This window comes from Lepidochelys kempii, chromosome 13, assembly GCF_965140285.1.
Source record: "Lepidochelys kempii isolate rLepKem1 chromosome 13, rLepKem1.hap1, whole genome shotgun sequence".
NCBI lineage: Eukaryota > Metazoa > Chordata > Testudines > Cheloniidae > Lepidochelys > Lepidochelys kempii.
The window spans coordinates 11,987,285-12,059,373 of record NC_136392.1 but is presented as its reverse complement, the minus strand read 5'-3'; the positions used below and the strand labels follow the sequence as shown (position 1 = coordinate 12,059,373).

At 42.5% G+C, this 72,089-nt stretch overlaps 1 long non-coding RNA gene across 1 annotated transcript; it reads right to left on the bottom strand.

Moving 5' to 3' along the window:
* Positions 1 to 17,355: 17,355 nt before the first annotated feature.
* Positions 17,356 to 42,108, bottom strand: LOC144929238 (uncharacterized). The gene is made up of 6 exons (XR_013634523.1): positions 41,995 to 42,108; positions 39,246 to 39,435; positions 37,666 to 37,714; positions 28,208 to 28,304; positions 27,569 to 27,644; positions 17,356 to 17,527 (listed from the first exon to the last, which is right to left on the bottom strand). It is a non-coding gene; the product is annotated as an uncharacterized LOC144929238 (long non-coding RNA).
* Positions 42,109 to 72,089: the final 29,981 nt, after the last annotated feature.

Here is a 72,089-nt window from a genome sequence, read left to right as displayed (position 1 = left end):
AAATTTTTGAATGGTCCTTCATATAGACATGGACTCCAGCTGCAAAATTTGGATCTGAATCCATGTTTCCAATAGCCACAAGTTTGGGGTGAGTGCTTGAGATCCGTGGCATTGATTTGGGATCATCTCTAATCTGAGCCAAACCAAGCCTTTAAGGCCAAGTTCTCTCGTGGTATATATAGGTGAAATGTTAATGAAGTCATCAAGCTGAATCCATTTACTTCAGCAGAAAACTTGTTTCACTGTGTCTTACTCATCACAGCATTATTATGAGATGAGGTCAGTTTGATCTTGGAACTTTGTCTACAGCCCCATGAGTCAGACTTTGCCCAAGTAGAGAGCAAAAAGATGTTCTGTGAAACACAACCAAGTATTCTTCCCATGGGGGAGGAGGGGGAAAGCCCTTCCTATTTTTTGCTGGGCAAATTATGAGACTCATATGGACATATAGTTGAACTTCTTTTTGAAGGAGATCAACCTGGCTTCTAATAGTCCCTCTGATGGAACAAAGATAGCATAGACTCATAGAAGATTAGGGTTAGAAGAGACCTCAGGAGGTCATCTAGTCCAACCCTCTGCTCAAAGCAGGACCAACCCCAACTAAATCATCCCAGCCAGGGCTTTGTCAAGCCAGGTCTTAAAAACCTGAAAAAGCATAAAAACCTGCAAAAACTATGCAAAAGCATATTCCTTTGTGCTGTTGCCAAATGGAGATTCATCATAATTAAAGGACCAAATTGCCAAAAAACAAATACCTTAATATCTGCTGATGGATTTCCTTCTCTACTGTGAAAATTCTCTGTTTACATTTCAAATGAGGGTAAAAATAAGATTATATTTTTAAAAGGCCTGAGGCCTATGATTAAGTGTGATAGGAGAGTTCTGAATTGTCTCCTGCAAAGCACACCGGAAAGAGACTAATTTCTCAGTGTGTTGACATTATTTGAATTCCTATCTTTCAGAAATATAGCCAAAGCTGAAGCTCTAGCCTCCAGAAAGTAAACAATTGTTTAATAATGTGATGGATAAATGCATCCAGAAGTGTCACAAAATAAATCTGAGATGAATTAAACAAAACTGACTTTCTTTCTTATGTCAGATGCCTCTAATTTTGGCAGTTTGGGGGTAACAAAGGGAAGAAAGAAAACACTGATGGAAATGTCTGAGCTGCAACAAAGAAAAGGAGCACGTGGTGTCCAAAATTGCAACAATTACAACAATGTACAACACATGGGCTAGGACCTGAAGCTGCTCCCTGCACAGAACTCCCATTGACTTCAATCAGAAGCAGATCTCCTCTGCTTAATATATTTACAGTTCTGATGAGGAAATGTGCCGGATTGGAGGAATCTAGAAAATTTACTCATCCATCCTATACATGCTAACCATTTTAACCATTCCTAGACATGCATACAACTGTATCCTACAAAACATCTGTTCAAAGAACAGAATGTCAGGGCAGGTGAGTGACTTCCATCAACACCAGATGTGTGGAGCTAGGGCTCAAGGAAGCCATTAAAGCAATGGTAAACAGGATTCAGTACTGCTAGACACAGACTATTGGTAATCAAGTCTTATACAGGATGTGGATAGCTAATCTTAAATTAAAATGGAGTAACGTAATATATAGAAAACATATTCATTAAATAAGATGGAAGTCAATTTTGGGCTAAGGCAAAAGACTGGAATCAGGAGACTTGAATTCTGTTCCCAGCAACTCCATTAAGTTCCTGTGTGACCTTGGACAAGACACTGAAGCCAAAATTTTCAAAAGTGTCCACTAATTTTGGGTGCCCAGCATGAGATGCCAAAGACCTGTTTTTAATAGGTGAGCTCCCATTGACTCCATCTGGAGTGATGGGTGTTCAGCAACTCTGAAAACCAGGGATTGGCAATCTTTGGCACGCGGCCCATCAGGGAAATTCGCTGGCGGGCCGGGACAATTTGTTTACCTGCAGCATCTGCAGATTCGGCTGATCACAGCTCCCACGGGCCGTGATTTGCTGTTCCAGGCCAATGGGGGCTGAGGGAAACGGCAGCCAGCACATCCCTCGGCCCGCGCTTCTTCCCACAGCCCCCATTGGCCTGGAACAACGAATCACAGCCCGTGGGAGCTGTGATCAGCCGAATCTGCAGACGCTGCAGGTAAACAAACCGGCCCGGCCCGCCAGAGGATTTCCCTGATGGGCCGCGTACCAAAGGTTGCTGATCCCTGCTGAAAACTATGTGGTGGAGCAACCAAAATAAAGGTGCACCAAAGAAGCAGACATTTGAAAATGCAAACAGGGCCTTAACCCTTCTCTACCTCAGTTCTCCCATATGTAAAAGGGGGGAAATATTGTTTCCCTACCTCACAGGGAGATGAGAGGCCTAAGGCATTAATTCAGGGATGCATAGCCTTCTTCTGCGAAAGCAACTGTGCTATGTCCCCTGTTCCCATGCCCCAGTGTAGATGCTATCTTTCTTTCACTACAGGTTCTCTCTCTGTTATGTTTTTCTTTTCTCAGTCATTTTTCTCCCAAATTTGTGTTCTTTTGTTCTGGTGGCTCACCTTCCCTGTTCCCTTGGAGCAGAGCTACATGCTACTTGGGATGGAGGTGTTGGTGGCTCTGTAGTGGTGGATCACATATGATCTTCCAGCAGAACTGAATGCCATGAGAGCAGAGATGAGAAGGTGCCTACCTAAGCCCATAGCTATTTATGTATGAGCTGCCCATGTGATTCAGCAGACACTGGTAGTAGGAAAACAATTATCTTTGCGTGTGGCTGAGGTCTTTAGATCTTACTAGGAGACAGATGTTCAATTGCAGTCAAAAATATTTCAGAGATTAACTATGAAATTTGCCTCTCTTTGTGGATAGTGCAGATTTTCTGGATCTCTCCCTGTGGACATCATAAGGTTGCCTACTTATATACCACTCTAACCTGACTCACTGCTCCAGACAGAAGCTTCATTTCTTTATAATACTAGATGTTGCTCTGATAGGAAAGTCACCTTTGCCTAGAAATGAGCCATCCAAAATGATGCTTTGTGGATGGAGTTTGAAAAGTTGCTATATGGGAACGTGGAAGCTAAAAGAGGGAATTAAAGGAATCTATCCCTTGGCATTGACCACAGTGACAAGATAGATTTGCCAAGTAAGCCTTTACTCCATGAGAGACACAAGAATACATTAGGTTGGTTTATTTAGTGACCCACAATTACCTGTTTCCATATGAATAATGTGATTTTTTTTAAAATGAGCTTTTTCCTTTCTCACCACTCTCCCCCAGTCTATTGTTTGTGTGCCTCTATCGTTCATGCCCCTTTAGGGCAATAGGCATGGTGCTGACTACCAAGGAGATAATACCTACTGCAGCCCCAGGGCACTGTTGGGTAATTTCATCAGCTTGAAAGCAGCCAGCTGGCTGGCACTTTTTCAGGCACTAAGTGATTCATGTTCCCCAACCATTGGTGGTTCATCTGATGAACAGCCCCAGTGGACAGAATATTTCAGCCCCGACTCTAATTTAAAGGATAGGATTTACTCATCACAGGTACTTTGAAAACACCCACCTGTGTGACAGGAGTGATGAGATACGCTGAACTATATCGATGATGAGTAAGAGTTTGCCATTTCCAGCAACCCTCTCTCATTCCGAGACATCCTCTGGGAAAGAATGTCAAAAGCAAGGCAAAAAGAAAAGGAGTACTTGTGGCACCTTAGAGACTAACAAATTTATTTGAGCATAAGCTTTTGTGAGCTACAGCTCACTTCGTCGGATGCATTCAGTGAAAAAAAAGCTAGGCAGTTACCCCAATCAGTAGAGAAACTAAACACATCACAGCAATGTGCTTTGCTGTCTCATAGCACCTCCCCATAGCCAATCTCCAGGGGCTTTATAGACACTGAAGATCAAAGTCTCACAACAGCTTTGGAGGAAGTAATATCATCTCTGGGATGGGAGAAACTAGAGAGGAAAACCGAGGGGCAGAGAGTGACTTTCTCCAGATCTTATGGGGGTCTGTGGAAGAGCCTGAAACAGAATGCAGCTGCCCAACCTATCTGTGGTCTCTTGCATGTTTTCTTAGTGAATATAAGTATGGTTTGAGGGAGGATAAGGAAAGGGCTTGCTCCTCTGACAGGAAACTCCATGGAAGCAGGCCCTGGGGAGAGGGGAGCACTGAAGTTCTGAAGAAACCATGCCCAAATAAATCGTTTGGTCTTTAAGGTGCCACCAGACTCCTCATTGTTTTTGTGGATTCAGACTAACACGGCTACCCCTCCGATACTTGAAGTTCTGAAGGAATCCTTGGGAAGTCATTCTGCCAACGGGGCAAGATATCAATCTGAAAACATTCAGCTCAACCCCAAATGCTCATTTTTGTACAATAATCTCAGGCAACCTAGCACCTAGCCTCTGCCACCCTGCGCTGGGTGTCATTTACTGAGCAGAGCATGCTTTGCACTATACAATACAAAGGGCTATCCAGCTATCTCTCTCTCTCTTTCTCTCCATTGTTTGTTTACTCAAAGCTCAAAAGCTTGTCCTTTCCACCGGCAGAAGTTCGTCCCATAAACGATATCACCTCACCCACCTTGTCTCTCTTATTTACTCGAAGGCAGACAGGGCTCATGACCTTTCAGGATATAACTTAAAGCCTTAATGCTCATCAGAGGGAATGATTTCACCTCCTGTTGAGATGTACTGTTGTTGGTTTCGGTATTTCTACCCCTATAAGTAGAAGAATACAAATCCTCTAGCCATTCTAAAACAAAGGCCTGGGGGCCAAGCCTTCCTGCGTTCTAACGGGCCCCCACGCTATCCCATTGGACAAGGCTCAGAACTTCCGTGCCTCAGTTTGCCCACCTGTAACCACGGCTCACCAGCCTCATGGGGTATTGTAAAGATTAATTAGGACAGCACTTGGAGGATGAAAAGCATTGTGTTTTCTGTGTGGCTTGGAAGTTGCTCTGTGTATGGTCTGTTGCCTGAAACTGAACCGAAATAAGGAAATGCCTCCTTCCTTTCTCAGCTGGGAAATGGCTCCCATAAAATGCGGCTGCTCTACACAATTAACCAGTAAAAAGAAAAGGAGGACTTGTGGCACCTTAGAGACTAACCAATTTATTAGAGCATAAGCTTTCGTGAGCTACAGCTCACTTCTTCAGATGAAGAAGTGAGCTGTAGCTCACGAAAGCTTATGCTCTAATAAATTGGTTAGTCTCTAAGGTGCCACAAGTCCTCCTTTTCTTTTTGCGAATACAGACTAACACGGCTGTTACTCTGAAACAATTAACCAGTGCAGCCCATGTTGGCTCATATGCCTTGAAATTCCTTATTCAACTTGTTTTGAACTGGGTGGGGGAGGGGAAGAGATTTTAGCACCGGTTCCAGTCGTGAGAAAACCAGAGGGGTGTGTCGGTGTGGGGGGGGAGGGGGAGGGGTGCATTATTGTAACAAAGAACTAGAACTCGGATCCATTTTGGCTAGCGACTTTCCCCCTCCCCCCAGTCAGCGACTTGAAGAAAGAACTAAAAAAAGGGGGGGGGGAGGGGAGGAGGGCTGCCTCCGCTGCAGCGGCGCGAGGCAAAGGGGGGTTACAGACCCGCTAATCAATCGTGTTGATCCAATTTCTGTGCGTCCAGATGCAGGGGAACGGGGTGGCGGGTCTGAAACGGCAGGCTGGGAAGAGCGGGGCTTTGTGGGGATCAATACCCAGTGGAATAGCTGACAAGGTCATGCTGTCTGAAAGGCCATGAAGACAGACTGGAAGTTCCTCTCATTATCTAGAGGTTTGTACTTTTAAAGGCGATGACTTAGTGTCTGCAAAATAAATAAATCTTGGCTTCGTTTAGTAGCCACGGTGGTTTCAGAACTTTTTCAGGAACTGGACAGTCTAGACGCTTTCCTCCTGCTTCTATAATGAGCGAGAAGTTTCACTTTTTTCTGTCACTTAATTAGCCAGTAACGCAGTGCTTTTGCCCTGTATTTCACTGGCAGCTCCCAGGCAGGTAATTCCTGTCTGACAGAACACTAGATCGCAGCTAGGGTCAGTCAGTCAGTGTAGCTGGACCGATTTATTGAGCGGAGGCTCTGAGCCACTAAGCGTAACTGTCCCCACCCCTCTAAACCCTAGCTAATTCCCCACCCCCGCCCCCAAAAACCACCACCACATGGTCTCCAGTTGGCAAAGTGGGGGAGTCAAATTCCCACTGCCTGGGTGGCAGCGAGTATCTGCAGCGTTAGAAGCTTCCGAGAGAGTCAGAACGTTCCCTTTGGAGGAGGGAAGTGGTCTGGGTCCGGAGGAGCTTAATCCCCCTTAAGTTGTTGTTTCCTTGGAAAACGGAAGTGGCGCTCTAAAGCACGCTCTGCCCTTTTAGGACCATGAATATAAAATGTCCCTCAGCCAACGTGCAAAGCAACACTCTGAGCATAGCTCACTTCCACCAAGTTAATCAGGAAAGAAGGATTCCTGTGCCCCAGCGCACACACCCCTTTAACGATCTCCCTCGAGACTGGTCTGCCTAGACTATCGCTGCCATACTCAAACCTCTACTCTCGCCAGCACATCCCTTTTGTAATGTTCCTGTGGGGAATTAACGAATTCTCTACAGCTGGCTCAGCTCTGCTACTCTGCACTCAGGGCAGGCAGCTGTGTTCCTTCAGCTAACCTCAAGGAGAAAGAATTTGCCCTTTCCCTGCCAACCTACGGACCAGGTCAGTGTGTCCCATCACTTGGGCCATCACTTTTGTCCTAAAATACCAAGGTGAGACTTTCACTGTCTGTTTCCCTACATTGCTGGTTGACCTTATAATAATATCTTCATAGGCTTCCACTGAAAGGATTGGGAAATCATGGGTGTGAAAAGTAGCTAAAACAGATAAATTGTAGCCCAGAGCAAACTATTGTTTTCACCAAATTATATTATTTAACATATAACTATTTGTAATTAATATGGTTAGCCCATCTGTAGCATCTGCAAAATGCGGTACTAAGATAAACCAGTTCATTAATCCACTTTCGGTGGCTGCCTGCAGTTGGAATTTGGAGTGTTATGAAGTGGTCAGAATGCAGGGACTGGGATCTGGACCTACTCTCCTCTGTTCTTAGCTCTGCCCCTGATTCAGTGTATAACTCTGGATGTGTATGGATCTATTTAATCCATCTGTAAAACAGGGATACCAACACTTAGGTGCTGGTCCAAGATGTTGCCAGAATTAGTTAATATTTCTTCAGTGCTTTGAGATCAAAAGCATAGTTGTGGTGGGGTTTTTTGTTTGATTGATTGGTTTGAGGTTTTTCTTTTGTTTGAAGAATTTAAGAATAAAAACATCTCTGAAACTGATTCAAAATTATGAACTTGCTGCCGAATAATTAAATAAACCTTTTTTCCCCCTCTGTAGGTCCATTGCTAAGCAAGCTTCCAAATCCAAATTTCAGCCTAATGTAATTTGAAAAAGTCAGACACCAAACTGCAATCATGGAACTCACTTCTGCCAGCCGTATTCACATTGTTTTCAACAGGTCTACTCACAGAGAGTTTGGTACTAGTTTACGTAAATGTAAGGGTGGTAGAATAAAAACCTTGTCTGAGCTATGGTGAAGCTGTAGGCACTGCTTTAAGATATATCTTTCTGGGGTTGTTTATCCTTGTGTGTTTTAAAGTCATCGTCGCAGAATATCAGTACTTATCCAAGGTGAAGTGCCAACATCATATTGACATTCAACAGGGTTTCCTTGCTTAGTTCTCAGAAGTCTGAATGAACTTCAGTAAAAATTATTCACCACCAGAGGGTTGAATTCACGTACAGGACTTGTATCGAGGATTTTGTCTGTGAAGCTTCTGTGATCTTACAACTGCGGAGTTGTTTTCTAATTTAGGAGAGGAGCCCAAATCTTTTTCCTGATTTATCATGGATAACACAAAATTACAGGTTAAAGCTTAGATAGATGGACTAGGTGGATTAGGTAGATGGACAAGAACATTAGGTCTTCTGTTGCCAACATCTGTGATTATATAAAGGAACCGATTAGTCTAATGGTTAGAGCAGAAAGCCTGACTCAACAAAGCTATTCTCTGTTCTTCCATTGATTTTGTCTATGACCTTAAGCAAAATGTAAAATTCAAGTCATGTTTACTCTTCCATGGGTCTGAGACCCTCAGACAAAAAGTGTCACATGGGTACAAAGTGTTATTAATGATTATTATTACTGATTGATTTGTGTTGTACAGCATGTCTGCCAGCATTCTCCTAACAAGCACTGGCAGGCTTTAGGTACTGATGGTTTCTTGCTACTAGTAAACCTCCCCTGTGGATGGATTCTGGGGATCAGCCAGCTGATATCGCTTCGTACTCCTTTTACTTTAAATGATGCCCCATGTGTCCAGACATGTGCAAGCGGGCATCATACCATCCCTCCACTGGACCTGCATTGCCTCAAGCTGTTTGTGTCCTGCAGACAGCTACTAGCCTTGGTCGTTCAGCACTGTAGGAAAAGGAAGGGGGAGGAGAAAAGCCACGATGCCATTGGTACTTGGTATCGAGGAGCTTAATTGTTTTCTGAGCTTGGCAGCCAATGCTGACACAATACTGCTCAGGAAGTTCTTTCTTTGGGTACATCTATGCTAGTAATTGTACATGTGTCCAACCCCCATATTGTCCACTTCTAAACCCAGAAACAGCTGGCTGAAAGTGACTAGGAGGTGAGCAAGCAAGCACACCTGCGGGATGTGGGTAAGGACATGCCTCAGGCTCTGGCGCAACTCTGTACTCATGCCGGTTTGCAGCGTGGATGGGGGTAAGAGGCATGTGCCAGGTCTCAAGTTTCAATAGTCCTCCACCCTCAGTCCCATAACATAGTGAATCCTTTTCTTCCGGACCCTTCCCCAGTCTACATAGGTCCCTGTCCCCCTGTCTTCATTAGCGGTAGCGAGCTGTATGGACCACATCAGAACAGCTTTCCACGGCATTCTTTTGATCAATACAGCTGGTAATCATGGCTCCTGCTCCAAGAGCAGCTGCCTGGCCTGCCAACTAAACCCAGCTGCTGATCAATGTGTGTTCAGCACATACCATCCTCCTTGACTACTTCTGGAGCAGCAGGAACATTTACCTCTACTAGGAAATTTCCTGGAGGCTGGATTGGATGGACATTAAGTAGACTCCAGCTCCATGCCAGGAACGTCTAAAGCACTTAAGGCTCCTCTACAGGAGGACAAAAGCCTTGAACAGTCGCTCTGGGAGAGCTTGTCGTACATGCCCCTTCTACAATGGGCTGGACTGGGTGCTGTCATGGGCTCCCAGTACAGAGTCTGAAGTGACCCCCTCCTCAAGCCAGCCTGCCTCATTGTTTGACAGGATGTTGTGGAAGGCCAGAGCAAGAAGGAAGTCCCAGAAGATGGAGAGCATGTAATTTTGCATCTCTACCTGAAGGAACTGGTTGAGGAGGACGCCAAGCCACTGCAGGAAGCAGACCTCAAGGCTGGTAAGTTACAATGGAACCCCGCCCTCCCTATCAATATCTCCTCTTGCTTTGGTGTGACATTCTTGATTTTAAGCCCAGGCCCCACTCCACTCCACCCTGAAACCTTGACTCCAAACAAGACATGGCTACAAATCAATGACTTTATTGATTTCTGATGAACCACTATTATGCATTTGGCTGAATCTAGGCTCAAAAACAGATGAAAAACAACAAAAAAAATCATTGTGCCCTTGTCTGTGCATTTCTCGGCCAACACACAGGCAGTGATGATACCGGCTTCTCGCAGACCAGCGGAAGTGAGGGGGAGGGTTGGAAAGGTACCAGCTGGGGATAGGACAAACATTTATCATTGTTTGTCTAAAGTTAGTAACAGCTGTCTTTTGTCCCTTGGAAAATTGCAATTACGATGCTTCTGCCCCTCTCTCCCTCCTGTCTTACCATCCCCTTACCAATGGGAGCTGTGTGGAATCGGGGGATAGAGAGGGGAAGGTAACACCTTTGTTATCTGAGGAAGTTTGTCACAGCAGTCCTTTCTCCCTTGGAAGATCACAGAATGTTTACCCTTTCTGTCCCTGGTGTCTGGCTTCTCTCGGGGCTGAGTCCTGCTGCACAAGCCAAGGGAAATAGGGGTGGGAGAAGGATCTGATATGGCAACTAGATACACACAGTGTGGTGCCCCTTTTCAGTGGAGAGGTGAGGGGCTTGTGGTGCTGATCTGAAACATTGGGGAACCAAATAAATATGTGGTATGCCCCTGTCTATTCCACCACTGTTGGGCACGATTTTCTGGTGATGCTGAGACCAGGGAATGGGGGTGGGTTGCAGTTCGCATCTCCCTTTGCATGGAAGCTCATATGCTAACTGAGAATATAGTCAATTCCCAGTTGAATTGCCTCCCAGTGCAAATTTCAACAAATTTCTGGTGTAGCAGAAAATCCAGCTGGGTCTTGATGTTCAATGGCAGTGCAAATCTGCTTGATCCACCTTTATAGTTGACCAAACCCCTCCATTCAGCAATATATAGTGGACAACTATTAGCAGAAAGGTTTCAGAGTAACAGCCGTGTTAGTCTGTCTTCGCAAAAAGAAAAGGAGTACTTGTGGCACCTTAGAGACTAACCAATTTATTTGAGCATGAGCTTTCGTGAGCTACAGCTCACTTCATCGGATGCATACCGTGGAAACTGCAGAAGACATTATATACACACACAGACCATGAAACAATACCTCCTCCCACCCCACTGTCCTGCTGGTAATAGCTTATCTAAAGTGATCATCAAGTTGGGCCATTTCCAGCACAAATCCAGGTTTTCTCACCCTCCGCCCCCCCCCCACCCCAAACTCACTCTCCTGCTGGTAATAGCCCATCCAAAGTGACCACTCTCTTCACAATGTCTATGGGCCATTTCCTGCACAAATCCAGGTTCTCTCACCCCCTCACCCCCCTCCAAAAACCACACACACAAACTCACTCTCCTGCTGGTAATAGCTTATCCAAAGTGACCACTCTCCCTACAATGTGCATGATAATCAAGGTGGGCCATTTCCAGCACAAATCCAGGTTTTCTCACCCCCCCCCACCCCCATACACACACAAACTCACTCTCCTGCTGGTAATAGCTCATCCAAAGTGACCACTCTCCCTACAATGTGCATGGTAATCAAGGTGGGCCATTTCCAGCACAAATCCAGGCTTTCTCCCCCCCCCCACCCCCAAAACACTCACACACACACACAAACTCACTCTCCTGCTGGCAATAGCTCATCCAAACTGACCACTCTCCAAGTTTAAATCCAAGTTTAACCAGAACGTCTGGGGGGGAGGGGTAGGAAAAAACAAGGGGAAATAGGCTACCTTGCATAATGACTTAGCCACTCCCAGTCTCTATTTAAGCCTAAATTAATAGTATCCAATTTGCAAATGAATTCCAATTCAGCAGTTTCTCGCTGGAGTCTGGATTTGAAGTTTTTTTGTTGTAAGATAGCGACCTTCATGTCTGTGACTGCGTGACCAGAGAGATTGAAGTGTTCTCCGACTGGTTTATGAATGTTATAATTCTTGACATCTGATTTGTGTCCATTTATTCTTTTATGTAGAGACTGTCCAGTTTGACCAATGTAAATGGCAGAGGGGCATTGCTGGCACATGATGGCATATATCACATTGGTGGATGTGCAGGTGAACGAGCCTCTGATAGTGTGGCTGATGTTATTAGGCCCTGTGATGGTGTCCCCTGAATAGATATGTGGGCATAGTTGGCAACAGGCTTTGTTGCAAGGATAGGTTCCTGGGTTAGTGGTTCTGTTGTGTGGTATGTGGTTGTTGGTGAGTATTTGCTTCAGGTTGCGGGGCTGTCTGTGGGCAAGGACTGGGCTGTCTCCCAAGATTTGTGAGAGTGTTGGGTCATCCTTCAGGATAGGTTGTAGATCCTTAATAATGCGTTGGAGGGGTTTTAGTTGGGGGCTGAAGGTGACGGCTAGTGGCGTTCTGTTATTTTCTTTGTTAGGCCTGTCCTGTAGTAGGTGACTTCTGGGAACTCTTCTGGCTCTGTCAATCTGTTTCTTCACTTCCGCAGGTGGGTATTGTAGTTGTAAGAAAGCTTGATAGAGATCTTGTAGGTGTTTGTCTCTGTCTGAGCAAATGCGGTTGTATCACAGAGCTTGGCTGTAGACGATGGATCGTGTGGTGTGGTCAGGGTGAAAGCTGGAGGCATGTAGGTAGGAATAGCAGTCAGTAGGTTTCCGGTATAGGGTGGTGTTTATGTGACCATTGTTTATTAGCACTGTAGTGTCCAGGAAGTGGATCTCTTGTGTGGACTGGACCAGGCTGAGATTGATGGTGGGATGGAAATTGTTGAAATCATGGTGGAATTCCTCAAGGGCTTCTTTTCCATGGGTCCAGATGATGAAGATGTCATCAATATAGCGCAAGTAGAGTAGGGGCTTTAGGAGATGAGAGCTGAGGAAGCGTTGTTCTAAATCAGCCATAAAAATGTTGGCATACTGTGGGGCCATGCGGGTACCCATAGCAGTGCCGCTGATCTGAAGGTATACATTGTCCCCAAATGTAAAATAGTTATGGGTAAGGACAAAGTCACAAAGTTCAGCCACCAGGTTAGCCGTGACATTATCGGGGATAGTGTTCTTGACGGTTTGTAGTCCATCTTTGTGTGGAATGTTGGTGTAGAGGGCTTCTACATCCATAGTGGCCAGGATGGTGTTATCAGGAAGATCGCCGATGGATTGAAGTTTCCTCAGAAAGTCAGTGGTGTCTCGAAGGTAGCTGGGAGTGCTGGTAGCGTAGGGCCTGAGGAGGGAGTCTACATAGCCAGACAATCCTGCTGTCAGGGTGCCAATGCCTGAGATGATGGGGCGCCCAGGATTTCCAGGTTTATGGATCTTGGGTAGTAGATAGAATATCCCAGGTCGGGGTTCCAGGGGTGTGTCTGTGGGGATTTGACCTTTTTCAGGAAGTTTCTTGAACAAATGCTGTAGTTGCTTTTGGTAACTGTCAGTGGGATCCAAGGGTAATGGCTTGTAGAAAGTGGTGTTGGAGAGCTGCCGAGCAGCCTCTTGTTCATATTCCGACCTATTCATGATTACAACAGCACCTCCTTTGTCAGCCTTTTTGATTATGATGTCAGAGTTGTTTCTGAGGCTGTGGATGGCATTGTGTTCCGCACGGCTGAGGTTATGGGGCAAGTGATGCTGCTTTTCCACAATTTCAGCCCGTGCACGTCAGCGGAAGCACTCTATGTAGAAGTCCAGTCTGCTGTTTCGACCTTCAGGAGGAGTCCACCTAGAATCCTTCTTTTTGTAGTGTTGGTAGGGAGGCCTCTGTGGATTAGTATGCTGTTCAGAGGTATTTTGGAAATATTCCTTGAGTGGAGACGTCGAAAATAGGATTCTAGGTCACCACAGAACTGTATCATGTTCGTGGGGGTGGAGGGGCAGAAGAAGAGGCCCCGAGATAGGACAGCTGCTTCTGCTGGGCTGAGAGTATAGTTGGATAGGTTAACAATATTGCTGGGTGGGTTGAGGGAACCATTGCTGTGGCCCCTTGTAGCATGTAGTAGTTTAGAAAGTTTAGTGTCCTTTTTCTTTTGTAGAGAAGCAAAGTGTGCGTTGTAAATGTCTTGTCTAGTTTTAGTAAAATCCAGCCACGAGGAAGTTTGTGTGGAAGGTTGGGTTTTTATGAGAGTATCCATTTTTGAGAGCTCATTCTTAATCTTTCCCTGTTTGCTGTAGAGGATGTTGATGAGGTGTTTCCGCAGTTTCTTTGAGAGCGTGTGGCACAAGCTGTCAGCATAGTCTCTGTGGTATGTAGATTGTAATGGATTTTTTACCTTCAGTCCTTTTGGTACGATGTCCATCTGTTTGCATTTGGAAAGGAAGATGATGTCTGTCTGTATCTGTACAAGTAGATAGATTTCCACTCCATAGCAGAAAGATCGCTCTGGCACAGATTTCTAGCTCTTCTTCACAGGACTGAAAAGTCATCTCTCTTTCCATGCTGGTACCTTGAAAATTCCTATGTTCTCCCAAAATTGGCCAGTCTTTAAGGAAGAACAAACTGGTAACATAGCTCGTAGAAGGAACTGCCACCCTCCTTTGAGACAATATGAAAAAATTAAATTTTAGAAAACAGTAGCAGAGTTTCTTCTTCTTCCTCATGCGCCACGTTGTCTGAGAACCAAGGATAATCTCATTCCTGGAATGCTGAGCAGTATCAATGCTGTGGCCATTGACAGCAAAGTTATGTTATGTGTGTGTGTGTGGAGGGGGGGTGGGTGGAATTTCTCAGCTTCTTATAAAGGAAACAAAATATAATGCGACCCTTGTCTTTGAACTGGCAGGATCTTTGGCTCCAGAGAGTGAAACCATTCTCCCAGGAGGGCAGAAGCCGCACCCCAGGGACAATAGAGACAGCCTGAGAAGGACTCTGGGAGAGCTGCTCATAGGGATGGACAGGAGGAACCAGGAGCAGTTTGAATTCCTTAGGGCCAGGGAGAAGCGGAGGAGACATTGGTGAACTGGTTCACGGAGCAGGAGGCATGCCATAGGGAATGGGAGCATTCCCAAATATAGGGGCTTATTGAACTGGTGGCCAAATGAGATTGGGGTCCACCTGCTGCCATGACCACTGTACCTGTCCATGAACCTCCATCTCTTCCTCCTTCAGCTTCTGCCCATGGTGCTGCTGAGTCAGAGGGGTCAACCCTCTCCCCCAACCCCCCACCAAACAAGAAGGAAAACGAGCTCAGTTCCACAGGGACCTTACCTTCCACTGGCACCCAAAACCCTGCGCTGGGGGACTGCCCTGCACGTCCATGACAAGAACAATGAGCCTGTGGTAGCCCCTGAACCCCACCAAGTGCCTGCTTCCCTGAGCCCCATGCAAGAGATGTCCCTGGTTGTTCCCAAGAACAGTTTCTCCTTGTCATTCTCCCCCTTGCCAGGTGGAGGGCAAGGGGACTGATGCAGAGACATTAATATTCGCCCACTGTTCAGTCCCATTATGTTTTAAATATTGTTGGTTTGCATTTCTTTTCTACAATATTGTAATTATACATTCCATAGAGTATTTTTTATACTTCATTATAGTTTCTGTGACTTTGAACCCTCCTTCCTAATGATGATGAACAGATGTTTTCAGGTTCAGGATTGGGGCCCGCGATTCACAGCACATGGAATGAAATGGCGTAACTGTCTGGTGCCAGCATACTGCAAACACTTATTTTTCTGTTTCACCACCAGGTTCAGAAATACCAGGAGTCCCAAGGATACACGGGAGGGATGGGCAAAGTGAGATTAGTGATATGTGGCGACAGAAAGCATTACTAGTTCCCAACATAGGAGAAATCTACAGCGCAGGAAATCCATAGATAAATGTCTTTATGACTTAGTTCATAATTCAAGTAACCATAAAGGCATCTGCTTAGTTACTACCCGGTGATTAAACAGCTCTTCTTTCTCACTCAACACTGGCAAACTTTAACCAGTTTAACCTTAATAGGGATCCCTTCTCCATATCAACTGCTAATTGGGATTCCATGCTTCCAATAACAGACATTTGTGAACAAGTGTGAATCGTGAAAACAAAAGCATTGCACAATGACTGCATTGCAACTCGGTCACCACTCCCACAGCACAAACTCAACCCTAAAGTGTTAACCCAGTGGAGGTGCCCCATTATCATTATCTTTAATATGTGAATTGTCCAGGATCAAAATGGCTAATGGTTTTGGGCTACAGGGAAACAAACCCTCGCAAATCTGCGTAACCCCAGTGGGTACCAATGTTGCTTCCTGTGCTTTTCCAGGAGCAATGCAGATTAGCTATTTATATGGATAATGAGAACCACCACGGTTACATTAGATAGTTTAAACAATTTAAATGCTCATCCAACTACTAAGGGGCTGGGATTAGATGGAAACTTCCTTAGGGACAGGTTATTCCAGAACTGTCCACTCTGATGGTTTTTGAACCTTCCTCTGAAGAATCTGGCCACTGTTTGAGACTAGCGACTGGACTAGTCTGATCCAGGAAGGCAATATCTATATAACTATGTTTCTATGTATCTGAACCAGCTGAGACCAGTGAACAAAAAACAATGGGAGTCTCTCAGCCTAAGACAATATCCATGGGAGCAAGACAATATCTACAAGCTGCAGAGTTCATTGTGGAACGCACAACCTCAGCTCCAATCAAAGTGAGACAAATGGGACCTAAGGAGCACTGTGCATGACCATTCATTTTCTCTTCTGAGTCTTTCATTTTTGCATTTTGCTCAACAGGGAGGTTTTTAGGGCGGCAAAGGAGGGGTTCAGACCAGTGGGCTGCAGCCTGGGGCTGAGGCAATAAGATTTCACGGAGACACCCAACAAACAGAAAACGAGTAAGAAATTGCAATGCCATTTCCAAGGCTGTTGGCCTAAGTTACTATTGCTCTTGTTGACATAGATTTATCTTGGTTGTTTAAGTCCTATGGGTAACTATGGTGTGATGGAGTGCACCATGTTCCCAGAGTGTCTAGACAGAATTTTCAAAAGGCTAAAAGAATTTCTCTCGCTGATGCTTCATCCGGTATTATGTGAAAGGGAACTGAAATCCATCCCCAGAGGGCTTAGGTGATATATCTAGGGGCAGTTTTGTTGCCCCACTGTTGCTCTCTTATCGTTACTCCTTCAGCTGTGTACGCAATACCACCAGCTGAGATCAGTAAATGCACTTGAGCTTATGCTTTGTTTTAACGGGCTGGGGGCTACTGGCAGAGTATTCTCACTGAGACCCCTCCACCTCTGGCTTTCCACCCTTATTCCAACAGACCCTAAGCACACTGCCTCCCAGTCTTTCAAAGAGTGGGGTGAGCTAACATGGGGGTAACTGAGTAAAGGGGAGGGAATATCTTCATCCTGATGATTCAAAAAAGTGAGATGAGTTCAGAACTTATTTGTGTAGAAGTTGGGGACGTTGTTTGGCGTTTTTTTTGGTGGGGTGGTGGTGGTGAGATTTGTTGTTGCTTGTGTTGTACATATGCCTAGAAGCAAGGATAAAAAAACCCAGCTATAATAAGCAGATTTGGGAATTTACCGAGTGGTGAACACTCGTCACCTGCTGCAGGTCTCAGCAAATCCCATACTATTGCTACGTGCCCAGAGTATTCCAATGGTAAGCATCCCTGGAAAAGATGAAGTTATACATATAATCCCTTTGCACAGCTATGGGACTGCATAAATAATAAATCATATGGATATAGGATTATAGACTCATTGTGTACATTATCTAGGCCTGAATAGTAAAATGCAAAAGCATGCCCCCCTCCAAAAAGCAGTGTTTGGATCCAGTGTTTTGTTTTGGCCCATTACCGAGACAAAAGCCAGATGTACAATGCAGATCTGGGTTCTGATTCCCATTTCTTCTCGCCAAGGTTCTGAGATGTTTGGATCCATCACTTGGCTGACACCCATCTCTATGATAAGGGCGAATATACAGAGAGACATCTGAGTTGAGGGATAAGGAAGGGATACTTTGCAGTGAATTCCACACACCATGCCTGCAAGAATATGACACCTATGGTCAGGATGCCTGAACATGAGACAAACATTTCAGAAACAAAACAAAAGAGTCTCTTCTTTATTGTATTACCTATTTTGTGTTCATGCTATATGACTGTGCTATAAGCTGATGGCGCTTATGGTCCCATGAAATCTATGCTAAACTTTGACAATAACTTAAAGAAACCAACCCAGAAGCAAACCAATAATCATAATACAAAGTTAGGAAAACCCCTTTTAAAACTTCTTAATTTCTCCCTCCTGCATCCGCTTAAGGAGTCCCAAGCACTGAGAAACCCTTCCCCCCACCTAAGTAATGTCCTAGGATGGTCAGAAAAAGTTTGATTTTTTAAAAGAAAGTTTTAATCACACCAACCCTTCCCTTTATTATTGAACTTTGTGAACTGGAATTGTTGAAATTTCTGCTTCCTCCTAGTAGGCACTGCAACCACAATGCTTCTTGCATGTGTTACAGTTGGTGGCACATTGAAATTGGCACCTGCTGTGCAAGATGTCACACATTATTAATTGCTTTTATATTATTTGTAGTACCGTAGCGCCCAGTATATCACTAGGAGCACCAGTCATGGACCGGGACCCTATTGTGGTAGGCATTGTACAAACTCAGAACAAACAAGACAATCCCTGCTCAAAGAGCTTTCAACCTGAGTAATAGAGGAATCCTTCTATTAGAGTGAATTCCTCTAACTCAGAGCAGCTGGATACTCTGGTACTCAGAAATCCTTCCTTGACTGCTGTAGTCCATTTCTAATCCTCTCTAGGTGACATCTAACCTTCATTCAAAGCCTGAGACAATTAATTTTTGCATTGGAGCTAAACAGAGACTGGACTATCCCTTCCCAGTCCTGAGGAAGGCTGTGGGGAAGCAGTGCTCTGTACATCTGTGCAACCACTGATCCAGGCTGTGGCCTGGAATAGCCACACTGCCCCTCCATGCACAATATTCATAGGTATGGATCCAGTGACTCCAACCCCCAAATCTTCCTTTCTGCTTCACTTTCAGAGCTGGTGAAGAAACCATCTTCCCAGCATACCGCATATATGGAGGTGCCCTTGTCCCAGCACGGCCATTCTTCTGCTACCCTGCTCCAGGGAACCTATTGCACAGGGACAGGGAATGTGTGCAGTAACTGGTGCCCCTGTGATCTGTGCATTTGTGGATCAAGAATCTGGTGGAGCTTGGATGACCTCTCCCAACCTGTGGAGCTAAACCCAAAGAGACCCATGGAGCTCTACAGGATAAGCAGAAAGAAGGGAACTGCCTCCTTCTGCACCCCTATAGCCAGAATCCACAGGCACTGGTTCCCCTCTGTTTGGAGACATATGAAGAGGCATTTGTGCCTGTGCAACTGACATCACCGGGAATGGGAGCAGGCCACTATACACACAGTTGGGACCAAATTCTGCCAGGATTGCGGATTCGCACTGGAGCTGGTAGAGTTGCAGGGGGTTATTAGTGGGGAGAGCGTTTGGCTCATTGAATATATTCTTATTGTGTGTGGTTCTATTTACCTAGCATTTGCATGGTTATAAAAGCAAAGCCAGCTATTCATCATTATCTTTCAGAAAACATTCCTTTAGTTCAAATGTACAGCTTTGGCTATTTTAGTTGTGTCGGGGTTGTAGTTATTCCAAAATCTGACTTTATAAAACCGTTCCACAAAACGAGGTAAACCAAAGACACTCTCAGTGTAGGCGTGGTTAGAATTCTGGAATGTTGCAGTACATTTTCTTACAGAGTCTTTTTTGTGTTTCCCCTGTCCCTTTCAGAATAGTATACTTGTGGGCTTTACAAATCTTAAAATACGTTTAAGATAATGTTAAAAAAAATCTATATTCCGGGTTTGAATTATACAAATTTGTTACAACTTTTGCTGGAATTAGTTCACATTAGGAAATAACAGTGTGGGTTGCTACAGATTGGGGCTCAAAATCAAATGAGCTATGCCTGTGAGGAAGGCTAAAAGGGTTTGGATCAAATATGCTTCCCTTTCTTACAAGTGCTGAAGTCCCAGGGAATGCAAATACTCTTTGGTTTAATTGTGAGTGTAACACGTTTAGGGAAAATAGCTATAGCTTAATGCTAAAGAATTAACATAATTATAAGGGCCCAATCTTGCAAGTTGCTACACATTGCCTGTGAAGTGCTGAGCACCTTCAACTCTCATTGCAGTCAATGGAGTTGAGGGTGCTCAGCAGGTTGCAGGATTAGACCTTCCATTGTCTTGTAGCTAATAAAATCCACAAAAATTAAAAAGAAGATAGAGCAGGATTCTGCAAAGCTAGCACCCTAATTCTAGGTCTTGCATGGAGTTTTATATCATTGGATCATGGCCAGTTTATGATTTGTTCAACTGGGCCCTGAGCTAAAGCCCACTGAAGCCAATGGACAGAATCTTAGTGACTTCACTGGCCTTTGAATCAGGCCCTTAGAAAGGAACTGACATGATGTCCTGTGAGATATGTTGCCAGCCTGGAGTCCAAGTCCAAGACATTATGGAAGGGTTGTCGAGGCTCATCCATCTCTCTGACCACTACCCCAGCTAGCAAGAGATGTCAAGAGTAACAAGAAGGGTTTCTTCAGGTATGTTGGCAACAAGAAGAAAGCCAAGGAAAGTGTGGGCCCCTTACTGAATGAGGGAGGCAACCTAGTGACAGAGGATGTGGAAAAAGCTAATGTATTCAATGCTTTTTTTGCCTCTGTCTTCACTAACAAGGTCAGCTCCCAGACTGCTGCGCTGGGCACCACAAAATGGGGAAGAGATGGCCAGCCCTCTGTGGAGATAGAGGTGGTTAGGGATTATTTAGAAAAGCTGGACGTGCACAAGTCCATGGGGCCGGAAGAGTTGCATCCGAGAGTGCTAAAGGAATTGGCGGCTGTGATTGCAGAGCCATTGGCCATTATCTTTGAAAACTCGTGGCGAATGGGGGAAGTCCCAGATGACTGGAAAAAGGCTAATGTAGTGCCAATCTTTAAAAAAGGGAAGAAGGAGGATCCTGGGAACTACAGGCCAGTCAGTCTCACCTCAGTCCCTGGAAAAATCATGGAGCAGGTCCTCAAAGAATCAATCCTGAAGCACTTGCATGAGAGGAAAGTGATCAGGAACAGCCAGCATGGATTCACCAAGGGAAGGTCATGCCTGACTAATCTAATCGCCTTTTATGATGAGATTACTGGTTCTGTGGATGAAGGGAAAGCAGTGGATGTATTGTTTCTTGACTTTAGCAAGCTTTTGACACTGTCTCCCACAGTATTCTTGTCAGCAAGTTAAGGAAGTATGGGCTGGATGAATGCACTATAAGGTGGGTAGAAAGCTGGCTAGATTGTCGGGCTCAACGGGTAGTGATCAATGGCTCCATGTCTAGTTGGCAGCCGGTATCAAGTGGAGTGCCCCAGGGGTCGGTCCTGGGGCCGGTTTTGTTCAATATCTTCATAAATGATCTGGAGGATGGTGTAGATTGCACTCTCAGCAAATTTGCGGATGATACTAAACTGGGAGGAGCGGTAGATACGCTGGAGGGGAGGGATAGGATACAGAAGGACCTAGACAAATTGGAGGATTGAGCCAAAAGAAATCTGATGAGGTTCAATAAGGATAAATGCAGGGTCCTGCACTTAGGACGGAAGAATCCAATGCACCACTACAGACTAGGGGCCGAATGGCTAGGCAGCAGTTCTGCGGAAAAGGACCTAGGGGTGACAGTGGATGAGAAGCTGGATATGAGTCAGCAGTGTGCCCTTGTTGCCAAGAAGGCCAATGGCATTTTGGGATGTATAAGTAGAGGCATAGCGAGCAGATCGAGGGACGTGATCGTTCCCCTCTATTCGACATTGGTGAGGCCTCATCTGGAGTACTGTGTCCAGTTTTGGGCCCCACACTACAAGAAGGATGTGGATAAATTGGAGAGAGTCCACGAAGGGCAACAAAAATGATTAGGGGTCTAGAACACATGACTTATGAGGAGAGGCTGAGGGAGCTGGGATTGTTTAGTCTGCAGAAGAGAAGAATGAGGGGGGATTTGATAGCTGAAAGGGGGTTCCAAAGAAGATGGCTCTAGACTGTTCTCAATGGTAGCAGATGACAGAACAAGGAGTAATGGTCTCAAGTTGCAGTGGGGGAGGTTTAGATTGGATATTAGGAAAAACTTTTTCACTATGAGGGTGGTGAAACATTGGAATGTGTTACCTAGGGAGGTGGTAGAATCTCCTTCCTTAGAGGTTTTTAAGGTCAGGCTTGACAAAGCCCTGGCTGGGATGATTTAACTGGGAATTGGTCCTGCTTCGAGCAGGGGGTTGGACTAGATGACCTTCGTGGTCCCTTCCAACCCTGATATTCTATGATTCTATGATTCTATGCTACTCAGCCACATGAGCACTCATGACATTGCCAGGTCTGACCCTGGGCAGATCAGCAGTTACTACAGGGCTCTAGGAGCTAGAGTGAAGGAGTCAGAGACACAGGTTATATTCTTGTCATCTTTCCAGTTGAGGGTCAAGGCCCAGGTGGGGACACACGTATTCTGAAGATGAATGTATGGCTGGCTGCACAAGTGGTGTCGATAGAAGAACTTCAGTTTTCTAGACCATTGGATGCTGTTCTGAGAAGAAAGTCTGCTGGGAAGAGGTGGGGTGAACATGACCAAGAAGGAGAAGAGCGTCTTCACACATTGACTCACCAATCTAGTGAGGAGAACTTTAAACTAGGGTTAAAGGGGGCAGGTGACAAAAGTTCTTTAAAACTTTAGGAGCAAGAGAAAGATGAAGGAAAGTATAGGTCCACTACATACCAGGGAAGGAGAGCTAATAACCAGTGATATCAAGAAAGCTGAGGTGTTTAATGCCTATTTTGCTTCAGTTTTCACTAAAAATTTAATGGTGACCTGATAGTCAACACAATATTAAAAAGGGGAAAGGAATGAACACCAAAATCAGGAAAGAACAGGTTCAAGAATATTTAGATAAGTTAAATATATTCAAGTCAGCATAGCCTGATGAACTTCAACTTAGGGTACTTAAGGAATTAGATGAAGCAGTCTCAGAACCATTAGCAATTACCTTAGAGAACTCCTGGTGGATAGTTGAGGTTCCAGAAGATTGGAGAAGGGAAAACATAGTACCTATCTTTAAAAAGGTGAACAAAGAGGACCTGGGAAATTATAGAACAGTCAGCCTAACTTCAATAGCTGGAAATATACTGGAACAAATTAATTAATTAATCTATTTGTAAGCACCTGAAGGATAACAGGGTTTAAGAAATAGCCAGCATGGATTTGTTAACAACAAGTCATGCCAAACCAACCTGATGTCCTTTGACAGAGTTACTGGCCTAGTGGATGGGGGGAAGCAGTAGGTGTGATATATTTTGACTTTAGTAAGGCTTTTGACACAGCCCCATGTGACATTTTCATAAGCAAACTAGAGAAAGGTAGTCTAGATCAGTGATTCTCACTCAGGGGTACCCAGGGAGGTTGTGGAATCCCCCTCACTGGAGGTTTTTAAAAACAGGTTGGACAACTCCCTGTCAGGGATGGTCTAAGTTTAGTTGGTCCTGCCACAATACAGGGGTGGAGGGTCGGGTTTTGATGACTTTGAGTCCCTTCCAGTCTTACAGTTCTACAATTTGATGGAAACTCTGATTCTACCTCTTCTCTCCTTTTAGCTGTCCTTAAACAATTGAAAAGATTACTCTTTAAATAGGCATTAATATCAAACACTTGTCTTTTCTTTTACTTTGCTTATACTGAATATTTAATACTCAACTCAAGGTTGTTAAGCTTATCTTTAACTATGTGTGTAGTCCCATTGATATCAGTGGGATTGCTCATTGTGCTTAAAGTTAGTCATGCTTTAAGTACCCTGCAGAAGAGAGGCCCTGAAATAGCTCCCTTATATGGAAAATCTAATATAGGTTAACAACAAATGTGATTTGCCTTGTGGGAGCCTTTGTCTCAGTTCCATAACTGAGGGCAAACCACAATGTAGTAATGGACAGATAATGCACTTAACTCAGTTTTTAAACAATATTTTATTGATTTAATAGAAAATCTCTATTCTGTGGATTTACTCTTTATAATGTCAGTCAATGAGTGTGTTAAAGGAAAAAGAAGGAAAGGAAAAAATATACTGTAGTCTGAATTTTAACCCTTTTTAGATGTATTTGTTTTAAAGGTCTGTTGTCTCAAATAGATGGTGTGAAACCAAACTAGCAGTGTTGCTTTGGCAGACCAATTGGAAACAGAGACAGAGAAGAAAGACAAACAAGGACAGCCCAATTTGTGTCCCAGCTCAATATATTAGAGTAGGTCTATGCCCTGAATCTTTTCTCTGTTCATGCCAGCACTCCTTTGATGATTACTTTATCTGAGGAAGATAAGACATTGTGAATTTGATTATGGCATCACTCCATGTGGTTTGACAGGGCCTCAAGCACATTGGTAAATTGCTGTCTGAGCAGTTCCATTATTATTACATAGCACAGCTGAGAGTTAAGGGCTAAGCTGGAATAAATATAGAATTTTTTTTAAAAAAAGATAACAGTCACTCTTAGCCTTTAAAGAAATTACTCTTTTAAAGTTACAGTGTCGTCTCATTACTTGCAATGTCATTCAGTTAAACAGTAATAATTGCTGGACCGTGTATTACCTACAAGCTCAAAGCAATCTCAGCTTCACAAACCTGGAATGTCATTTTTGTCCACCTTTATAGAATTTAATCGGTACTTAAACTGTAAAGGACTGACAAGGAGAACGGTTGATGGTAGTTGCTTTGAGACCAATCATATAATTTTCAAGCTGAATTTTATGACTATGCAGTATTTTAACAAGGAGGACACTACAGGGACCATCATTTTAACAAGAGGAGGTTTTTACAACACTCTCTCTTTTTCTCTCTCTCTCATGTCTGGGACTAAATGCACTTAATCTGTCAGTTTAAGGACCTTTGACTTGGTATGAAAAAAACAAGGTAGGACATCTGAAGAGAAAGAGTTTATATCCTCCCGTTATCATTATAAGTTTGGAAAACTGATTACTATCATTATTATAAACAACCACACATTTTTATAATGCTTTAAAAATGTAGGGCTGTACCCAGAGCTGAGCCTAAGGCAGTCCAAGCTGGTGTAGTTGACACCTCCTTCTGGCCCTTTCTCTCCGTGAGGACTGCAGAAGAAGGGAAGAAAGAAGAGAAGGGCTCTTGAAAGGACTGACTGGTTTTAAGGGGAAGCAAGAAAGCTCTTTGTGAGCAAGGAGAGGTGAAGCAGGGAGAAGCATGAGTGAAGCTGTGACCAGAGTCATGAGATGAGAAAGCTGGGAGAGCAGGAAGCGAATGGGAAAATGGGAACAAGGCTATGTAGGGTCCTGTAGGTGAGGAAGAGAAGCTTGAATTTGCTGAGGTAAGAGACAGGTATCCAGTGAAGGGATTCATGGAGGGGGCAACTGCCACCTTCTCTGCAATAAGAAGGAGATACTTGAATCTAAATCTATGGCTCAGCTCCTCCTTTAATCAGGCAAAAGATCCATGGATATCAATGGGGATTTGCTTAAGAAAGGGCTATGCTCAAAACCTCAGGATGTGGCCCCATGTGTTGAGATGTGGTCTTACTGTGGGGGTACGTCATACTTACCTGACCCCTTCAGCACTGTGCATTTTGATTGAATGGCTACTCAGATGAAAGACTGTATAGAAGTAAAGAATTTGGACAAGCAGCCAATCAAATAACACAATATTCAAAAAGCTAAACTGATTCAGAAGACTATCCTAATGGAGGAAATAGGCACAATGGGTGACAGCTACAAAGTGTACGTAGGCGTGTTAACAATTCACTGTATGTCTCTCTCTCGTTTCCCTTCCTGTTAATGCTTAGGGAGTGGGAGGGGTATTGAAAAGTTGACCTCCATGTTTGGGACCTCAGTTGCCCTATTGTCCTGCCACAAGGCTCAAGTAACTCCCATCAATGTCAGTAGGTAGGGTGACCTACGAGTGATAACCAATGCTGGACTAGTTCAACTTTCTCAGTTTCACAATATTATTTTGTGGCCAAAAGGTACAGTAAGTGCCTCCACAGGATCCAGTTCTGCAAAGTCTTCCTTATACAAATAGCCTTACTCATGCAAGCAGCTCTATGCAGCTTTTTAGGACTGCTTACATAAACGAGGGTTGCAAAATCCAAGCCGTATGCTCTACAGACCAGTCTCACTCCTATTTCCTCCTTAACTGACATGGTGTGCATTAAGCTGAAGCAAAGAGGGGCCCCTGCTTTGATGTGCTTTGCTAGAATCCAAGAAAAGTGTATATTGAGTATGTTAATAATTAAGAATTATGGGTTTGAAAGCAAAGCTGTTAGCATTGCCAAGCTCAACTAGGGTCTTTGGAAAGTACTCAGTTGAAATGAGTTTCTAAGAAGAAATTATGTTATAAATTATTTTTATGGAATGTTCAAATGTTAAATGAATATTTAGGCTGCAGTTCATGAAAGCCTCCCTCTTCTGAAAAAATGTTTTCATTTGACAGATTTCTCTTTGTCAGCATTTCTAACAGTAAAAATGACAAACTTTCATGGGTAAATGCCAATGGAGACAGCTGTATTTTATTATTGAATACTTCTGGTGCTTAGTTTGGCACCAATTCTGTTTATATTGCTAGTAAGATTTCATGCAAGCCTTTGCAAGGTCGTGTGTTCAAACTTAAATGTCTGATATGGTTTGTAATTGATTCCATCCCCCCTCCTTCTCAGTCCAGTTTGCAAAAGAGAATTTATCACTGAGGAGCGCAACCCTCCCATATTGCAAACTCAAAGACAAAAAATTCCATAGGAAGACTCTTAAAAACCTCTGCTTCTATTATGATTCTCTTTAACTGTAGGGGAATGTGTCAGTTCCTGCTGTGACTGCCCTGGGATTCTTATTTTTTTCATATGTTTGGATTAATTAACTTCTCAGCATTAAATCAAACCAACCCATGTGTCCCACATCTTAATACCAAACATCCAGCTATTGGCTGCACTGCCAGGTTCCTTCTTTTTCCATTACTTTGTCCAACATCCTCTAGGTCTGATTTACTCCCATTCACTTCTATCGCTGTGCTAGGCAATTTACTGCATACTTGAACTGGAGCTGGGCAAATATCACCAAATATCTTCCCAAGCCAGGCGATGGAGGGGCGGAGCAGAGGGGGCATTTGAACTGAAAAAGGAATTAGCTTTATACTTTTATGCCCACATTCTGCATACATTTGAACCAGTGAGTCTTATTTGGGGGAAGGTTAGCAGGAAAGTAATGCGAGGCTTGCCCAGTCATGTGTTTGCACTGGCAAGCATCTGTGTTATATGGGATGGATTAGTGATTGGACAGCAGGGGAAGAGAGATCCCAAAACTTTTGACCAGAGCCCTGAAACAGAGACAAGTAAATGATCCATAATCTTTTCATCCTGGTTGACAAATGGGGAATCCCCTGGACACTGACTTCACTAGCTAATTTGGCAATGTAAGATTCTACCATTAGGGCACTCGGTGAAAAGCGGTCAGGCTGCGGACCATCTGCCCTATGCACTCCCTTATGTCATCACACTTCCCTCTACTGTTACCGTGTCTCCCTCCCCATTCTTGTTTATGTGTTTATTCATCTACTGTGTATTGTCTAAACCCCTAGATTGTGAGCTGTGAGGCAGAGATGGTCTTTGTGTTATTTGTTTGTGTGGTGACTAGTACAATAAGGCCCAGAATCCCTGACTGGGATCCAAAAGCTGCCACAATAGAAATAATAATTATGAAGATGTGCCACATTTTTGTCTCATTCTGTCATTGTTATATAAGACCATACATTACATTTCACACTCTTTAAAATGAAGTCTCGCTATTACCTTGTTTTATGTCAAAATAGCCTCCACAAAACACATTCCCTACACACTGCTACTAAATATTTTACTGAGAGATAAAGTGGGTTATTCACAGTCACCTCAGGTTTCTCTCTTGCTCTGTATTCTGAGCTGTGCTGCTGTTAAACTGTAAAGGTACCTTACCTCATTACTTTACATTTTCCAACAGTGAACGGCATGGGCAGCTTATCTTCCCATAACAAATTTCTCCAATCCCCACCTGGAATGGCAATGACTTTGTTTAAGAAAAAAAAGTACTGTATAGGAACACTAAGATTTCTACCCCCCCAAATATCTAGAAACTTATTGCAGCAATAAAACCATGGCTCTAGCTGGATAAGGTGTTGTGAGGTTTTTGGGGGGCGGGGAGGGGTTTCAAATGAAAGAGTACATTGTAGAGTTCAATATGGAGAAAAGGTTAATTTGCATGTCACGCAGATATCTTTGGTGACAGAATTACTACAAATATCATATGCTAGTAACACTTGCTAAGAGCTCCAAAATGCTGTTAATCCCTCTCTCCTGGGGTGAACAGGCAGTGGTGCATCAGCAAATTGGCACCAGAATCTAATTAGTGCTCTCACTCCAGCCCCTCACTAGAAAGAAGAGGCAAGGGGGAAAAAAAGATAATATTCAATAAGCAAAGGTGCAGACCGATCTGGATTAGTATAACTGGCAGATCCAAAGATCTCAGAAGAATACAAAGCACAAGCTAAAAGTTTACCCAACTATCAGTCTCAGCTGGATTGAGAAAATGGAAATGGAAAAAGAAACTTTACAGACCTGAAGTCTCATAAGCGTCACAGGTCCTTGTATTGCTACCATTGAGGGGTAGCCAAATGAGCTCATGTGTCTTTCAAATGCTTGTGGGCCTGCCTTCCTATGGGGAGGGAAGAGCAGGGCTCAGCTGATTCATCCTGGAACCACAGCAGGGCAAATAACAGAGTTTTTGAGATTTCAGGAAAGAAATTGTTTCAGGTCAAGCAAAATGTTTTGATTTTGACCACTTTTAAATGGTTTTGAATTCTTGAAATCAAATTAAAGGACACGTTGACACACAAAGTCATTCCAAATGGAAAAATTGAAGCCTTTTGTTTTGACATTTTCGCAACAAAATGTTTTGATTTTTTTTTTAAATTTGGTTGGGGTTTTTTCCCCCCTGAAATGAACAATATGGCAAAACAGACACAAATTCATGAAATCTCTCAGAATCTGCATTTTTCACTGAAAGAAGAGGCAACAAATTTCACTCAGCTCTACTTGTAACCAATTCTGAGTCTTAGGTATATATCCAGTAGACAAAATTTCAGAGTCTAACTGTTGCTACGAATTTTCCACATCCAGCTCTCAGAAGCAGGCTCTGAGTCTGGAGGTAGAGTGACACCTTAAATATCACACACAAGTGGACTTGCAGCCAGTACAAGGTAAACAGCACAGAAGTAATTAGGTTCTCCTCCATTTGGAAGGTGGGCATCTTCATTCTGATTGGTTTCAGAGTAACAGCCGTGTTAGTCTGTATTCGCAAAAAGAAAAGGAGTACTTGTGGCACCTTAGAGACTAACCAATTTATTTGAGCATAAGCTTTCGTGAGCTACAGCTCATTTCATCGGATGCATACCGTGGAAACTGCAGCAGACTTTATATATACACAGAGAATATGAAACAATACCTCCTCCCACCCCACTGTCCTGCTGGTAATAGCTTATCTAAAGTGATCATCAGGTGGGCCATTTCCAGCACAAATCCAGGTTTTCTCACCCTCCACCCCCCCCCCCCCACAAATTCACTCTCCTGCTGGTGAAGTATCTTGTGCCCAGGGCATCTTCATTCTGATTCTGCATTAGTCAAAGTATCTGGTGGCCATCAAGGTCCTTTCTAGGTACAAAGCACTGTGACAGTCATGCCTACAGGTGGATAACAGTGGTCAGTTAGCAACTGAGAAAAAAGGGTGTTATCTTTTGGCTAGTTGCAGATGAAACAAAAGTTCTTCTTGACCAGGATGCAATATGACAGGCAAGGAGTAGTGATGAATCTAATAAGCCCCTAAGATGATGAATCATTTCACAATAAACAGGCAAATTGAGAGGACGCTAAACAAATGTATCTGTAAACAGAATCTTTTCCAATATCAGACAGGTAGTGAGCTCTCTCCTCAAATGATGATCCATTTAATTTAATGAGAACAATCATCAGAACTGGAGTGTCCATTTGAAATTGACTCCGTCTATGCCTCAATGCTTTTTGTCTCAAGAAAAAATTGACAAAGCTGTAATACTATACTGCATTGGGAGAGATTCTTGCTAATAATATCTGAGGGAAGCCCCAGCCGAAATCATGGCTTCTGCCTCACAGAAAAAAAAAAAAGACAATTTCCCCCCAACCTCCACTGGAGTAATTCTACAGGAGGAGGATACCAGAAGGAATCATTTACTTACAGTGTGGTTCTGCCTTTAAAAACAGATTGCAAAAATAGCATTAGGGTTCCCCTAGTCCATATGATTAATCATATACACCATCGCAAAGTGAATGCAAAACATTAAGGGAGAAATCGTGGCTCTGTTGAAGTCAATGGGAGTTTTGCCACTGACTTCAGTAGGGCCAGGATTTCCCTCTAAGATTCTTATTTGATGGCATTTTATACCCACTTTACACATGTGTAAATGACTAGGCAAGATCCAGGGCAATGGAGAATCAGACCCATTATGTTTCACAGTGATTTTTCTAACCACTAGCCCCACAAACACAGTCTGGATTCAGTCTGGCTTGGTTCTTTTTATCTATCACATCATCCCAATAAAAAAGGGTCTGCAGGACTAATTATGACAGATTTAATTATGTTAGTCATTATTTAACATTTTTATTATACCAGTGGGACTGTGCAAAGATACAATGAATGACAATGCATCAGAGAATGCTCTCAGATTCACTTACGCAATCCCATTGTTTTCAGGTTGCGCCCATATTGCTCCTTTCATACAAGTCCAGTAGCCTTTAAGTGTGTGCTGCTGGCAGCTAGAAAAAACATTGTTTTACTTGTAAACTGAGAACAGTAGGTATGGATTTACTTTTGAGGTTTTGAGCAAAACACACCCATATGCTGTTCCCTGCCAGTCTATTTTGACCAACTCCCAATCAATAAACTATAATATTCCCCACAACATTAAAAGGCACAGCAATTACAAACACTGATACTCAGCAGATGTGCTCCCTTTATTAGAACACCAGCATGCAACAACTATGCTCTTCTTTTAGTCCAAGGAATATCTGTCCTCTATCTGGTTGGCAGATCTCTAGAGCCTCCCAACTATATCTGAAGTTTAAACCTTTTTTTTCCACATCTTGGGAAAAAAAAACGCTACTATCCGCTTACTAGTCAAAAGGCCATTAGTGTACGAGTGAGTATGGGATGGAAATATAGCCACAAGTTCCAGTAATTCAACCATCAAGGAAAGGACGCTATGGATAGAATGATTGCAATAGATTTATTCTCTCTCCCCTTCACCCCCCGCCCTCCCCTGCCACGTAAAAGAGACTTGAAAGATGCCAATGCCACTGAAATTCTAACCACTTCTGGAGACATTCTGTTACATCATGTAAGTTCTTAAAACATACTAGACAAAATTCATCTCACGGATACCACTGGAGCTACAGCAGGGATATATTTGCCCCCCTGTATCTTTAAAAAGAGAGACAAGAGAAACCTTATGCTATCTACTTCTGTGGATAAGGCTAACCCCCCGTACAACAGGTAAGACATTCATATTTAAAGCCCTTGCTTGTCTACACTGAGTTCTTGAATGTAACTAGTGGAATGCTCAGTAGGGCAGGCAAATGGTTCTTACTCAAGTCAGTACTCCACAGTTCACAAGGTCCACGAAGAACACATCGGGACTGGGCAATACAGTTTGGCCTTTTGGATATGTACAGCAGCCTATTCATAGGTAATCAGATCTATTACTTCCATGTAAGGGTTGGGGGCAGGAGTAGGCCATGCTGTTTTTATTATACTTTACCTGCTCCCATTAAAGTCAATATCAAAAATCCTAGTTGCATCAAGATAGGACATCAGCCTTTAAGACGAGAAAGTAAGAATGAGAACTAAGCTAGATTTAAATCCCATTGGAGTCACTGAAAAGACTCGGACTGACTTTAAAGGACTTTGGATCAGGTCTTAAACATGGAGAACCAGCTGGGATAAAATAAGAATCAACTAAAACTTTTGCTAAAACCTGAACCAAACGTTTGAAATGACTCAAGCAGCCTCTAAATCATTTTTCTTTCTCTCACTTTTTTGCACTTCCTGGAACATTAACCCTGATAAAGCTATTGTTAAATTTATGTTTAAAAAAATCTTCTATTGTTGTTTGCACTGTGGTGGTAGTCATGTTGGTCCCAGAAGATGAGCAAGACAAGATGGGTGAGGTAATATCTTTTATTGGACCAACTTTTCCTGGTGGAAGTGACAAGCTCTCAAGCTTCACAATGTTCTTCTAACGAGGGAACTTGTCTCTCTTAAAAAAAATTTACTCCTGAATTGAGATCATAGGTTCCAGCCTGGAATTAATACTTATGAGCAGTTATAAGCCCTGGAAAATAGAGTTTTTAATGAAAAGGCTGACAGACACTTTAGAATGAGTCCTCATGGATAAGGATTCAACTAATCTCTGAAAGAAGCTCACAAAAGTGGTGCATTTCAGCAGAAGTGCATCTAGTGTCACGCCACAGAACAGACAGCATTGCCATCCATTGGGTCTCTTTAAAAAAAACTGAGCAACTTTAATAACTCAAGGAGGAATTGCTCTATGTCCTGGAATTGGTGTCCAGTTCCCATTTACGCCAATCGGAAATTGTTCCAGAAGCACACATTATGTTCTTGAGATAAGAATATCACTTTTAAAGTTCATTCAAATAACACTGCTTCAGAAAGCTTTGGGCAGTTTTCATATTTGACTCACTTTGGGCGTTATAGAATTTTAAAAGGTTCCAGAATTGTTCATATTCACCGGAATGTACAGCTAAGATTGATAGGTATTTCAAAGCCAACATGATTTCTTATCCTTTCAATTGGGAGTAAATGCAACAGTATTCTTCACCTTATATGCTACTTTCTTCACTCCATCCTATTACTTCTGAGTGACTTACTGCACCGATGACAGAAGTTTTCAGAATCCTTTGTGCACAGCATAAAAGCTACAAAGCCTCTTAATTCATTTTGTAAAGCCCATTAAGTTTTGTGAGTGCCCCTGGGAGGTATTCAGCAGGCGTGATAGATTGGAGGACAACAGGAAGCTACCATGTGCTGTTCTCTTGTTGAGGATACAGTGCTGTTCTCTTCTGTAATGAGGGACGATGGCTTTGTAGTTAAAAGCATGGGACAGGGAGTCAGGAGCCCTGAGTTCCATTCTTGATTCTGCCACAGACTTCCTGTGCAACTTTGGGCAAGACTTACAACTGCTCCTACAAGATGCTGGGAACCAGCAAGAGTTGAGGACACCTGGCCCATTACAGGGTGAGGATTTTAATCACTTAGTGCTTCATTTTCCATAAATGCTCATGGTGTTGCCAGCCCTCTTCAAGATCAACATTGATCCCTTCACCTACCCTGTGAATAGCACTGCCTAGCATGTTCTCATGGTGTCCTAGCCACAGACATGTGTAGGCTGTTTGCCTTTCACCAGGTATGTTTTAATCTTTCGTTACAAAGTTGTTATAGGGGGAACCACAGTTATACAGCAGAAGGCAATTTCCACAAAACATTCTCTCCTCTTCCCAGTTCACTCTCTGAACTGCCACCCTTACATCCTTGTTCCTCTCAAATATATCCTCCCAATTACTGAACCAATTACCTCATTAGCCCAGCAACTGCCACCCGAGTGTCAGTAAACCCCAACAGAAACTGGCAAATTAACTTCAATTAAGCCTGCAACCTTCCCAGGGCAGCAGCAACCTCATTGATCAGGGTTCTTCAGGTAGTGCCCTGTCACAACGCCATTTTATGATCCAGTCAACCAACTTGCGGGTGTTACCCTTGCAGTGAGATAGGCCAAACCAGCAACATGTATGTGAACCCCTTCAAATTCTGACATGCTTTGAACTCAAATCCTAGGATTGCATCCATCCATAGAGTTTTGATACTGGGTAAATTATAAATCTGAGAGAAGATTTATTTTTATATGTGTCCAAAATCTTTCAAATGGCAGCTAATTTTACAGCTATGACTCAAGAGATTGGCTGATTTTGCAAGATTTCATCCATCTGAGAATGAAATTTTATGAGAAAAGCTCAAATCTGAATGCAAATGCTAGCTCTTATTCAGCACTGAATCTATGCCTAAACCCAGGCTCATGGATCTCAGAAATTAGGAAGTGAAATCCAAGAAATTATTCTCATTCTTGGACTCTCTGAACCCTCAGCACACAATCCTTCCCACCAAGACACTGGTAAGGCATATTTATTTAATCTACACCGTATGATCAATTTACAAAAAATGATGTATTTAGATATTTGGTTAAAATGCTACCAAAACAAGTTTAGGATGCTGCACAATTCCTGCAAAGCATCTCCATCCAGCCTGATACTTGTGTGTATCAGTGGGAATTTCTGGAGACTCTTTGTGTTTCCAATAAAGAAACATTTTCATTGGCTGCTTGAGAAATACAGGGTGACCTAGAATGTCCTAGCTAGCTGCCTCTCCAGTCTAATCTGCCTGGATATTTTAAACTTTGTGGAGAATGAAAAACAGTTCAAAATGAAAAGATAATGCCAATGTTTGGCTCAGGATGTAAACAAACTTTAATTTCCCTAGCATGCTGAAGCAGAGCCTTGGATTTTAACTTCCCTGTTTCATCCCTACATTAAGCCCAAAGAAATCTCCCTAGATTTATAAAGCTATATTAATTAAGAAAGTGCATGATTTTGTGTCTGAGTTAGTTCAGAATTATAGAGTTGAAGAGGAAGTTTGATCAGGTTATTGCTTTTGTTAGACACAGAATACTAAAGGCTAAATTGATATATAGCTCCCAGCCACCTTGAGCACAGACCCTGATGTAGAAAGGAATTAGCAGTATTCTAATTGTGAGCTTTAAGCTTACATTACCAGTGCTTCAGGCACTTGCAAAGTCTTCAGACCCCTGGTGGGACATGAAGGATAATAAAGGTTTCTTCAGAGTATGACAAAATAGAATTGCTGATATGAAAAATCCAGGGGACAAAAATCACTTATTAAAAAGACACATGCTGCCATATTGACTTCAGCAAACTCCCTCGAGAGAAAGAACGTATGACTTCAAGTCTGAGGGATCTAAAAAGAGCAGCCTGCCCACACTAGCATGTGCAAAGATCAAATCTGTGAAGATGGGTTAATTATTCCAATCCTAGTCATGAAGTCTGACTTATCTGAGGAGGTACCTGTGTATTATTCTTACAGCAGCAATATACAGGTCACAGACATGACCAATCCAGGGGGAAACTTGAAGATCAGTAAAGCAACCTACTCCAAAATACACTGAAAGAGTTAGAGACTAGATCATTTCAAGAGAGGGAAGAAACTGTTCCATTTCTTTCTAAATTCCTACAGTTTCCAAGAGATATAGAAGACAAGCCATGCTCTCCCATCCCCACTCCCTTGGAATGTGCAGTAACAGAAGTTACAACTCCTTGTGCTTTAACAATACTAGTGTGCAAGATAAAAATAGAATTAAAATATTCCAAACCTCTGTACAAACTAGAGATGAGCTACTAAGTATCCACAGGAAACTAAGCAGCCATCTCTTGGACAGAATTCCAGTCTAGACAGAGTCCTTAGTCAAATAGATCATATGGTCTCAATCCTTACGAGACAGAAGATTGTCTCATATGGCACCTTGAATAGTTCTATAAAATTGGTGTGATTCATGTTCGTCTTTCAGAGACATGATAGAGACTGAACTATCTCCTTTCTGCAAACAAAACACCCTCTACAAGAAGTTCCTCCAGGTCATCTCTAGGGCAGTGCAGATGGGTACTCACTGAGGTTGTGTATATCAGAAAGGAACTGTAAGTACTGAAAAGTGAAGCCCCTGAGGCAACAGAAAATTTGGTTTCTCAATATTGCCAGTTCCTTAGCCTTTGCAAACACAAATATTCACTGCAGCAAAAAAGCTCATGAAATGGCACTTCCATGCCACCTGATGTGCCAACAGTCAAAAATACAACTGCAGTGGAAGTCATCTCTATGCCTTTCCCTTGTGTAACAGTGGTTGGGCATAGGAACCCAAACGCTCGTATGTGTTTGATGGAATTCTGTTTTTAATCTCTACCTGTGATATGATGTATAAATCTTGCACCAATCAGGAATGTGTTAAGGAGTTGCTGTGGGCTGGAGTGGCCCCGCTTTATCACACCTGCAAGTCATGATAAGAATGGAGATGGGGTTCAGGAGCGGGAAAGCTCAGTTCAGTAGCAGGCTGTTCTCGGAGGTGAGCAGAATGCTGAGCTTCCCAGCTCCCTGGGAGAGGGTAGCAGAGGGCAGAGCCTAATCCCTTGCCTAAAAGAGGCACAAGTCACCTTGAGGTGAAGAGGGCTGTATCCTGTTCCTTCTGCTGGTGAACCAGTGGACTTTAAACCAGACTGTGGCCCACCGCAGGGCCCTCTGAAGGAAGAGAGGTCAGTGGCCCAGTAGGGATTGGCTGATTATTTGCTTTTCCTTCATTTATTATCTTGATCATAAGATGTTAGTTCCGTCAAAACCACAGAAAGGATGAGCATCCAGAGAAACTCAGCTGGACAGATGAGACTTCTTCCCCCTCAGAGTGTTACAGGCCCCCCCACATGAGCGACTGGGCCCGGAGTGAGTCTACAACACCATCAAAACCCAAGAGGGTGCTGCTGAAGGACCAGAACCCAGCCACAGCCACTTCATGTTAATTTGCAACCTTTGCAATTACAGAGCAATTTACTTGTTTTACAGTAGATGCAGCAGAAATACTTCTCTTGAGGTGAATCAATAGCGGAGTATGCCTGCAGAGAGATAATATTATGCAGTGGATAGTTGACTAATACATTTTTTTTTTGCTGTCTAATAGAGAGCCATTAACTTTCTCTCTGGGCAGTTCTAATATTAAGTGTATATGTGTGCTGTGGTTGGTCAGGAGAGACAACAATTGATTATTACATAGACATATCTGCCAAAACTCATAATAAGATCATTTTAAAAAAAGTCCATCACAATGGATATTGAACTGCACACATGGATTATGAAGTGTCTTTGGAATGTTTCTTTGAAATGAATGCCACCCTGTCGGAAAGGACAGAATGGGGAATGATGTTGTCTGTCTATCCAAGGGAGAGGTCTGGCATGGACAGTGGCAGTGCAATCCTCTTCACACTGCATCGGTGTTTTCTCTGCCTGTTTTATCCACACAGAACATCTATACCACTTAGTTAGAGGCAGTGTTGCATGTGTAAGATATGCAGATTAGGCCCACAGTCCTTTCCTGGAGGAACCGACTCAAAGGACGAGAGAATAGTTCAGATTCCATGAGCAGCTAGTCTCTGCTGAGACTGTCCACAGGGGGGCAAATGGTTGTAGTGAATTTTATGATGTGTAGTTTCAGAGTAACAGCCATGTTAGTCTGTATTTACAAAATGAAAAGGAGTACTTGTGGCACCTTAGAGACTAACCAATTTATTTGAGCATAAGCTTTCGTAAGCTACAGCATCCGATGCATCCGATGAAGTGAGCTGTAGCTCACGAAAGCTTATGCTCAAATAAATTGGTTAGTCTCTAAGGTGCCACAAGTACTCCTTTTCATGATGTGTAGTGAATTCTGAGCCCTAACAACATGATCCGATGTCTACTGAAGTCAGTGGAAAGACTGACATTGACTTCATTGGATCAGCTCTTAAGAATGGGACAGAGACCAAGAAATGCATTTCACATGGTTATGATGTCCTGACACTACTGACCTGGTCTATATTTGAACCAGTGAGGCTCCCTTTTCCATTACTAATCCCCCAGCCATCCAGTATACCAGGCTCTTTGGAAATAATTTCAAAATGTGCGTCACTAGGTTAGTGGAATCGTAGCCAGCATTGTCAAAAGGTCAAGATTGAAAGGATTTTTTTCATGTCTCCCATTCACTACCTCATTTTCTATGCATGTTATTTAATTCCACCTGCATTCAGAGTCTGCCCAATATCACAGCTGGTGGTAAAGTGTAAACATAAAAGGGCATATGCCAACTCATACTAGTGATAATTACCTGGGGTGTTAGCTGATCTGTCTCTTTGAAGGAAATACCTGTTTCTTTGCTGAAAGGTAAAAGGGTGGACATAAACCCTTTGTATACGTTAGAGAGCCAAAAATGCCCTCTTTCTTCTTATGGTCTGATCCTCCAAGATGCTCCATATGTCCTGAGAGCTCCCAAACACCCTCAATTCCCATTCACTTAGACAAGAGTTGAAGGTCCCTCCCCACTCACAGGAGGATCAGGATCAGAACAATACTTCACTGAATTCCCACCTTAGCCCAAAGAGAGTTAATTTACCAAATTCTAGACTGTGACATCAGCAATTTCATCCTCAAAAGGATACTTATAAACATAGAAAGCTATACTCCTATAGAACAGACCAGGCTCACGATTTACGAATACTAAGATCAAGGCTCCCAAATGAAAACACTTAACTCATCAGCAAACATCCAGGTAGATACCATATTTAAGAATCTCATATTAGAAGCCCTGATCATGACTGAACAGAAAGCACAGCAATTTTCTCCATGCCGTTACCCGGCTCTTCGGGAATAGTTTGATAAAGGGACCCAGCAGGCTAAAATGAAACTTGCAATGGGTAAAGGTCTGGGAATCAGGAAACCTGGCTTCTATTAAGGACTCTGCCAATGGCTAACTATGTAAACTTGGGCACAGGCATGTCTCTTGGGCACAGATCCTCAAAGGTATTTAGGCATCTAACTTCCATTAATTTCAATAAGAGTTAGGCACCTAAATATCTTTGAGTTTCTGGACCTTGGGCCAGAATTTTCAAATGAGGGTGCCTAAAGTTAAGGTGCTAAATCTGGTTCCCAAACTTTAGGTATTCCCATTTGAAACATTCAGTCTCATCTTCTCTGTGCCTTTACCTTATGGACAAGTTAGGAAGCTGTATAAATCAATGTTTGTTAGAGCTGGTGAAAAACATTCCATCAAAACATTTTTTTCAGTGGAAGATGGTTTTTTAACACCATGGAAACTGTCATGGAAAAATTTCCATTCTTCTTTTAAAGTGATATTAACTGCATTACTAACTGAGTGTAAATAATAACACTCTTCTTTAAAGCACTTTACAAACAGTGATAAGTTAAACCGGATGACTCTTTTTGAGATAGGAGTTATTATTAGTGCCATTTTACAGATGAGTAAACTGAGTAAAAGTGCCCAAGGACAGTGACAATGTCTCTGTCAAAGCCAATGTTAGAACTCTGGAATTCCTAATCCTCTATCTTTGTGCTTAGAAGACCCTTTGTTCTCAAATAAATCAACTTTAAAAGGTTGTGCAAAGCATTAAGTTTAAATTCTGCTGCCCTTGCTCATGCAAAACTCCCATGGAGGCCATTTTGCATGAGCAAAAGCTGCAGGACTTGGCACAATATTAGAAATGGCTATTTGGGCCCTGTTAATGAAGTGATCACCTGACAATATACTAGTCAAGAAATACCAGCTGGTGAAACTCAATACAATGAATACAATACACTGAAAGATTGCACAATGTCCCTTTGATTTTGTGCTTATCACCCATTAAATTATTTAAAAAAATATAGTCTGCAAAGAAACAATAGTCCACTTACAAGTTCCTCATTTCTGGAAGGGTGAAATCCAGGAATAATTAATGAGGTGGCTCAGGAGGCGAACAGATTCCAAAGCAAATGAGGAACAACTGCAACCTGTAGATCAATCCATTCTCTGTCAGGGCATAGCAAACATTGTGGTCTCCAGCCTGCATGTCACCAGATTCAGTATTAGGTCATTTAAGAATCCCTGTGTGACACAAATAGAAAAACAAGGTAGCAGCAGAAATATAATGATTAATTTTACATGGCGTAACTAGATCTGCATGGCAATTCCACTCCTTGAAATCCCTTGAACAGCAGCTTTTTCTTTCTTTCCTAGTCTATAATTGACACAGGGCTCCTGAAGACATGAAATCAGGTTGGTCAGGGTGGGAGGGGAATGATCATCATTTTTATAAAGAGGTTTCTCTGCAGTTGGGCACTGTACCATCAGCGACTTTGTTCTGCGGAAGAATGAATGAAACGACTGATCTATTTAGTGTTGGTGAAGAAATACAGTATGTATAAACACAAGAGCTTTCCACTAAATGACCTCTTTATCACAGCACGAAAACTGATGTAGTCCAAGCATCTGCATATTTATTATTTGCCATGATATTGATGGAACCTCTAAAACCTAAAATAGAGTGGGATTCAATAGATACATTTAATTAAAAATAAAACAGTGCAGATTTGTTCCCTTTCAGTTGCAAGAATGAAAATACAAAACACATTCTCAATGCATTCTCTGTGATAATACTATTAGGTATTGTCATAGCTGTAGAGTTGTAGGACTAATTACCAGCTTTATGACTGATGAGCAGTAGAAACATATAACTTATTGAATTACATTATAACAAGATTACACTGAATACTTGCAGATACAACTCATGAATAACAATGATGAGCCCAATCCTGCACCCAGAATCCTACCTGAAAGTAATAGCAAAACCACCACTGATTTCCATGAGTACAGGATTGGACCCATTAAATATTGTATAGCTCTCCCACTAGTGTCAATGGGCTGGAGGGTTGTGGGGGGGGTGTCACACTGTATAATCACTTTTTGGGGAAGAGAATGAGTGTGCTGTCTTGGGTGTAAGTTCAGACATGTTCTTACTTGACCCAAACTGGTTTGCAATCCTTTAAAAAGCCTTGGGATACAGAAAGCAAACTTCCAAGACTAGGTTAGTCTCCTACACTACAGTCAGAAAGCATCTGGAGAACACCACAGGAGCAGGTGGACACTTGCTTCCAAAGAAGTGATAGTATCACTTATAAGAGGTGAGACAAAAAAAAAAAGAAGTTCTGATGAAAGTACAGCCCTCACAAAGAAATAACAGCACTGAGAATATAATAGGAGATAGAGACTATATGGGGGAACCCTTTAGACTTAGTAATATTTGCTGAAACACGTCCCATACACATACATATAAATTAGGTCTGGAATGTAGCCCAAACTATAGGACTAATGGAGTGAGTGCAATATATTTGTATCTGTGTTTACAAGTATACCAATCCCTCTTGCGTACAGAATGTCAGACCTGCTCAGATGTGCTGCTCTTGAGTGGCTGAGTCACAGACTCAACAGGCCCTAATGCTGCTACAGTTCATGGACAATTATTTATTTATTATTGTATCACAGTAAAGCCAACAGGCCAGTAGCCCATTTGTAAGAACTTGCTTTAGCTCAAGAGGGTGGGATTTGTGTTTTTGTGTGGTGCAGAAGGTCTGGAGTTTTATTCCAGGCAACGAACATGACATTTTTGCAGGCAGTGTGTGGAATAATTGGCACATACAAAGTCCTGTGCAGCTACCAAATTGTTAGATGATGGAGGATGGTTCTCTGATGTTTCTGAATGGGATCAGTTTGAATTAAAAACTGTCAGTATTTTCCCTGAGCCCACGTAGTTGTCTGAGATACCAGTAAAGTGGGTTAACTGGTAGAACATAAGAATGGCCACATTGTGTCAGACCAACGGTCCATCTAGCCCAGTATCCTGTCTTCCAACAGTGGCCAGTGCCAGATGTTTCTGAGGAAGTGAACAGAACAGGGTAATTATCACATGATCCATCTCATGTCATCCAGTCCCAGGTTCTAGCAGTCAGAGGTTTAGGGGCACCTCAGAGCATGGGGCTGCATCCCTGACCATCCTGGCTAATAGCCATTGATGGACCTATCCTCCATCAACTGATCTATTTATTTTCTGAACTCAGTTATACTTTGTGCCTTCACAACCTCCCCTGGAAACAAGCCCCCCACGTTGACTTTATTGTAAAAAGAAGTACTTCCTTATGTTTGTTTTAAACCTGCTGCCTATTAATTTCATTAGATAACCCCTGGTTTGTGTGTTATGTGGATTGTGCTATGTTCAGCTGGATGTGCTGCACATCTGGAGCCATTCTTTTAAAATGCACCTGTGTTTTAATTATCCAAGACTTAAAAGGTCAGTGGGAGTTTAAAGAAGGGCATTATTTCCTGAAAAGTGTATCTACTAAACTAAATCATGGCGCTCACTAGTGTGAAACATCTTAGGGCCACCTACAGAGAAGAGAGGTGGGTTAGAGCCAAGAGGGTGGAGCAAAGGCCAAGCAGCTGAGAGGTTGAAGACTTGGAAGCCTAGAGACAAAGTGTAGGGGGAGAACTGGAAGCAGAAAGAGGTGACAATAACCATTGTTACAGTAGGACAAACTGAAATCCTGGATCCAAGCCTCCTGGGAGATGAGAGATGAGACCCATGAAAGTAGGAACCAAACAGCATCATACCGAGAGATCCAGCTCCCAAATCTCTGCAAACTGAACTGACTTGAAGAGTGGGCTCCATCCTGTAAGGTGTTGAGAGCCTCTTGAAATAGAGTTGAAGGCGCTCATTGCCTTGCAGACTCGGGCCTGAATGAGGAAGAACAATCCCAGGTTGTAAACAATATCAACACATTCCAGTTACTTATTTCACCATAGCAGGAGAATTAATTATTAAGCAATTACAGTTTAGAGTCTGGACAAAAAATTCAATGTAAGGCTCATCAGCTAGAGAATTTATAATGGTCCATAGCTATAAAAATATCCTCTCTAGGACCATATAATAGTTAAAGAGCGTTAGCCATTTTATAGTGGTTCTATGGAGCTCCTCAATGCTCTTTGCAGTTTGTAGCAAGGAAATGAAAAATCTCAGCCCAAGTCTAATGCTAATTGCTGTAGACACCTATTGTTGAACCAAAGGGAAATACAGTCAGAAAAGCTCACAACATTCAGAGCTGTGTCCATGGAATATTAATTTATTAATAATAATTAATAAATAACCCAGCCTAAACCACTGAGTAGATATTTACAATATTTTCTGAAGGTTTTTAATACATTTTCCCACTCTTTCCTTTTCTTTCTTCACCTTCCCCAGCCTCAGTTGAACCCTCTCCTCCCTGGCCATCAGTAGTTTCAGTTACTATCAGCTCGGAGGCTCATGAGAACAGGGAACCTCTGGGAATTCCTAGCTGCACAGTGCCCTTTTTGGACACCTTAGGTCGCAGACTGAGGCATAGGTGGTCAGCAGCAGAAAGGTGTTTGTGATCCACCGAGATGCTGCTGAACAGGGGATGAGGGAGGCAGGTGGACCTTTCTCTGGAAGATACCAGTGATGAGATGGTACAAGTAGAAGAGAAACAGGCCTGCTTAGCTGGTCCCACAAAGATGCCAGATAAGGAAAAAGTAATGATGTGTCTTAGGCCCTGTTTTGATAGAAGGAGTAGCTTATCAAGTTTCACAGTGTCCCTCCTTTGAGAGTCGGGGGGGCAGGTTTCAGGTTAATGTGCATCCAAAACCCAAAGGGAATCTTACCACCCCAGGCAAACTGAACCCATTGGCATCTGCTCAGCCACCATTCTGACTCAGCGGGAAAGATGCCCAACATCTCCAGAAGCCCTCACCACATACAGTGTTTTTTTTTAAAACTTGGCAGTTCAAAAATAGATTGTTTCGCCTCACCAATAGGTCTGCAAGAAATAAAGAGTCCTGGGAAAGAGCTGTTCCACAAACACATCCCCCTGTCCTTGCAGACAAAAGTCCATGTGAAAACGGAGATTATTGAATACTGCTGGAAATGGTGTTAACATATCCTCTGGGACCAATGTACCCTGACCCCAGCACAAGGGCCAGAAAGGGCAGTAAAGAGTCAAAGGCAGCTTAGCCAACAAAGTTCTTGTGCTGCCCTTGCTATGCTAGGGAATACGGGATGTAAAATAGCATGGAAGGAGAGAAACACCACATCTGGCAAAGGATACGCGGAGGAAGGACCCATCTTTTTCCTTCTGATCCTCAGCTTTTGATCTCTTCAGCAGCTACATGCCATACCATTACCACGTTCTCACCAAGGGCCTGATCCAAAGCCCAGTGAAGTTAATGGGAGACTTTCCACTGACTTCAGTGGGCTTTGGATCAGGCCCCAAATCCACAATGTTGTTGATGACTATACAGTCTAAGTGCTTCACATTCAAAGCCACCAACATCTCTGTCTAATTAGCTCCTCCCTGTGCAACTGTACACGGACAATGAACACATGAGCCTGATGAAATAAAGCAGGTTATTCACTCTTTTTTTTTAAATATTGTTTCTAATGAATTCAAATCAAAATGGAAATGAAGCAAGATGAGTGTGTGTTTCCTTTCTCTTTTGGCTTGGAAGAATGGATTTCTTCTGTACGTTCTGAACCTGTTTCTCCTGAGATTGCATCTGAGTTCTATCCACCTATGTCACTTAATCTTTCTAAAGGTAAATACTTTCTGGTATCATCCTAAATTTGAGTCTGTAGCTTCCAGAGGAGCCCTGCATCCCCCTAAAGCCGGCTCGCTTTAATTTATAATCTCCACCTTCTGTTATAAAATAAATGCCAGGATGACGGAAAGCTGCCTTTCTAGGTCAAACATTTGGAGAAAAGTTGGGAAGGGGAGGGGGTAAGGCCCTATTAAATCAAGAAAGTTCTCTAATGATTTGTAAAACATCTTAATTGCTCCAGCCCAATCTACAGGCTTCACTTTCATGTCTCACACAGGACATATAACTCAGCCTAATATTTCAGAATTAGCAACTTGCTGAAGTAACCAGACTATAATCGTCCTAGTCATGGGTTACACTTTTTAAGGTCTCACCAGCACACCCCAGCCTCCTTCTTTAAGTGATTTGTGTAACTGCAGGCTTATCTTCAAAGAGCAGATGTATGAACTATCATTTTTGATTAAAGCCATCCAGTCAGAATAAAAAAAAATCATCTGTTCACTGCAGCTAGAATCATCTATTTTAAATATATTTACATATCCCGTTAGCTGTCCAACCTTTCCCCCCCTCCCCTTCCCTTCTTTCCACAGCTTGGAATCCTGCCACATTTATATTTTGTGCTAAATACTCAGGGTCCTAATTAACAGAAATGGGATGTCAGCAGGGTACCAGTCAGCAAGGAATGATTTTTGCTTCACTGGGATGCAGTGCAGCATGGAGCAAATACTTCGCATCCCATGCAGAGAGCTGTATAGAGCACACTGCAGAGCAAGTGAAATGGGAGGATTTAGGCATTTTGAAAATTTTGTGAAATGGCCAAAAAAAACCAAAAACACTCAGGGTTCCAATGGCAGCTTCGCAAGTTTTAGGTTTTTTTGCCAGTGCAACCCTAAAATAATTCAAAGTTGAGCATGTGACTTATTCCAAAAGGGGGCACATTTTCAGGGTCTGATCCCACAGTCTTTCTGCTCCCTTTAACATCGACCCAGTTCTGGGCACAGACCAGGAACTTTGTATGCTCAGCATAGGCTTGATCCACAGCTCACGGAAGTGAAGGGGATTCTTTGCACTGACTTCCATGGCCTTTGTGTAAGGCCCAGTCAGTGCTAAACAAAGATGAAATTTAGAGAAGATTAAACCTATTTCATAGATTATAAGATGCTGGGGGCAGGAGCAGTCTCTCTTGAGTGCTGGGTGTTGTTGGTGGCCTGTAATATACAGGAGGTCAGACCGGATGGTCTGGTGGTCCCTTCTGGTCTTCAATTCTATATGACTCTCGTGTCCCCCACATCGCCAAAATTAAAGCTTGGGATGTTAGCCCAAAATGTAGCCAAAGCTTATCCCGTTAGCCGGGGTTGGCGAAGCAGACCCATGAGCATATGTCATTGGCACAACTTTTACAAACTAGCTGGCCAGACCTGACAGTCTTGATTTGAAACTGTCTTTCTCTGAGGTGGTCTACCTGATCCAGCAGATGGGTCCCACTCGATGCAAAGAGCTGAAGTGACTTGCCCAAGGTCCCCCAGCATGTCTGTGGCAGAGCCAGGGATAAAACCCAGGTCTCCCGAGTCCCACTCCTGCACCCTCCCCACATTGCCAAAACTAACATGCCTCCCAAATGAGCTTATTTAAGGTACAAACCTGCAGTACTGAAGTCTCTGGGAGTTTTGCCATTGACTTCAGTGGGAGTCATTTGAAGGGGTGTTTTTCAGGGTGTAAGCCACACAAATCCCAGGGTCTTTAGCAGGATTTGAGCAAATATAATGCCTTGCACAACCCTAGACCCATGTGTTTGCTTTGTGAGAGCTTATTTTTGGTGTGATTTCATGAAAATCTTGAACTTTTGCACTCCCATGTCCCCATATAAAGTGGTAAGGGAGCATGAATAAACCCCACATTAGGGGCATCTCCTACGAGACACTGGGCACCCACAATCCCACAGAAAGTGAGGGCGTTCAGTACCTTGCAGGATTAGGTTCAGTGGGAACTGAAGATGCTTGATCCTGCTCCTATCAAAGTCAATGCAAATTTTGTCAATGAGAGCCGCAGCAGACCCTAGCTGTTTAGCAATGCTCAAGATTTGATCCCTCCACTCCTGAAATTTTGCAACTAAACCAGAATGGGCAAAAAATGTGCTTGCTTGAATCTGGGGAGTAAAACTGTCCACCCATTTATAAACACTCTGAATTTTCACCCCAAAGGGCCTGACACAAAGCCACAGACATGAGAAAAATCAAAATGAAGGCTACAGTCTGTTCGTAACAGGTCTGGCCTTACCATGAGCCAAACTGAGGCAGCCGCCTCAGGTGCCAGACGGAGAGAGGGCACTAGGACCCAGAGTTTCAAAGTTTTGGCCCAAGCGAGGGCACATGGGGGTGTCATTTGAGCTCCCCGCCTCAGGTGCCAAAATGTTGTGGGCAGGCCCTGGTTCTTAACTCACCTCATTTTATCTAAGGAAATTGCCTCCCAGCACATAATCCACCCGGAGTATGAATAAAGGGCTGCTTCTAAGCCGACTTGGATCAAGCATCACCCAGAGAGCACTTAGGGTCCTAGTATTGATACAAAATATGGTATTTTTGCTACACTAAAATCCCACTGAAATAAATAGGCCATCCTGGTTTCATTTGCAGCAGTGAGAATGGGTTCTCTGCAGCAAGAATGGTAGCTGGCATGGTGGACAGGGTAGGAGAAAAGTGAGGCGAGCCAGAAGTTGAAGCAGTGAAAGAGACACAAAAAACCTGAAAGTAGGAGACAGAGAAGGGGACAGGGCATTGGGCACTGAGGCACAGAGAGCAGCTCTTGTGAAAAAGACCAGGGAACAAAGGAAGGCGACAGAGGAAACAAAGAAAGGACAAGAGAGAAAAACTAAATAATTCTCACATCCTGGATGCAAACCTTTGTGCTTATTTTTAGCCCACTTGTAATAGCCCTGGTGCTTAACATCCATGTCCACCACACACACAGAGCCAAACACAAGCAGTGTTTAACTTTAAAGGGAAAACCCTCACCGACCCTCAACTAACGCATGGCTGGGCACCTAATGGTCATGCCATTGCCATAATTAATTAGTTTAATTCTGGTCTATGCAAAAATCCAAAAGGAGAATCAAGAGAAAATGATTTACGCCTGTGAAGCACAAGCCAGATTCTCTCAAGTTCTCTGTGTTTCTGGCTGTCTCTCTCACCAGAAATAATCCGTTTCTGAAAACAGCCAAAGATTCAGAAGCAACAAAAACACTTGGATTTCAAGGTCAGATTGATCTGGGCACTGATCTGTCTTTTCTACAAATCTTTGAAACACTCACCTTCTGTAGCTCTGATTCTTTTCATCAGACGGTTATAAGACCAACAATGATTACTGCTCATATCTGGACAGGTAACTAACAGAAATAATTTTAGATGCACACTAAGATTTAGAATGGACTACACTTAGTCATTTCCCCTTACTGATATCATGCTTTTTCACACACTCTTTTTTATAATAAGCCCTTCAAGCTAAAATGTGTTCCCTCTCCAGAATTTCTTTCACCTCTTGTTAGTTTCACCTTTTTAGTTTCACCTTTTGTTAGTTTGTTCTTGTTCTTGTTTGTTCTTGTTCTTGTTAGTTTGTTCTTTAGGAGCTAATGAGTACATGGCTGTTTTTAAACAAAAGAAATGCTGGATTAGGTTCTGGTTGTTTGGGGAGGCAAATTAAAACATGGCATGGATGTACATAATAATAACAACCCAGATCCCTTCTAGTGTCTGAGTTGAGCTCAGCACACTCAAGAATAGGTGGGGTCAAAGTAGTTTTAAACCACTTTCAGGCATCCCTCAAACTGGGGATGTCTGGCCGCTGGTACAGTCCCTAGTGTAAAGTAGATCAGTCACAAGGCTGCTCTACATAGTGCCAGCAACCAATGACCCCTATGCCACCCATAATCCCTATGCTCCAGCAATCTCTCTGTGGAAGCATAAAATAATGAAGCCCCCTCTATGCCCTGTAGAGACAAGGTGGGGATGATGTAGAAGTCACTGGAACACCTCTATGCCAGCCGACGATTGTCCCAAGTAGAATGGGCTGTGTCTCCATGGTCACAGATGCTTTAGGCCTGGTGTACATGAAAGGCAGGACAGAACCAGACATTTTAGATGTAACCAAACCTGTGAACCTTCTCTTTAAGGTAAGACCTGGACAAAGTCAATACGTATGGAAACCCATTCAACACACACGGGTTTTGTCTGATCTCATTCAAACCAGTGTGACTGTATTGCAGTTAACAGAGTTCTGCAGGACCCAAGGTGGGGGGAGTTGATGGTTCTCAGCACCACACAGGATCCAACCCAAAGTTACCTCTAGCGCTGGGAGACAATTTATTCAATGAATTTAGCCATTGTGCTGTTCACAAATTCAGTTGTCAGAGTTTGTTCATTTCTTGGAATTATATGTCAAATGGCTTATGCCAGCACATTTCAGCCTATGGGCAGCACATGAATTATCCACTGTAGCTATTATTTTGAGAATCCACCAGTTGTAACAGACTATTCATCCTGTGTCCATGGTCACTGCTCGTTCAATGCATGACTAAAACTTCTATCAACATGAGGCCCGCTTGCCGGCTACAAGTAGAAATACTTGTGCCCAAACCTATCCATACACGTATTCAGAATGCTTCCTCTTCACACAAACATTCCTATGAGTATAAAACTGTATAAATATCCATGGAAAGGAAATAAATGAACACTTGTGAATATTTTCCTTTCATTATCCCCACCAGCTCATCTCTCTCGTGTCCCATAAGAGGCCTTTTGTAGTTAAAGACATTTCTTTGGCAGGATATTGTATAAGAGCAAGCAATATGTCTGCATGCCCGGCAGTTGGCCTATGGATAAATAGAAAGCTACAGGCTTGTAGTGATTCCAGATCTTTGATCATTGTTAAGAACATAGGAAAATATGCTGCAGAAAAACACCAAAAAATTCAAAGGAAAATTAAAGAAAGAAATGAGACAGCTTCTTTCATAGCTATAAAAAGGAGCTATGCATACTCATCTTCATCTAAACTATTAATCAGATCCCTAGACAATTGTCAGTTATTTTGATTAGACAGATTAAATATATGATAGAACAATTAATTAGATTTTGAACTTTTGGGGCCAGGGACCATCTTTTTTGTTTTGTATTTGCAGAGGACCTAGCACAATGGTCCATGACTGGCACTCCTGTGAACGATCATAATAAATAAATTAATTAATTAATTAAATAGTTAGTTAATCCTGGTGACACACAGTTCACAATAGATTGTTGGAACAAGGTTTGAAGCACCAGAAAAAAACAATTATGAGCAAAAACAAATATATAGCAGGGAAATGTAAATGGAAAATTTCCAGCCCAGTTTTTCCTCATACAGGATATTCGTAGATTTAAAGACTAGAAGGAATCACTATGATCAAATAGTCTGAGCTTCTGCTTCACACAGGCCATAGAATTTCAAGCAGTAATTCTTGCATCAAGTCTACAACTTCTGGCTGAGTGAGAGCAAATCTTTTAGAAAGAGATCCACTCTTGATATAAAGTCTTCAAGAGACGGAGAATCCACTATAGCCTTAGGTAGGTTGCGTCAACGGTTAATTACCTTCATGTTACAGATAGATTAAGATTAAAGCAGTCCAAGGCATTTAGACACTTGTTTTTAATTAATTTTAATGGAATATATCTGGCTAAATCCACTAGGCTGCTTTGAAATCTCAAGCACATCTCTCAGTGGCTTCAGTGGAAATTGCTCATGTATAGCAAAGGGGAAATCAGGCCCTGGAGTTGGAAGAATAGTACCTGGAAGTTATTAGTATGGCACATTCTATGACTTTCAACAGGAATGTTCAACCCAGTCCCCTACACCACTTTACATGCTAATAAAACATGAGTTACGATGATGACTGGTGATAATTATTTGCCAACTGTATATGCCAATATTAAAATGCTACCCAGGTGCTGGAAGGCAGCAGCAGGTGTTGGAATGGAGAGAAATAATCGTAATAATTGGTGATGTCTTTTTATTATGTCTGACTCCAGTGAGAAAGGAGAGAGAGAGGCACACACTGTAGGAATGAGAGGAAGGACACACTGAGGTAAATGATATACAGAAGTCTCCTCTTGGTTACTTACAGTTAAAAACAGATCTCAGTTCAAGAGTGGGCAAACAAACATGGGGCCCAGTTATGCTATCAGTTCTCACGGGCCAGCTTTTACGCTGCTGTGCCCTTATTCAGGCACAACTCCCATTGATTTCAAAAGGGCTGAAGGATTTGACCAACTGGTTCTAAATAACCGTATTTACCATATGTCTCTGTGGACATTTCTGCTGGAAATTCCCAATGGGTCCAGGAGATGCTGCTGCATTAACTGACTCTTAAGAAGCAAAAATGTTTTAATTAAAACTATGGATAATATCAAAGCCAAGCTTTACTGAGTAATGTCTGTGTTTCAGGAAAGTAGAAAGGATTTATCTGCTAATAATATTAATATTATTGTTTTTGTTTATGTTATTAGCTCCTGTTTGCTGTCATGCTAGAAGATATCACCACAGCCACGCACAATGTATCACACCATAAGCTCCTGTATGCGAAACACTTACATTGGGCATCCCTACTATGCTTGATTGCAAAAATAATAAGACAGGTGAATCAGAGAGTGCATTCTGCAGGCTCTTTATGATCCTCTTCACAGTAACTCTGGAATGGCGTAAGGAGTGGGCTATAAAGGTTTCTCTAATTAGAGGCATGAATATTCCAACCAACTTGGAGCTGCTAGGCAGGAGTTTTTTTATCTGCACAGAGGAATGCGGAGATTTGTTCACAGCAGTGAATAATCTCAGCCAACCTCCCCATTTTCAGAGCACTTTGTAGGAGGTTAGATACTATTATACTGTCATTATACTCTGCATTACAGTACAGCTGAAATCTCTTGGGACTTTCTTCCTGGAAAAGTTAGTCAGTGGCAGTGGAAGCATGTTGAAGTAGTCTTTCAATGTGCGGACGAGTCCTACAAACGAGTAAAGTCCAAGATAGGGTAAATGCATGCACAGGCACATAAATAGAGATTTCAAAGTCATAAATGCCATTCTCTTTTTAGTTAGGCACCAGACTATGACAGCAACCATAGGCATATGCCTGCTGCCAATAAAAACAATAGCAAAGCTTCCACTGACTTTGATGGAAGCAAGATTAAGCCCCAAACATGGGCTAAATACAATGGGATTTCTCACAGGAGTAAACTGTTGGATTTAGTCCTAAAGATCTAAGACCTAAGGTCACAGGGGAAATTGACTGGCATAGCTGTTCTAGAATATCTCACGCATGTGGACATTCTATCCCACAATAAAAGTGATTTCATTTTGGAATCATTACTCTGCTTTGTGAGCAGAGTAATTATGCTGGAATAAAGGCACTTTTACTCTGGAATAGTGTACACATGGGCAGCTATTGCAGAATAGTTATTCCAGAACAGTTATGCAGGTCAATTTCCCTTTGTGGACAAACCCTAAAACATCTTGAGGGGGAAGAGAGAAAGACTGTAGGGTAACTATATGCTGTTGTTTTCCATTTGTGTAAAAAGTAAAAATCCTAGCGCCCAAACTGCAATGTGCTGCATCCTCTCCTTCCAATGAAGTCCAAGAGAATTGAAGGCAATCAATACTTTGTAAGAAGCAGTCAGCCTTTTGAAAGGCTGATCCCCTCCAAGGGATCTTGCCCCAGGATATGAGTAACTCTCACTGAAGTTAATGGGAGTTCTTGGTTCCGTGACAGGAAGATAGGGCTGCTGCAGCCTCAAAAGCATTAACACATGACTAGGGTGAGTTTTAGTGGATGACGTAACCAAAGCAGAATCAAGATTGGAAGCTGATAGACCTCAGTCACCTTCCTCATTCCTTACATTGAACTATTGCAGGTATAGATGATACCCAGTATTATCTTATCAGGCATTTTAATTTTGCATGTCAGAGATTAGTCTAATGAGCCCAGTTCAATTGCTAGCACATTAACTACACTACAGCAGACTGAATGCCTTCATTTTAGAGAGGACTCCCACAGAAAATCTTTGAATTTTTACAATAAATTCTTGCCCATAGTTTGCAGAGCAATAATAATGTAATACCACGCTCTCTCCTCAGATAGCTGCAGGGTCCCTTTTAAATGAATTGGAACAAACAAACTATCCAACTAATTCAGAAACATGACCCTTATCAAAGGTAGAATCAAACAATACCCCAAACCAATCCACATTTAAAAAGAACAAACTTTTTTGTGTGCTTCCAAAGAGTTACTCAGCAGGTAGTTTGCATTCAGAAAATTCAGCACCACCAACAAAAATGGCTTCGTGTTTGAAGAGGTTTTTTCTTTTGTGCTATTATTGCACTTATTTGACAAAGAGCAGCACAGAAAACCCTTCAGAATATTACAGTTGGTAACATTCAATACAGCCTACCGTCCTATGCTGTTATTCAGGCAAAGTTTCTAATATGTGTCGGTCCTGAGTGGTTTGTTTTTAAATTTTGAACTTTTTTCAAAACTTTCAACCATCCAGTGGTAGCTCTTGTTCAGTATTTAATATTCAATCGATAATCTGTGGTTTTTTATTCAAATTTATTCATTGAAGGTTGGCTTTGTTGTGACTGGGACTCAAAAAATGTGGATTCATTTCCCATCTCTGTAGCACACTTTCAGTGTGTCCTTGGGGTAATCATTTCATCTCTCCATGCCTTATTTCCCCATCAGTCACATGGAGGTAATAATACTCCCTTTGTCCCTGCCTTCCCTTTGTTTTGTCTACATACGCTGGAAGCTCTCTGGGACAGGGACTGCCTCTTACTAATGCATTTGTATGTTGACATCAATGGGAAGACAACTGAAACATTAAAATACTTCACATCCTGCTTGTAGCTGAAGTTTCAGAGAACATTCTACATAAAGACAGTTGAGAATTTGCCATCAAAATGTTTTTCAATGGAAAATGCAATTTCTGCTTTGTTGAAATTTTTCATGGGAAAATTTTTATTTTGCAAAAAGTTTTCAATTTTCCTTTGGGAAAATAAAAATGAAATATTTCATTTTTGCTTAAGTTGGCATTAATCTGTGTCTGAGTGGCTCTAGTATCTCAATGGAGCTGTAACGTGGGTGCCTCATGCCTCAATGCTCCTCTATGTGTCTGGCTCCCTGGCTGGACTACATCTCACTATGGTCTCCATTCTGCTTGAGAATTCTGCACCACAGAGCATCATGGGAGTCATATGATCATGGTGCATTCTTTTTGTGATTCTTTACTAGTGTTGCATCTCACAGTGTAACTCTACTTCCACTCTATCCACTACCATGATCCACCAGAGCCTGAATTTGTTAATCATTCAGGCATGATGCAAAACCATCTTCTTTCTGAGGCACTCAGGTGTGGGCATGAGTTGACGGAATGAGCATATAGTGAGTTTGATTTGGTATGCTTATTCTATTCTGGTTCTCAGGGATAGGTTGTTTGTTGGTTCTGAGCACATCTGGATGTAAATCATGGTGGATACATTTTTGTTATGAATACTCTTGGTTTTAAATCCTGCCTAGGGTCCTAGATTATTCCTATAGAAATTGGAGTCAGTTAGTGATACAGTATTTATCTCTCATCCTATAGTTCTGACAATAAATCACTTTAGAACACTTGAGGGCAAATTTTTTGCTCAGCACACAGCAACAGAATGGCAAATATAAAGACTTACCTAGTATATAATTGAAACACTTCATCTAGGTTATAGGAAATGTCCACTCTCAGTTCTAGGCTGAGGGATTGAAAGAGGGACTTCTTCCTATTTAGAAGGGATAAACGAAAAACTGATTTGACAAGCCTTAATTGCTGGTTGGGTTTAAACTGAATGTGTGGCCTAAACATCTTTTACAGCACAGATAAATAACCTCTAATGACTATTCTTTCTATGACATTGTCCATTTCTCCACTTTACCAACAATCAGTTGAGACTCAGAGCCTGGCACACTTGAGCAATGAAAATACACCACATTTTGGAAACACGGGGCACCAGCCCAATACCCTGATGACAGAGTCATGCACGGCTATGCAGTAAGCATGGGCACAATTTTCTATCACATTTGAGCCATTAAGGTCTTGGTACACCATGAAGACATATGCTTGACCCCGGTGGGAAGGAAAATCTCACAGTGATACCCTCTGCAGCAACACCAGAAGCTTAAGTAATGGCAGTGACAGATTCCAAATAGGTACCCAACCAATTCTTCACAGTTGGAGTCTTGGGAATGACTCAAAGGTCAATGGAGCTGCCAAGTCTCACACATATGTCCTGAGACACACTCACTTATTTAGGATTCATTTAAAAGCTTTTCTTAAAGTCTCTCACACCTGTAAGGAAGGATTTTGAAATATCACAACTCAGGACCCCTCAGGCATGTGATGGAGGGGGTGGGAAGGAGAGGTACTAATCAGAACTTTAAGAAAATACTGCGTTTTCATCTCACAATAGAAAAGAAACTCCATTAGTGTCACATGTTATTTGCCCAGTTTCCAGGATGTAACGAGGTAGCTGTATTCCAAACATTGTGAACAAAGCATTAGAAAACTTGCCACAGGGAACAATCCTGCATTGCAAACACAAGCATTAGATAACGTAAAAGGCTGTTCCATCTCTAAGTTCCATGATAATGTGAATTGCTGCCTAATTTAATGATTGTTGTTTCCAGTGGAATCATTTTATAGTTACCATGTCGCTGCCGCACAAGCACGTGATAACCATACAGTTAACGTGCAACAGGGATATCAAAGAGAAAAACACAGCTGACATCCTGTATAGTCAGGATCCCATCATTACATTTGTATCCAAACATAATATGGCTGGTAATTGGCTCTATCGATATTAACAGACTGATGATGCTCAATGAAACTGCTTCCTATCCCCTAAACAAACATGTCTATACTATAACCTTTACTTTCTAAAGCATCATAATAATCATGTAGGAATTCCAATATTTATTAGAGCGGGTCTCCCATATTGGCAAAAAGGAATTCTGGGCATGATCCTGTTCTTACTTATGCTAGTTTCACTCTGCTGTATGTCCACTGATTTGCATAGTTACCCCTGCTTTACATTAGGGTGAGAGCAGAATCAGGCTCTGTTAGTTTATAGGTGTGATAGAAATGACTATCTCCTCTAGGTTGCAATATCCTAGCTGGGCTGGATGGAAAATATAAGCTGAAACCTTTAATGTGCAAGGGGTTGAGTTGTTGCAGCTATTCAAAAAGAAACATGAGAAATCAAGTCAACTCATCAGAAAGAAAGAAAGAAAGAAAGAAAGAAAGAAAGAAAGAAAGAAAGAAAGAAAGAAAGAAAGAAAGAAAGAAAGAAAGAAAGAAAGAAAGAAAGAAAGAAAGAAAATCCCAAACTACCACTGCAGGAACGGTAATAGATTGTATCTATGCCGGCTTGCATGGCAAGAGAACAACCAACTATCCAGAGCCTATGTCAAGTGAAATCATATTGTTGCTCTACAAGTCATTCATATACAAACCTCATTTAAAGAGACTACAAAGAAATATTCTACGATCTCTGAGCGGAGAAATATTCTAAGATCTACATTCAAATGTGTGAGGAGCTACCGTAGCTAGTGGATGCCAGTCATATTAAAACTCAAGCTGTGGGCACTCAGATGCAGTTGGTGCTGTCAAGTAACCCTTTGCCGAGCCCGTCATAGAATGCAGAAACAAGATAGTGTTCCTGCTTCTACCATCAGCCCCCCTGAGCTGACACTACGGAGCTCACGCAGAAAGAAGCCCCACCGCACTAGAGAACTGCACAGCGTCAAACAGGAGATGACAAGTGAAGCATGCCTGGCTGTTTCAATACAGAGAGAAACGGAACTAATTATTGATGCCAGTCCCTTGGGGATTAAGCTCCATGCTTCAGAAAGAGACAAACGAGGGAGATCCAAGGGACACCTCCCTGCCACGTGCATACAGAGCACACCAGCAGAGGCCTGGGGAACATGCTGCCACAAGCATGGCCATTGGCCGTAGCACAGAGCTGTGGACATTACCCCTGCAGAAAGGCAATCCCTCCTCTGCACTAATACTGGTCATGAGAGTCTTTCCCTGGAACGGGGCAGGCATTTCAGGTGTCATTCTCAGAACCATGTACGTGCCTTCCTTAACAAGCATGAGAACCATCAACAGCCATTGCTGCTTGCTCTTTAGCTGAGTACCTAGTCGAAAAAGAAGGCCAAAACTTCAGTGCAATTACTGGCCATGGGTTTTGTTAAGCAGAATTGACGCTACACTTTTCTTTTAATATATGAGATCAGTTTCCTTTTGCTATACGGCCCCCACTCCTGCCCCTTTCACCACTAGTAAAGGGGCATAATACCCCAGCAATGCTGTAGGGCCGAGAAGAAGAAGCAGTGTATGTCTCTCTAGCTCAGGTCTGCCTGATGAAACAGGAGGGTCTGGGGCTTCTGAGAGGCTGAAACCCAAAGGTGAGACAGCAGCTAATTTTTCCTGGCTCAGTTTTACCCCTTTTCATTCTACTTAATGTTCCCAGACCTGAGCCTACCTCCTGACTATTGGCCTTTGAGGAGAGACTGGAAATGTGCTCGATGCTTGCATTGACATTGCAGGGGATGGTTTTGGTGGGATTGCTTTTGATGGAGTGACGTTAACTTAGGCCCTGATCTTACGACTGCTGGGGGTGCTCAGGACCTAGTTGGAGGTGCTCAGCACTGGCAGGATAGAGTCATTTGTTCGCATTGGTACCAGGGCAGGTAACAAAAAGTAAACTTTCCCTTATTAACTGGCTGAAACATCATGACTTTCATATTAGTCCCAGTGCCCCCTTAATCCAAAGTGGTTTGCTCTGAACACTGTAGAACTGCCACAAACAACAACCCAAGGAAATTCCATTTTCCAGAACACTTTAAAGCCAGTAGAAGCCCAGCAGCGAGTTGTAAGTGATGATATATGAAGTGAAAAATGTTTGCCTTTCTATCCTGAGTTCCCAGTGCACCGCAAACACACCATGATGTTTGCTGTCATATTCAGCACAGAAGCAGATGCCGACTGCAGGCTTGTCAGGTGCTCAGGTATACATACAGTGGGTATATTACAAGTTACAGATCTACATTTCAAGTGTGTAGAGAAGCTGGGTTTTGGAAGAGCCATTAAAAAGATCCCATTTGGACCAGGACTGCTCTAAAGTCTGAGGATAACAGGAGTTAGGCTCATGTTTAAGGATGACCTGAGCTGACTGTGTGCATGTTGTTTAACTCATGTTATATGGAAATAGGCATGGAGCCAGTGACAGCACACTATGTAGGACATTCATGAGGACGGATGCAATATGCAGTATTTCTGTGGAAAGAGATGACTATATCAAAGTTTGGTTTGCAGTCAGAGGGTACTTGGGTAATGTGAATGTGTGCATGTAACAGGAAATAATATAGTTTGTTGCTCTATGGATACCAGTTTCCCGATGGCCCTTCTGAAAGCTGCTCATGTGGAATGAATAAAACACTACGAAGAGAGTAGAATTTATAATAAGCCATGGCTGGGTTTCATCAATGACTTTTACAGCTTTTCACTTCTCGGATGCCATTTCTGCATTCAGAGGTTAAGATATAATGGGATGTGCAGATGCATAGATATTTTCCCCTTCTTTCAACTGATTGATTTGAGAATATGAACCACAAGTCTGTGCCATGAATGGGAAAGGCAAGTCTACTAGCTTTCGTGAGAACCTGTTTAAACTATTTGTTTTTGCAGTAGATTTTTTCGCAATATTTATGTTTACGGAAGAAAAAGTTCAATATAAACTTTCCAACAGACCTACAGACACTGAAAAGTTTATCTTACTTCCCCCCATCAGACATGACTACAATATTTGCTAAATGCGCAGTGGGGATAGAGTAAACTGTGAGAATCTCACAAGAAGGCAATCAATTAAATTATCCTTCTCCACATTGAACAAGACAAAAGCAGACTAGTAGTTGGAATGAGAGGACCTCAGGGGGTCTTCTTTCAGGGTGATCTTCTTTTCCAATAGAAAAAATGCATATTAAAGCATTTAGTTAGTATTTGGGGCAGGGGAGAGGGGGAGATGTCCATCTGTTTAAGCAGCTGAAGAGAAAGCACAGACAAGCCTGATGGAGTCTTCCAATATCTCTGTGATTTTTATTTTGTTTCTCTTAGCACAGCGCAATCCTGTTTATTCAAAGGTAACTGTGCTGAAAGCAATATCTGCAGAGCATAAGAATACTGACAACATAACCACATAGGGTAGAATAATACAAGTTCCTTAGCCCTTCATCCCCTATACCTTTTTGGTCTGTTTATTGTTTTTACACATGTTAATGAAGAAAATTCTATTGTCTTGAGTTTCCCTATAAATAAAGCAAGTTCAATCCTTTGTTCTCACTCCATAACAAATAATATACTTGACTCACCAATAGTGAGAGCGAGCCTGGGCTTGTTAACCATTTCACGCCTCAGACATGTCCAGGATACCCCATGTCCATTCTATAGCTAGGTAAAAAGTTATAAAGCTCGTCTTGAAAGGGTGACAGAGGGCTATTGTTGAAAGGATAACTAATTAACCTCTGAGGGCAGAAAGAAATAGCTTCCCATGGGATGGTGAAGCAGCATTAAGGGAGGTTTAAATCCCCCTCTAAAGCATTTTGCATTGGCCACTGTTGTAGACAGAATTTCAGTTTAGATGAACATCAAGCTGTTTAGTTATGGTAATTCCTAAGTTCTTTTGTGCCTTAGTTTCTAATTTCTAATGTTTTTATGTTTCAAGTACAGAAAATTGTTTTCATTTCAGTGTAGATCTAAGTTGAGCAAAAAAATTCAAATCTCTTCATGGCTCAGGGTACCCACTGATGCCATCCGAGGAAGTACCTAAGAGGGTACTTCCAGGAGTGCTATCACTGTATTAATTAAATGACAAAGTAATGATTGTAATCCTTAAGGGAAGGTAGTAGGGGAAAGATGATATCTCCTTAGGTCCTGGCTCTAAATTGTTGCTATTGAAGCTCTGGAATAAGGCTTATTTATTTTGTATCCAATCAGTTTCCCCTCTAACTATTTTTTCTTTAGGCCTAATCCTGCTCCCACTTAAAATAATGGTGATTTCCCTGGGTGCAGAACCAGAGCCTTCGTTTTTAACCTTGATGACAGCACTTGCTGCACTGCTAGCCAACAGACTAGTAGGACACTAGAGACATATTTTTCCCTGTAACATGTTTTTCTTTTTTTTAAGACAAAGCCCGATGCCAGAAAATGGAAGAAGAAAAAAGCCCTGCTTTCGAAATTAATATTCAGCTGGTGAATCTCTGGCACAAATGAACTAAAGCCGGGAAGTACTAAGTTAAGGAGGACAGAACAACAGCTCATTCTGCTGTGTCACTTTCTCCTTCCAAACATCAGGCACTGAAGGCCAGCGCATCAGTCCCAGTTTTGAATTTCTTGCCTTTTGCTAGAGTCTGCTTCTGTTGCCACTGACATCAATGGGAGTTTTGCTGCTGACGTCCTTGAAAGCCAGACTCAGGCCTTAGTATGCATCAACACTTCTAGCTTCATTTGAGCACAGTGGTTTGGTGTGATTTTGTTACGGAAGGATAAATAAAAATGGATCCTCAAATCTAAGAGATACATCTTCACAGGGTATCTCAACATGTGTTTGTAATGCACTGGCATAATACGTGTGATCAGATTCCTTTTTAGAGGCTGGCCTATGTCACCAGTCAGAGCCTGCTACCTACTCACAGCTAATGACCTTCCACTTCAGCTCAAGTGGCAGAGGTTGGTGCTTTTGGTGCTGATGAGTCTCAGGATCAACCCCCACTGACCACTGTAGCACAGCCCCCTGCACATCCCCTGATTGGACAAAAACCCATCTTTGCCAAAAAAAATTATCACTTGCACTTCCAAATCAGGCAAATGCATGAACAAGTAACCATGTGCACATGCAGTTACCCCAGCCACTCATGTTTTGCACATTGCACCCATTGCATAGATTTTGGCAAATTCTGCTGCTACTGTCATTACCTTTAAAATACCCATCAGTGAAAGTATCCAAACTGTTTTTAGCCTTATGGACATTTGACTTTGAGAAAATATGAACTGCCCAGAAGAATGCTGATTTGGAATCCTACAGTGAACCAGAAAGGCAATTGCACAGAGCTGGAAAAAGTCAGAGAACAGTTGGCAAGGATATAACTGAAATCCAGCCCAACAGGAAAAAGGGCAGCAGAGGCCAATGTGAATAAGTGGGGGATGTAAATATTAGTATAAGCAGTATGCAGAAGGCTTTTACAATACAAATAATCCAGTAGAGAGTAGGACTGGGGAGAGCTAGGCTTTAAAAAAAATCTGGAGGAAGTTAAAAGGATAGTTAGAGGAGAAAAAGAAATATGGAACAGCTAATAGTTCATTGGGGTCTTCAATGACTCTATTTTCACTGTTAGTAGAAGAAAAAAGAAAACTGGTTCACTGAAAAAAATGTCAGAAGGAAGTGGAGATAAGGTGGCGGTAGCTTTGTTACATAGGCACGGCCAAATGTTTCCCTTAGAAACACATAGGTCTCCCATGGTCCCGCAATGGGAGTCACCTGTGGGTGCCTCCAAAGGAAGATAGCAGCGCTTAGTTTGTTTCTGTCTTTACAAAGGAGGATGATTGAGAGGGCTCATATATTTCCCTTTACAGCAGCAGCAGAACTAGTATTGTGATTTCCATAGAAACAGTCAATGTGAGAGAAGACTGGATGCTCCATTAGTCAACTAAGTACCAGGTCTCCGTGAATTCTAAAGGGGAAAAAAACAGAAATGAGACAGGGTTCCGTTCTCTGATAGACAATGGGATTCCTGAATATTGGGAGAAAGGCCAGACAGTAGAGAACATAATTCAATGGCAGCTTGAATCATATTAAACGCTTCCTTACAGGCCCGAGAGACTTTAAGAATACACTGAAAAATGTCATCTAGTAGGAGAGTCAGCATGGATTTTTGAGAGAGGGAGGTCTTGTTAAACTGCAGCAATGTGCCGGAGTTCCTCATCTATATTGCTGCCATAACAACAGGAGAAACGTGGTAGAGAGAGAATAGTTAGGGACAAATTCTGCTTTGAGGTACACCTGTGCAACTCAGCTGAAGTCACTGGACCTGCTTCTCCTCTGACATACAATGAGTTTCCACCAGTGCACCTCTATTGACTTCATTGGGTTTATTTTTGTTTTACACTCCTGGAAGTGAAAAGAGAATCATGCCCATTGATCTGTTACATGGGTATAATCAAGAGAAGAATTTGGCCCTTAGCCTTTTCAAAGCATTTTGTAATGTTCTGTAGTGAAGAATCATTTGCCAAGGAGGAGAATTACAGTATAGGGGTAAAGTAATTTTGTGTAACATAGAAACTGGCTGAAAATCAAGAAACTGAAATTAGCTGTGTATTCACGAAAAGAAAAGGAGGACTAGCGGCACCTTAGAGACTAACCAATTTATTTGAGCATGAGCTTTCAATGAGCTACAGGCGCCACTTGTATTCCTTTTTGCAAATACAGACTAACACGGCTGCTACTCCGATAGCTGTGTATTGCAGCCTTTCTAGTTGGAAAGAGGTTACCTGTGGAGTATCCTTGTTTATACAGTTGTCCATGATGGTCTGCTTCAAAGCCCATTAAAGTCAGTGGAAAGACTCCCATTGACTTCAAAGGCTTTGGATAAGACCCATAAGAATGGTCACCTTTAAAGAATGTTCCAGTTTTGCCTTTCCAACTAGATAAAGTCACTCATAACGGTGTTTGCTGCATTCCATAAACTTCCCTAAGCTTAGTATAAGGAATATGACAGATCCTGAGGTAACAGTTATTTACAATACCTACTGAACAGTTGTGGTGGTGATTTGAATAAGAATATCAAATATGAGATATTTGTATTTGCTGACTGATGATATTAAAATGGCAGGTATCTCAAGGAGTGAAGAAAGAAGAAATAGTGATGCAGTGCACTAGAGAGAGATTCAGACCTGTTAGGGGAATGGTGATGGGGTTTACAAACACCACATGAAGGGTGAGGGAGGGGAAAGGCTGGAGCAGTATTGGGCCAGGAAACTTTGATCCCTCCTGGACAAAAGAGCAGTATAAAAAGAGCTCCAGTAGCTTAGACAGAAAAGCGGAGAGAAGCCATTGCCAGAAGGGGCACTGCCCTGAAACAGGAGAAGAAGCTTTTCTTGAGGTGGTCTGGCTGTGTCTTTCCCTGCCCCCTTCCTTTGAGACATCACCTCAGAGGTATGGAGAACCATTTGGGGGAGGGGCACCAGAGGGTCGCCAGCATCAGCCCTGAGACTCTGTGGGTTTGAGGCAAAAGACTATAATCAAACAGTAGCCAGGCCCCAAATGGAAACATTGGGTGAGGTAGGAAGTGTCCTAGGTGAAGGTGAACAGGAGATGGGCCAAGTGTAGATCACACTTGCTGGGACTTGGTGGATTGGGAGGGCCTAGGTTCCCCTACCCATCCCAGATTCCCCTATGCCTGGCCCTGTGATGGGCAAGACCAGGCATTTACTGACAAGGAAGCCAGCCCAGCTGAACCCTGTTTAGAGGTCCTGAACATGTTGGGAGCTGGGATCGGCCAAACCTGCAGATGCTGCAGGTAAACAAACCGGTCCCGCCTGCCAGCGGATTTCCCTGATGGGCTGCGTGCCAAAAGTTAATTGAATCATAGAATATCAGGGTTGGAAGGGACCTCAGGAGGTCATCTAGTCCAACCCCCTGCTCAAAGCAGGACCAATCCCCAATTTTTGCCCCAGTTCCCTAAATGGCCCCCTCAAGGATTGAACTCACAACTCTGGGTTTAGCAGGCCAATGCTCAAACCACTGAGCTATCCCTCCCCCCTTGGTTGCCAATCCCTGCTCCAAGGACATGAGGGATGGTACTACCTAAGGTGGCTAAGGCATGGGCAGAATCTGGTCAACAGTGCTGAGGTTTGTAGCATAGCCTCTACGGATCTAGTGTTAGCAGTATTTCTCTCTCATCCTATAGTTCTGACAATAAATCACTCACATTGCTGGCCAGTGGGCTCATTTATCTGCACTACACGGCAAGTGCTGTCCAGAGCACTAGCACTTTGGCTCTCCACACTTCCCCGCTTCTTTCAGCAGGGCTCAGCTGAATAGGCAATGAGCCAGTTCAAATTTGGACCTTAATAATGTTCGTTTAAAAGACGGGTTTTGTACTTAACACATAAATATTCAATGGCTGGATGAGCATGTTTGCATAGTGACACAATTTAGCCAGCACTCCCTGTGTTTTGTTATGTGTCATTTATAAAATACAAGGGTGTGTGGTTAAGGTCCCATAAACTACAGCAAATGGAGCCACTCTCATGCGTTGAATAAGCAATTCTCAAAAGCAACCATTGTTCTTCTTCTTTCCTGCACCTTGGCTGGCAATGGGGAGGTGATGTAAACAGAGAAGAAAGTACAGCGAACAGAATGACTTTCCTGAGCCTAGGGAAAGAAGCAGAAGGTGCTGAGTTAAACAAACATCTGCCTTGGCGAGGAGCAAACAATGTGTTTCTCTAGTAAACTGAGCAAACAGGACTTAGAAGTCATAGAGAGAGGGGGGTAAGATAGAGCAAGCCAAGATGGCCATTTTGCCAACTGACTTTTTTATTCATGCTCCAGGACTCAGTGCTATAATTACAAGAATCTCTGGGGACCCAAGGCGTCTGACTCTTCCTTGCTTTAGAGTGTTGCCAATAAGATATAAAAATTGCTAATACAGCGAAAGATTTCTATGCAGTGGAGTTGGTAATTTTTTTTTAACCAGCACAATTACTACTATGCAAATAAATAAAAATCTATTATAGTTTCTCTTAGTATATGAATTTAGTGCTCAACAAAAGGGCCAGATTAACAGTGCCAGGAATTACTAGCTGGTGATTATCCGCAGAATCGGCGCGGACAATGGTAGAGCAAGCTTTCCTACTAATGTGCCTCAAATCTGCCATGAAAAGACAACTTCTAGGTGTAAGAGGGTAAGCCAGTCCCCATGGACCATTTAGCCTCTCTCGAACCTGTCACCCAGAGTGACCATCGAGGTAATTGCATGTGCAAATTAGGCATTTTGTTATGTGCCTAAAGCCCTTGAAAGCCTAACCTGGTATTTCTGCAGTGACTGTAATGTAAATCATGGATGCACAAATCTCTGAACATATAGGGGAATCGATTAATGAAATTGTATAAACTATATGCAAAAAATCCATGGGCCAAATTCTGCCTTTAGTTGGCCTTGCATGGGACATGTTAATGGGTTGGATGGGGACACTGGTGGGTGTGCATAAATGTAAAGGAGGCCAAATTAGCCATAGTCCCTTATACCTCAAGGTGGACAGGCGTCTGGACATTCAGACACTTGGCTCGCAGCAAATAGGTTGGATGCTCCTATATAGTCCCTTAACTGTGAACTTATAAATCTATGAACTCTGATGACATTGTATTCACCAACTTAATCGTATATCAGGATGTCATAGCTTTAGCCAGACAGCCCATATAGCACAGCAAGGACCTTCTTTTCCACAGGACGTCTGTGCTTTCTCAGCACCACTGCTACATTGTGTCACAAAATACCCTTCCCTTCCATTGCCAACCACTGCAAGATTTTTTTATTATTATTATTTTTTACTTCAGAGCATTAAAAAAGGATCTTTAAAATCTGTTTTCACCCCGGACCTCAATTCTCAATAACTGCTGGCAAATGTGTGCAGTGCATTCTTATCCCTGAAGAGCTGTCTGAGTTGTCCCTGTCTGAGATGGGTGCTGGGATAGCAAATTCTTTGAATGGCGTTTGGAGACAGGCACTTGACCCATGTAGTCAGTGGATGACTACACTTGGAATTCCTAGTCTTTATTTTTTTCTCCAATTTTCCCCTGACCATTATTTTGCCATCATTTTTAAATTAGATCATTTATCTTCACATTGAGAACAAGGCAAGCCCATCAACCACTGTTCTTGTTCATGTCCTTCCTCCACAGACAGGAATATGTGTATTTTATTGAGACAATGAAATTAGTTAACTATCAAAATGTACATAATTCTTTTCCAAACACTGTAAATGCTATCACTGTTGTAACCTTCAGTGGTAATTGACAATAACTCAGCTGTTACTTCCTTTGACTTTAATGACTACAATAGCTTCTGTAATCATTTCGTTGGTATGCTCGAACAATTTGAATTTATAGTATGCAGGCGTATACTTCTCTGTTTCCCTGCTTCAGAAAGACTCTGCAGAAACCAAGTGGAGAAAAGATTTTGCAAAATTGTGGGGGTGGGGATGGATGGGGAACCAGCAGAAGTAGTCAGTGGATGGCTTAAGATATTCTAGGCACATAGACTTTGGAGGTGCATCCCCCAATGCATTGGAACGAAGGGAGAATTTCATTTTGTTTTTGAAATGCTATTATTACACTCAGGAAATTTGCAAAGGCACCTTGACAGAACATGATCAAATACCTGAACTTGCAGTGCAACAACATTTACTTAGCAAATGACATTTTAATGCAGAAAGTCAAATTTGCATACTAATTAGATTTTTCCTTTAAAACATTTAGACTTTTGGCCTTTCCACCTACCCACTGTGACAAAGATTAAAAGATGTTTTTATTATGTCCTGTCAAACAAAACACACTTTTGTAAAGTGCTACAGTCACTAAGTAGCACTTTTAACCTATTTTCTACTCATATGGAATTCAGGCAGCTCGCATTTCCACGTGCTTCCTGACCTCAGGAGGGCGTCTGATGGAACACAAATGGAGAAGATTGGGTTTTCTCCCTCTGTTAATTTAAAATGTGTGCGAAAACATTGTGTCTGATCTTATCAGAGCTGCCTCTGGGATGAGAACACCCAATTCATTCAGCAGCCAAATCCTCAAGGCAGCCTTCAAAACTCAGCCTGTACGTTTTAAATATCGTGATTGGAAATAAGCTGAGTTGCATCATAAAAATATGGGCACCTCCAATCATGGGGATTTGAGATGCTGGGAGTTCCCATCCTTACTTGCATCCTAGTCCACACCACATCCATTATATGGATCAACTACTTAAGACTCCTCTACCACATAGACTATCAGGGTTGGAACGGACTTCAGGAGGTCATCTAGTCCTTCAGGAGGTCAAAGCAGGACCAATCACCAATTTTTGCCCCAGATCCCTAAATGGTCCCCTCAAAGATTGAACTCACAACCCTGTGTTCAGCAGGCCAATGCTCAAATCACTGAGCTATCCCTCCCCCAATAGTCTCTTTATTACTCTGCAGGCAGCCATTTTGGGTTCTGACTCTGACATAGACATGTATGCTACAGGAAAAAATGCTTTTGGCCTAAACCCTCTCTTGAAACTTGAACACAGGATGGTGTCCTGGGTAATGCTAGGAAGGGATAAGGTCTTCTGTAGCTGCTCTTCCAGCCAACAGACTTGAATAGGATCCTCTAGCTCTCCAAGTCCCCCCGTGTCCTCAGCCACTAGCTCTCCTTGACAAATGGCAATGCTGCCCTCTCCTCCCACCTCCGCTAACCTATTTTGGCTTTTTTCAGTGGAAACAGAAACTTATTTTCAAGCAAAAGAAAATCTGCCATTAGGAGCAAAATTGCCTGTGTGCAGTTTCCTGACTGAGCAGTGACTTGCTGTGAAATGACCATTTCTCTGCCTTTTCAGGGAACACAAATGTTGCAGGACGATCAAAATGAGTGAAACAGACTTGTCACAACAATTTTTCCCATCTCTTCTCTGTACCTGCCATAAGGCTTGACAAACTTGCTTGTTCCCAAAAATAACCACCTCCCCACACACTGCCAGCACAAGTCTATGAATCAGAGCCCTCCCATGAAGTTTCATCCGTGTGTATTTGCAGCATTGGGCTCTGAGCACTCCATCCTGCACCCATTGAAGTAAATGGCAAAACTCCCATTGATCTCAGGGGTGCAGGAATAGACCTGGAGTCTCCAAGCTTAAAAATAAAAACAACATTCACTTTCTGGGCCTGGTTCTCATTTACACTGGGGTCACTTTCCACTCTGCCACTGCTCTGGCCAAGTAAAGAGGCCTTTAAATTACACTTACTTTACAGCCCCTTTATATGGCTAGAGCGCATAAAGTGGGTTAAGGCTTATCAACACTAGAAAGTTGTCCTGCTTTAACTGTATTGGTATAGTTAAGTGGTACAGCCTCCCCAGTGTGGACTTAATTGTATTGGTGCTCTAGCTCACGAAAGCTTATGCTCAGATAAATTGGTTAGTCTCTAAGGTGCCACAAGTACTCCTTTTCTTATAGCAGGAGAGCTATTCCTGTACAGGAAGGGGAATTGCTATAATGGTATAATGCACTAAAATACCTATATAACTGTATCTACATCAGGGCTTTGTCCAGTATAACAGTACTGTGGCCTTTTTAAAATGGGAATCAGGTTCTCTGTCTCTAATGAGTGCTTTGTTGAAGTGCAAACTCATGAACAACTGTTATTTTATTATTTTCCATAGTAGGGTACACAACTGGTTTTCGCTAAGGACTTAGGGTCTGACCCTGCAAAGTGCTAACCACCTCATTTGGGGTACTGAGTGCCCACACTGACACCACCTACTTAAGTGCTTGAATAGATTAGTTAGAAGTGTGTGTCCCTTTTTATTTATTGTTTTGCTTCAAAGCACAAAAAGAATCTTCCCAATCCAATCATCCATTTGGTTTTACTTTTCTTTCCAACAGCTCAGAAACCCACAAACAATATTTCTCTCTCCCCAATCCTTCCCACCACAACCTCCCTATAAAATTTAACAAAGCAACATCCTCTTCAGATTTTTTGGGCCAGTTTTCAGGCTGCAGGGGAATGTAACAGCTCGTTTAAATTTAACCCTCTGAAGTAGAGAGAGAGAGAGAGAGAGTGTTGACACATCTTTGGCTGAAGAGTTATCTTGAGCAACAACAGAATCATGCTCAGCGCATCAGAATATTATTGTTTTCATCTTTTTAAAAAAGCTCTCTTTGTCTTAGAAAAAAAACTAAACCTTTGCAAATGCTTTTAACATGTTGGCATGTTATTACACGTAGTGTAACGTTGGTAACTTTGCTGCCTCCTGAGGGACTCAAACATCAAGATCACTGTGTCTGATGATGTCAGTTGCAGCTAGGCATACACAACCCTTGGGCCTCAAATCTTAATTATATCTGCTACTGTTTACATCTTATAATTCTTGATGTTAATTTACTGAATGATGTTACACTTCTAGCCTCAAGTTATCTTTTTGCCATGTTAATCCATTTGCACACAGACTATTGCATCTGACTGTACAGGCTGAAATTAAGCGGGATTTTTCACCTTAACTTCATTTGGATTTTCCTTGTTGTACGTTATTTAAAAAAAAACAATTTGAATATTTGTAGTAATCTAATAAATATTATTTGAATGATACATAATGTTGTGACACAAGGCGAGAAAAAAGTTTGCTCAACTGTGCAACATAAAGCATGTTTTTATCATGTGTTTCACGGGACAGGCTAAAGCACTAGAGGGCAGATGGCTAAAATGTCAAGCTCCTGGACACCTTGGGTGTGTTGTCATTGTGAGCTATCACACAGCGGTAGACCGAATGTCCCTAGCATTTGACCACATCCCTTTATACCTTGGAGTGTATTTATTGTAGTTGTAAGACGTTTTATTTTAATATTCTGGATGATGAAGTCCAACCTGTGCCTCATAATTTACAGTCCTTACAAACCAATCCGATTCCTCTTTTCCACTCCAACAGCTTTTTAAACCAGCTAGAAAAGGATGTCCTGAGGGCCCAGCTGAGGGAGAAACTGGGCAGATAGAACACCCGCTGCCCCTGGTGGGGGGGATCTGGAGGTGGGGGGTATGTAGCAGGGTGGTCACCCTGCTCCAGCCCTGAAGGGGTTAAAACAGCCCTGGAGAGGGCTGTAGTGAGGAAGAAGAATGAAAGCAGCTGAGGGAGCTGAGCTGAGGTGTAGCCAGCACAATCAGGGCCCAGCTGACCCTGATAGAAGGGCTGTGGGCCAGGAGCTGAGGGAGTCTCTCTCTAGCCCTGGAGTAGGAAGGGCTAGTTGCCTGGGAGCAAGGTACCTTAGCTGGAACAGTGCTAGGGAATAGGGCAGATGAGCTGGGGAGCTCCAATGGTAAACGCCCAGGCTACAGTACAGAGGTACTGAGGCTGCAGAGATACAGCCTGGGAATAGGCAAAGGCTGCAGGTCCTAACCCCTTGCCAATGAAGAGTGGCCATTACACTGCAGTCTGCCCCAGTGAGCGGGGGGTTAGATGATGACTGGCAGTAGCCACCAAGGCAAGGTGGGTTTAGGGGGCTGGGAGTTCCCCTGGGAGGGGAGACCCAGAGTGTGAGTCTGCTGGGGCAGAACCTTGAGGTAAAGGGTCTGGGAGGGACACGGGGCCAGCAGCAGGTGAGACATGGGCCTGCAGAGCGTGCTCTGAAGGCTGGAAAGAGCTAATTCCCAAGATGACCAGCAGGAGGTGCTGCACCAGTGAGTCATCAGGTTGCTACAGACCCAGTGCTGACTGGGGCTTCTGGAGAGAACGGGCATGAAATTAGCTCTGTTTTACAATGATAAAATAGCAGATTTTTAATATACACTGCATCATTGTATAGTATAGACACCCAGAGCTGGGTCCCACAACCCCTTTCCATCATTGGCTGCTGAAACAATGGTAGGTTAGGTAGAATCTGGCACAATTCAGTCAACTGGCCTTCCTGACCCGGTTTGTATCCTGTGTATGAAGTCCTTAACAAAAGAGAATTAAAAGGAAATAGTTAAAACAAAATGGAAGGAAAAATTACAACACAATTCAATGTGCTGAGATATTGAAAAGTGTGCAGTTTGTTTCTGTAAACATTAGCATTTCAAAAGCCCAGAAGACCCTTCTTGGTATAGATTATGCTATTGCATTTCAGATTAGATCACTTCCAGATTGCTGCAATTCCAGTGCTGCAGGCTCATAGACAGTAATCTCTACCTGCTGTCATAGATAGGAAAATTATTTCTTGAATAAATTCCCATTAGTGTATAAAAGTATACTTAATTTTGCTTTATGATCTATAGACCTGACAACATAATTAAAAATTGGGTAAAAACATATTTCTAGAAATATTTATTAATAAGGGGAACATAGTGATTCCATGTTAATGAATTAGGGCCCAAAATGAATGTCAAGTTTAGACTCCAATTCTAATATCTTTGCTTATTTACTAACTTTGGTAGGAGTTCAGTCTGCATAAGGTGAGTAGGATCAGGCCCTGGACTCCTTATGATTCAGAGTTTTTGACAGCTGTCTGGCTAAATCTTGATTCTGGATTTCTAAAACCAGTGAAGTCACAAATGAGTCTCTACATCAGAATGTAAAATGATTTTTGGCACCAAAACCAATATCATCTTGCTGATTTTATTGAAATGAAAAACATACACTAGACCCCTTGCTTATACTTGTTTTGATCCTGACTTCAGTGGAAACAATGAGGAGTCCTTGTGGCACTTTAGAGACTAACACATTGATTTGGGCATAAGCTTTCGTGGGAGCTTATGCCCAAATAAATGTTAGTCTCTAAGGTGCCACAAGGACTCCTCATTGTTTTTGCTGATACAGATATCACAGCTACCACTCTGAAACCTGACTTCAGTGGAGTTATTCTAGGGTTACATCTGTTTAACATCAGAATCTGGTCCATAAAGTACTGTTGCTTGAATATGACTGATAAAGGCCTTTTCTGCTCACAGTGTTGAATGCTTTTTTTAAAATCAATGAAGACTGCACACAGTTCAATGCTTTTTTCCTGAATCTATCTCACAACGAAAATCACATCTGTGTTGCTCTGACCTGATCCAAATCCACATTTGGTTTCTGGTAGAAGCTTCTCTGATAGTGTTTTGACAACCCAATTGAGCAAAATACAAGCAATGATTTTACCACCTACAGATAGCAAGGAGGTACCCAAGTAGTTGCCACAGTCAGTTTTCCGGCCCTTAGTTTTGTATAGTGTAACTATAAGTGCATCTTTGAAATCTTGAGGAATCTTCTCAATTTCCCAAATAGCCTTTATTTTGTCTAGACAACTGACAGTTTTGGGGATTATAAGTTTATAGATTTCTGCTGGTATTCTGTCTTTGCCTGGTGATTTTCCTGACTTCATTTGTTTGATAGCTTTTTGCACTTCCTCGTCTGTAGTAACTGGGTGATTTCTCCATCCATGGGGTGCTGCTTTAGTTCCTCTAGCATCTGAGGGTTGACAGTAGAGGAATGGTTTAGTAGCTTGGTAAAGTGCTATACCCATCTTTCAGAGATGCCTCACTTGTCCTTAATTTAGGTAGACCCATCTGATCTCTTTAGTAGAACTGGTCCCAATTTGACGGGCCATAAATGATCTTCAGGGTGTCATAATACAACTTTGTGTTTGTCGTATTGGCATAATACTTTATCTCTTCTGCTTTCTTTTTAAAACCAGCTATACTGTATAAGACTAAGCCATCTGAGCCTTGGCTTGCAGGTACTTGAATATTTTTTTTAAATGCTGTTTCTTTGTCATTTTGCCAAAACATAAGCTCATCATTTTTTTCCTTGAGGATCTGTTTGAGTTCATCATCATTTTCATCAAACCACTCTTAATGCTGTCTTTGATTTTTGCCTAGAGTTTTTTCTGTGGCTTGCAGGATGGTTGAATTGAATATATTCCATTTTTCAAGTGTGCTACTGGGTGATGATGTAATGGTATCAAAATTTCCTCTATTTTCTTAGTTTTTTCTGATGAAATGGATGTCTCAGCTTTGCTATTTGCACTTTCAGTTTAATCTGTTCACACTGTTTTACTGAGTGGCAACAACATGTAAATTGAAAATGGCTCTGATCATCTTGTGGTCAGTCCAACAGTTTTCTCCCCACATTGCTTTGCTGATCTCGGTGTCCCTGATGTCTCTTTGCACATGACGACACAGTCAGGTGCCAATGCTTTGATCTCTGATACATCCACCATATTTTATATTTGTTTGCTTGCCTGA